The following is a 71,307-nucleotide window of genomic DNA, read 5'->3' on the forward strand; positions in this document are numbered from 1 at the left end:
ACAACACAGGAAAAGGTGGTGCATTGAAATTATCAAAATGCATAGAAGAAGATGTATGCGTTGTTACATCATGCATGATTTAAAGTTAGGTTAGTGTTGATTTCTGGTTTATTCTTTTCTTTTAGGAAGCCGACAAATGGAAGGAATATTATATAAAGAGTAGCAGATGTTCTGAATGAAAAGTTGAAACCTTTTTCTGCTGCATTAAAAAACAAATTGTTGAATGTCCAAAGTAAACAAGAAAAGTAAGGAATTTTGGATGTAATTGAAAAGCAGATTATTCCGGGTCAACTAGATCCTCTTGATAATTTTGCAATATGATGTTTCTTCTTCTAATCATCCTACTCTGCACTCTACATACCAACGTGTTTTCCTAGATGCCTTGTCTTAGGAAACAAGTGGTACCTTTGTTAAGCCAATCATTTTCCATTAACGAATCAAATTACTGAACTTGGCTTCGATTTGAGCATTCCCTTTGGATGATTTGCTTTGTACATGCTTGTCATGATGAAGACAGCTTATAATAATTGCTTTCCATTTAAAGCTACAAACACATGTGTTTTAAATCATGCACCAGTGTTTGCTCATTTGAAGTTTTTGTTTCTTTCTTTGAATTTATTTTGTTTTGTGTGAATGTGTAGGTGGGTGGGGGGCTGGTGTTGTTTGGGGTTGCACAGATTTATGGTCTTAAGCACACACATACACATGAATGAATGATTGTTATTATTAACAAAAACCTAAGCACTCAACAATGTTGCAATGTGCATGTGTCTTGGCAAAAGACAGACACATGAGATGTTGCAGAGTGCAATGTATTGCTATCATATTATTCTTGCTACCTTCATACTCATGGACAACTTTTCTCTTTCAGTGTGTGTGTCATATGAGGAAAGGATCATTTTACACTCTTTCAAAAGCATATATGCACACTTCCAAACTCTTTTCTTTGCTTTGGTTCCTTATGTCTCAATTGTTCAGAGTAACCAATTTCTTTCCTTTCAAACTCAATCTGCCAGACTGGACTATCATTTTACTTCAGCCTCCACTCATTGTGTTTCTTCATCACATTCTTCCTTCACACTACTTTCAAAAATATCAAATTAGGCACCAAATGCACAACATCAAAACCACGTCTCTATCATCTCTTCAAAACATCACTGCTTATCATAGAATCTGTTTTTGTATGAATCAATGTGTTTCCTTTTGTTTTTAAAAACGACTGAAAAAGCAAGGACTAGCCGTTGGGAACATTCCCACTGCTTTTAATTTTTGTCTCCAGTTAACAGAGTAAGACCCATACACAACAAACAAATGGGGCACCCCACCCCCACTTTCTACGTGGCCATGGCATAAGATTCAAAGTAACGCCATCTTCAAACAACACACATAAACCATTATTGTTAACATTATGACCAAAACCAAATCGACAAAAGCCAACACTTTTCCTTGTACACGGCTCTTTTATATCCCTTCCACTTTAATTTCTTCTCCAACCACCATCTTCCAGCTAACATGAAGGACAACGCCACGAACCAAAAAATTCAATGAGAATAATATTACCAAACAAACATCCTATCCATGTTCATGTTCGTTACAACTTTATTTTCTCATCCATACCATATTCCATGTTCATGCACCACCCTCTCGCATAAACTTTTCTTCACATAGTACAAATTTAATTTCATCAAACACTTTCCCTTCCAATGTTGGGAAAGTTAATTAGCTATGATCCTGCAGTTTGAATAATTACAAACAAGTCATAACAGGTTGACCAATGATAAAGTTTTCTGAAACCAAGAAGAAAATATATATTTTGACTTTGGATAGAAAGATCAAGCACATATGATGTAAGGTCACGCTGAGTCATATCACGGTTGAACTTCTGTTTCTGGTAAAAGATTAACATGTGCATAAGTAAAGAAATGCTGTCAAAATATCAGCACTGGGTGAGATGATATATAAAATTTGGTAGGGTAAGAAGGTTTTGAAATTGATTTGATTTGGCTTATGTATTGAATGCATATCTGGAAGAAAAAGTGGATAGAATAATCCTATCTAGATCTTAATGAATGATAAGGTGCATGAGAGAGAGAGAGAGAAGGTGATGGGTTTTAGACACTGACCATTTTGATTCAGTTGGGGGGACCATAAACCAATACTTGAACACTGTCATTATTATTGCATTTATGCTAAATGAAGAAAAACATGACCAGTTTTATGCATTCATTCATATGAACTCATTTATTGAGAATGAACTAAAGACCATGACAATTCATTTGATATTTAAGGCTCTCTCTCTTTCTCTCTTTCTATCTCTTCTTTCCTTCCACACAGGTAAGACACAACTAGCCTCACAAATCCATCTAGGTTACTCATTAATACTTTATCACTTCATTTCTCTTTTTCCTGTGATTTCATCAATTTCTTACTATTTTAATCCACTCACGTAATCTTAGCTACAACACTCTACTGCATCGGTGAATGCTCGTGTGCCTCACCTATGTATATGTCAATTAAGTATTTGCAATCTCAGAAATATTCAAATTTTCAACTTTTCTAAACCACAAAATATTTAACGTCATCGTTAAATGAAAACACATGCAAATTACACCTAATGGATAATGTGTTTAATCAATATATGAATACTATAAAAGGGAAATGTGTTTATTCAATCTAAGTCCTTTATTTTATTTTTTTGTTTGCATCAACTTGTTCTCGTTTGTCTTAACCTAAACTCCACAACAATCATCAATATTTTTTTCTTTAGAGGTATTTGTCTTTTCTTCCACCATTTTCTGATGTGCTGGCAATGTAGTTTCCATCCTACACACAGTAACAATAGATACTGTTGAAGACATGTTTCGTGTTGAAAACTTTTAATCAATATGTTATGAATTGTTCATTCTTCTTCCTACTTATTTTTTTAACATTCTCATATTATATAAAATGAAGTCAACTACTTTCAGAAAAAAGTCCTACGTGTTTGCTCCTGCTAGTGCTAGTATTCAACCTTTCAACACTCAACATCCTCTACTATAACGATATTCTTAGACTCCAGCTCCGACTTTTTTTTTCTTCTAATGTTGGACAATTGTGAAAAAAAGAAGAAGAAAATACTATTCGCTATAATACTTTCAGATTAAATGTCAAATCGTTCTCCTTCACAAGTTTTGTATTCAATAACTCCGGAAAATTTAAATATTAAAATTGTGCTGGATAGTAACCAGAACAAAATATCATTGGGAGAGAAATTATATAAATTTGATTTCTAAGATCCACGTTAGTCACAAATCCATCAACCTAATGTCATTATATTTTATGTTAGAAGTAATGTTAATTCCTTAATGTTAATTCCTTAGTGGATCAGATTGTTATAAAATATGGAATATATTTATACAATATATAATCTCTTCCTAATCAATCCATTAAAAAAAAATTCATCACAATCCACATAATGGATTAACACACCTTCTATTCCAAAACCTAATACCGTTATTTATATGGGTTTTGTTGCTCAACTTTTTATTTTTATCTAATATGAAACTTAAAATTACATTTAAATTTTCAATAAATACTAGATTGAAAAATATAATAAAATCATTATATAAATTTGATTTTTAAGTCTCACATTAATTAGAAATAATAAAATTAAACACTTTATATGAAAATCAATCTATAAATCTAATGTCATTAGATCTTAGATGAATAGTGGTGTTAATTCCATTGTTTTCTCGATTGATATATTTATATAATAATATATAATCTCTTCCTAATCATACCATTAAAAAACAAAAACTCATCGCAATCCACATATTGGATTAATACCACTTTTCATCCAAAATCTAATGTCGCCATTTAATATCACTTTTTTTTGTAGTGTAATGTTTTTAGATTTTGGGTTAAAAGTGATGTTAATTCATTTGTGGGTAATATATAAACTTTTCTTAATCAATCCATTAAAAAAATTGATGATAATCCACATAATGGATTAACACCACATTTCATCCAAGATCTAATGTCGTTATTTATATAGATCTGATTTCTAAGTGTCACATTGGTTAAAAATAATAAAGTTAAACACTTTATAAGAGAAATAAATTCATAGACCTAATGTCATTAGATTTTGAGTTAAAAGTGATGTTAATTCTTTTGTGGGTTGAACTATATATATATATATATATATATATATATATATATATATATGGCAACACATTCATTTTCTATGCATTGGTTTGATTTTGGATACTATTGGAGTGAACAAAGTAGATCTAAAGAATAATGCAAATTAGGTTACGTTAGTAAAAAAGTAAATTCTTTGTACATAAAAAGTATCAAGAGTTTTTTTTTTCGCGTTTACTAAAATTTACTTTAAAAGAACTGAATATTTTTTTATATAAAATTGTAACTTTGGAAAAAGAAAATAGAATCGAGTTTCTTTTATTATTTAGAATCATCATATACGTGGATAACACATTTTTTCTATTTTATTCTATAGATAGAATTGAATAAAATTTTGATTAATGCTCAAGTCGGATGAAGAAAAAATTATCATATCCGATTCTTTTGAAAAATGGATCTATAAGAATTCATCTATCCCAATAACAAAAATCTTGACTTGAATGGTCCTGTATTAAGAGCTAAATTAACTAAGGGAATGAGTCATAATTATTATGGAGAACCCGCTAACCTAACGATCTTTTATATCTTTTTTTCAGTAGTAATTCTAGGTACTATTGCCTATAACATAGGCATAGCAGTTCTAGAACCATTCATGATTGGTGAACCAACATATCCTTTCACAACTCCTTTGGAAATACTACCTGAATGGTATTTTTTTCTGTATTTCAAATACTTTGTACGATGCCCATTATAATTTAGAATTTATGGTTGAAAGTCTATGGTTTAGGATTTATGGTTTGGGATTTAAGATTTAGTATTTAGGGTTTCAGATTTAGAATTCATCTACCCCGGATAAAACGAGTGGCAAAATTCCCACCCAAATATGGATATATTATAAATTATCGACAGATAAAATTTGTCTGTGGTTACATATTTTAAAATCCGATGATAAAATTTGTTTGTAATTTAAAATTCATATTACTAACCAATTTTTTCGTCGGTATAAAGAACGTCAAAATTTCCATCCAAATCTGTAAAGATAGATATTATAAATTACGTTGGTGGTAGAAAAACAAAGAGTAGAAAAGGAAGAGAAGAAGAAGAAGGACGAGGAAGAGAAGTAGGAAAAAAAGGAGAAGGTGGAGGAAGGAAGAAATGTTAGAGGAGCAACGACAACATGGTTGTGGTGGCTTATTCATGGCGCGGTGGTAGTGAGGAACATAAAAAGAAATAGGAAGAAAGAAGAAAAAGTGAAAGCAGAAAGTGGAGAAGAAGAAGGAAGACAAGGTGAAGGATGAGCCGTGATAAGTGCCCTAATTAAATGAATTCTAGGACAACTTTAATACTTATCTTGTTTTGAATTTGTTTAGATTCTACTTAATTCAACCATGTTTAGTTTGTTGGATTAAAATCATTTAATTATGGGCAAATTGTGACCGATGCAACTAGATGACAAAATTGAGGCTCAAGCCATAAAGAAAACTCATTACAAAGGAAAACCTCAAGAAACCTGAGCTAAAACCATGAATATTCCTTCCAATAGAAGTTATATCAGAAGTTGAAGTATCACTATAAGAAAACTTCTAAGTAGTGACCAATAATGATTAGTAACTACAGTAACCAATTTACATACTAATTTATAAAACCAAAAATTATTGGTTACTAAAATAGTCACTATTATAAATAAAAAATTATAATTTGTTACTACATTGATCTTTAAAATTAGCTACCATGATTTTGACTACCAAAGGAAATTAATCATTAAAAATTATCCACCTAGGTTTTAGCTACCAAAATGACTTAATTTCTAATTAGTCTCTAATTAATTAGTGACCAATTATAATTTTTTATTTATAATAGTAACTATTTCAGTAACCAATAATTTTTTGTAAATTGATATTTAAATTGGTTATTATGGTAATTAACTATTTTTTTGTTTCGAAAATTAATTTCTAATCGAGAATTTTCTTGTTGTGTACGAGAGGATGAGACTTGGGTCATAAAAGAAAACCCTCATGCAGAGAAAACCTCAAACACCTCATATTCAATTTTTTTTACTTAATATAATTTTTTAGTGAATATTAGATAAAAAATTATAATAAACTAATATATATATATATATATATATATATATTATAATAATAATGTATATTCATTAACATTATTAAAATCTTAGTTTGCAATGAATTTTTTAGCGTAGTTAATATAATAGTTCGTTAATGTATATAGGGTAGGAACATACTAAATGATTGATATCAAAGTAGTTTTAGTAATTTGAAGTTTGGAGTAATTGAACATGATTGAAGACATCTATTTCCCGTGAACGAAAGGTTTTTATTTTTGACTTTAGACACAGAAATACTTGATGTGAAATTATGTGGTGCTACAAAATAAGTTGGGCAAGAAGGTATTGGTGTAAAAAGGTTAAAAATGGCTTACACGAAATAAACGAAGAACAGTGAAATCTTAAATTAAAATTAAAAAATAGCAGCGATGGAAGTGAGAGAGACGTACGCATGCGAAATGTGGCATCATCATGATCTCTCTCTGCATTTCATTCAACTTTTTCATTCAAGTGTGCATCTTCCATGGTCCCACCACCTTCCTCCTCCAATGACTCAAACATTTTTGTTTTTATTTTTTCATTCTAACACATCTTATCTTCAATCAAACATCTTATAATTGCAACCTTAAACGACAAAGACGAAATCCTGTTGTGTTAATCTCATGTTTCAGTGACGTTGAAGATGGGAAAAGAAAAATGGTGGAAGAAAGTAATAGCAGAGTGATAAGTGCATCTCGTGATGTGTAATGAGGGAAGCCATGGAGGAGCCGATGTGCAATAACTAGGAATTAGAAATAGCAGAGCTGACTTTTTAGGAGTTTATTATTAAGTTGCGTTGTTGTGATGAGTGGTGAAAGGTGAATGGTGAAGTTAGCAGAAAAAGTGGGTTGGTGGTGCAGTAGGTGCAATAAATTAAGAAAATACAAAATCCAATTCCCTATGAACGTGGGTGTATTGAATGGTTTTGTTTTGTGTGGGATTTGGCAGAAGGAAGAAGAAAGAAGAAAGAAGGATTTGGTGTGTAACAGAAGCAGAAATGAAAAGACAGTGATATAGTGTAGCATAGTAATGTTACCATAAGGGGAATCTAATGTCATGCAATCATGCGTTTACTTGAAGCTTGTGAACTCAAAATGTTATGTTTTGTTATGTTATGGTGAAGATGGATGTGGCGTGTAAGAAAACTTCTCAGTCTCAGACAACCAAACAAAAGTACACACAAACCTCTTTTTGCTTGCATTCATCTGCATCTCTCTCACCACTGCTTGCCCAAAGATTCAGTCTACGTTTTCTTACTATAATTATTATCATTTTTTAGAACATCACAGCCATAATTTGTTAATGTGTTTTTATTACATTGATGTTATGAATTAATTACGTTTTAGTATCATTATGTATATGTAGTGATATTATCTTTATTCATATTATACTTTTCATTGATATTATTACTATCGTTATTTTATTAAGAGAACTAATACATATTATATGAAAGATATCATAGTTTTGAGAGAGCAAGAATTTTATATTGGTTAATGTTTCCCAAAAGAATAATCATACACCTTAATTTTGTTTACATCTATTTCAGTACATAACCTATAAATCTATTATTATTGTTCTTTTTAAATATATATTAAGTGTTAGTGCATCTTTTGAGGGTCCATGAATAGTTTTCCTTCCAAAATATCAGTCATTTGTTTTAGGAGAACATCTCATACATGTATCTGGATAAGAAATCTTAAAAGAGTAATTACTTTTTTAGAAATTTTAAAATATTTTATAATAAAATGTCATCTTAATAAATAAAAAAAATTATGATTTTTATTAGTATATATATGCATCTTAAACATCTAGTATATACATCTAAACATCTAGTATATATGGATTCTGGGGCTAAAAATTGTCTCTGGACACTAATTTAGATATATGAAAGTTACTACAGATGTTGACTTGCGTTATGTTTGATCTTTGGCATCGAGTGAGAAAGATTGGCAATGAAATTATTGCAATTCTTTATTCTTTATTCTCATTTGAGTGTGTGGGTACTGCGGTAGAAATGGAGGTGAAAAATCACAAATCAGTTTCACAAGGAAATTTGTATTCAGTACTTATCTATAAAAATTTCACTTCACACATACAAATTATGGCTTATTTGTAGTACTCCTAGGCATGAAGAGGTCTTGTATCAAACAAATGCTCTGATGGTTGTTAAAAATGAATGCATAAAAAAATTGATTATGCAGATATGTTGCTGCAACGGCTGCAGAGCAATAATGGAACTCTATATACATCACCTTCTTTCTTAGCTCTTATGCCTATGAACTGTAGCTACTGCCGCAATCAATTTCTGGTTACTAATAATAAGACTTTTATAACTTCTATTTCATACAAAAGTAAAATCTTCGGCACATGCAAGTTGCAGCGAAAAATCAACAAAAAATAAATATGCATAAACTTGTTTGGCTGTCACAAGTGCTGCGACATCTAGAACAGAGTGAAGTTTGCAAAAACGAAAAATGGTACTACTTACATGGACCCTTTTCAATTTGACAGTATTCTTTGCATGTGTGAATATGACAAAAGAAAATAAGTAACCAATTAAAATCATTATATGGATCTCAGTTATTTAATATAGAAATAAAATAATGAAACTACGCAATTTGAGTAGTGCTGATGCGCACATCAAAATTAGCGACAAAGAGAGGTTTCTAATCATTTCGTGATGCCCTGTCGGGATGTTAATATATGAAAAAAATAAGAGGTCATTTTTTTTCATTATAAAATACTGGAACTAAATAGTATTGCTCTTTCCAGTGTTTATTTCAAATCATGTAGTAGCAACGAAGTGGTGTTTCCCCGTTTTTGTCACATTGGTGTCTGCATTTGAAGAAACTTCTAATCATTGACGTGAGATAACATCAGCCATTAAACCATGTTTCTTTGACGAAATTCAGCTTCAAAGAACCCAATTCCTAATATCAATCAGGCAATTACTAACTGCATGCCATTATTTTCTTCCTCCACCCTTATCATTTCCAGAATTTTAATTTCCGGAACACCATAAACAATTCCGAAATATTTTTTTCCTGAAGTCAAACATCCCATTCTTTTAAGGAAAGGATTTTCCGAAAGAGGGAGGGGGGGTTGGGGTTGGGGGGTGATAGAAGAAATTTGATGAGGTGGAGGAAGCAATTGCCTATCAATCAATGAAAAATTACTCGTGCACATAAGCAAATTCTTGGGCTGGTTGTTCATCAATTTGCTGTCCTGCATCTTGTCTGGTTTTGGTATGTAGCAGTGTACTAACCATAGAAAAAATACCGACAGGTAAAATATTACAACGAAAATTTTCATATATTCAAAGATTTAATGTCAACTAGATTTCAAAGTTATTGCTAAAACACAGTGATGATGGTGGGTATCGCAGTTCTTGGTTCTCCCATACATTCATACATTCACATGTAAAAATCAAAAGATTTTTTTAGAGTGATGTGATTCTTAAAACAAGAATGATTTTTTGACAAATAATTTGGTGACAAAGTGACTAAATAGAGTATTTTTTTTTTTATTTTTGTAAAAGTTACAAAAATAAAGTAATAACGTTTTAGAGTTTTTCTTACCAAAAATAGTTGTTTGTCAGTATTATTTCTCTTTTCATTTAATCATTTTTGTGCACCCTAAATTTAATAGAGTATGAAGTGGATAATAACATTACACGAATCAACTGACATGGGGTGTTAGCATGATTTATAGTTTTGCTTAAAACAAAAGTCCCAAATTTTGTTATCCGTGACATGGGGTGTTAGCATGATTTACAGTTTTGCTTAAAACAAAAGTCCCAAATTTTGTTATCCGTCATGTTATGTGAAATTTATCTAAAATAACATAATGTGAGCTTGATATTCAGTCCCCTTTTATGGGTACATAGTGTTAGGATTTACAGGAGTTTCACTGAAGATACAACATTAATGAGACCTGAACCCAACTATATAAGACATTGACATCATTTCAACCCAAAACCTTAAAGTAATAGATTTATAGGTCTTTATTCTTATATAGTGCTCTACTTTCTCATTTCTGGTCAATATGAAACTTAGATTCATACTTGGATTCCTAACAATCTCTCCTTCAAGGATGAGTCCCTTCAACCATATTGGTACACCCCCTTCCAGCGAAAACATTTCCAACCACGAGTACTCCTTTTCTGCCTTTTTCTGTATCACCGTTCTTTCTTAACGGGACACGCTTTACCTGAAACCCTTGCCAGGAAGACTTTCGATACTAGAATCATACTGCACTCGTCTGAGCCGGTTTTAACCATCGACTCTATGTCTACCTTATTGTTAGGACTTATGTACAAGAGGAGAGTCCAACTCAAAAAACTGATCTATTAATTAAGAAAGAGACACTCAAGCTTTAAGTATGATCTCAAGTAACTCATTTTATTCGATACGAGACCCGTAACATTGTCACCTCAACCCATTGGGGACAAACTTTCACCTTATTGACGACTTCAGTCTCTTATCAGTACTAGGTTTACACCTTAATCAATCTATATGTACTCTCTTTCGTAGTGTCACTCACAATGAAAACACCGATAGCTATTCAAATCAAGAGGAGAGCTAACTCAAGAGACTAATGTATTAGGTGGAAGGGTCTTATGACTCAAATATCAAGTCAAGCAGTTTATCTAACTTAAAAGTGAGACTCGTAACACTATCATCAGAAAAGGTCGGGAAAGTGCAAGCTTAGATCAAGATAAACACAACGAAATAAGCTAGTTCCCCCTCTTTTTCGTTTGCTGATTTACTGTAATTGGTTTTGTATTACATCATGGTCATGATTCTGATTACTGCCATTTCTTTAGTTGAATTCTCCGAGCGATTAATTGATCTAGATGAGCGTGTCAACAACAAACTCTTAGACACACTCTTTCTAGCACACTATTATCAGATAAAATTCAATAATAAGAATCATAAGTGAGACTCATAAAAGTGAGACCAACAAAATTTTGCATTTTCCAATAGATTTTAACTAATAATAAAGTGTGTTACTGACATTTCTCTTCTGTTATAAATGCATTTGGTTTTCGAAACAGAGGAGGCTAGAGTCAAGCATCCAATTCAGCAACCCGAACCAAGACACTACTCCAACGGAGAAGTCCAATTCAATTACCCAAACCAAAAAAAGACACTACTCCTACAGTTCAGTTTTCTTCCACACTCGTAAGAGGGAATTTCACATACCTTGTGTTAAACCTCAATTTTTGGTCCGTAAAATTGGCATCAATCCAGTCCTGGACATCACTGAAGGTAAATTCAATCCCAAAACAACTGATCAATTTTATTTCCTAATAGGTTAGGGGGTAAATCGGCTCACAGTTAGCACATGTTGGAAACACGAATATAACAAGTTAAGGGATGGTTGAGACGTAAAGGAATAAATTTGATGTTTTATGAAAAAGGCGGAGCCATTGAGGCGCATACAGGCAAAAACAGGAATGCGAAAGAAAAAAAGTATATTGCAATGTCAACGATGCAAGAAGACATAAAATGTAGCCATACAAGACATACTGAGTGGCAAAAAAGGCAACATATCCTGAATTTATACATTCAGTGAAGGCCGCGAGAACATGGATGAAGACAAAGCTTATTATGAAAGAGTGAAAGCGACGATGGAATCCAATAGTTGAGATTAGTGGTGGCTATCGGCTTTCACCTGCAAGAAGAAGAAAATATAACAAATCATATTCAATCAACAGTGATAGTGTGTGGATAATTAGTGAATTGAATAGGAATAGGAAGAATACGAGGAAACCCTAAGAAGAAGAAGAAGGAGAGGAAGGTAATAGTACGTGAGCATGAGAATCGGCATTGAAGCGATCGTAGACTTGTTCGCCGACGAGGTAGAAGCCAAATGCGACGAGGGCGATGCCAAGGCCAGGGGTGGCGTGCCGGAACTGATTGGTGAGCATGGGATGCTTCCTCCACGCATCCCTTCTTCTGAAGAACTCTGCAGTATTTTTTCCCGATCCCATTTCCTCTTCCAATTCGATTCTCTCGCACTCTCTGTCCCTTTTCTTTCTTTCCATCCTTATTGGGCTCTCCTCGACCCAGGCCCAGACCCATTATTCTTCTTTCTTTTTAATACATTTTATGGTCATTTCTTTCTACACCCGTATAGTTTTCATGTGTAAGGGCGCCAACTTGGAATGTTAACGGGTAGTAGCTCTCCCGTACCTTAATCGCAGGATAAATATCCATCTGGTACCCATAGGTATCCATTATGCGGGTATCCGTATATTTTTTTAATATCTACATATACGCACGGATACCCACGAGTATTTACAAAGAGAAAAATTAAATATTTAACAACAAATTTTAACTATAAATTCAAATAAAAATACAATACATTACATCTATAAATTTTAAACAAAGTGCAAATACCCCATCTAAATAGTGTTGAATGATAGTTTTCAAATAAATGAATATTTTTTTAAACCAATTGATAAAAAATAACCCATTCAAAATTAATGTGTTAATATTTTAATCTTTTTTTTTTAATTTTTTAATTTAAATTAGAATATAACGGGTAGGAGTATTCATGGGTACGAGTATCCACGGGTACGAATACTATGATACCCGTACACGTCCCATTAACATGCGGGTATAAAAAATACTCGTACTCGTTATCCGGGGTATCCATTTTTAATATCCATTTTTTACCCGTAAGGTTTTATCTGCAGATACCCGTGGATACGAATTTTTTTGACATCCCTAGCGCCAACCCTTATGATCTTTTATGGGCTCCAAAAAGAAAGTATGGGAGTGCAAAACAAAATTTCTGTTTGTCACTCATTATAGAAATGGGCCTTGGGTTTTGCGGTGGATGAAGCACATGAAGAAATGAAGAAATAATAACGTTTGGTGGGTGGTGTGTGTGGAACAGTAAGGAAGAGTGGCATAGTGAGTCAGACATGGCCGCCTTTACACTTCCCTTTCATCTCCGTCTCTGTTCTTCTTCTTCTTCGTCGTCGTCTTTGTCTTCTTCGTCTTCTTCGTCTCTATCATTTCCACCGCTGATTCACAGACTCCCAAACACAGGCAAGTCTCTGAATGCCTTCTCTTTTTCTTTCCCTGTTCCTCCTTGCTTTCTACTTCACTCTTGCTTCTTTCATATTCATCAGCTGCTCCTACTACTCAAATCTGTTTAAAGAGAAATGCAAAACCAAGCCTTATTTCCTGCTCTGCTCAGTCTGAACCTCAACCTCTGCAAGTCAGTGCTTGGATTCAACTTCCACCGTTGTAGTATCTGAATGAATTTAATGATGTCAATGTGTTATGTAGGAGCAGACGGTGGAGTCTGGAGGTGATGTCGTCAGAGAAAAAAGTGTGTCGGTTGTCCTGTTGGCCGGAGGGCAGGGCAAGAGGATGGGAGTCTGTTCTTCTTCTTCTTCTTCTTCCTAAATTCATTCATCTATCAATCCCATTTTTTACTTCCTTCCCACTTCTCTTCAATTTTTTTTCTAATTTATTCAATTTCATTCTATTTCTTTCCTATCACAGGCTGTCGTACCAAAGCAGTATCTTCCTCTTTTCGGTCAACCCATTGCTTTGTTTAGGTAATCCTATTCGATCTTTATGTTTTATTCCATATGGCTTCAATTATATATTTCAACAATCATTACATGCTACATAACTCATGCGAACCATATATTATTGCATTCTGCGTACCTTCACAAACAATGCATAAACAAGTCTACTCTACTAGTGCGGATTTGTTACTCTGTTCGTAGAGATGTTTTTATATAATCTTTTATCACTTTATGATACAATGAGATCCGGGTATTCCAATCCTTTGCAGTTTCCACACTTTTTTTCACATGTTTGAAGTGAAAGAAGTCATTGTGGTTTGTGATCCTTCGTACAGAGACGTTTTTGAAGGTTTACCCCCACCTTTAGCTTTGATTTCTTTTGCAAACCATGTACTTCCTCTTGGTTATTAATACTCTTTTTTGCTCAGATGCGAAGGGAAATTACGAAGCGGAACTCAAATTTGCACTGCCTGGAAAAGAAAGACAGGATTCTGTTTACAATGGCTTTCAGGAATGTGCTGTTTTTAAAATCTTAATAATGGGTTATTTTCAAGCTTTCATTTCATTAGTTTAATTCTACTTACTTTTTACCTTTTTCTTCCCAAATAATTATTATTAGTTGGACAACCAAGATTTTGCCGACTAAGAAAGCCGTTTTCTTGGAAATCTTTCGAGATAACTATATAGTTTTTTCTTGCAATTCTAGGTAGAAAAAACTAGTTAACACGCTGCTAAAATCTTTTCTGGATAAATTTGAGCAGGGACGGAACTATATTGAATGAAATTAATGAAAGAGGGGATATCGCCCGTCTAATGCAAAAGAAGTTTGCAATACATGCAGTAATGTTATATATTTCCGCCCTTGGAAATTTTCATCTTGCGTCCCTTTTTACTGATATACAATAGTCAATCTTTTTACTAATGTACTATCACACTTATATTATTTTGGTTTGCTACCTTGTTTTACCAGGGAGTTGAAAGTTGAATTATTGTTAAGAATATTATGCTATGCATATATGTTATTCATAAGCTTTTTAATATTACTTTTTATAATAGGCAGACTCTTGTAAGTTTATGAGTTGATTCAACTGGAGCTTCACGAGCTTACATAGTTTCTCAAGTTTGACAACCTTTAGTGGTATCATTGAGTTGTTGATTCCTTCATTGAATTATTAGATGTTCTTTTTTATTTTTTCAGGCTGTTGATCCTAGCTCTGAGCTTGTTTGTGTTCATGATTCTGCAAGACCTTTGGTGTTATCAAGCGATGTGAGAAAGGTCTGGATCGAATACATTTCTCTTGCACAAATTTAATTTGGCTTTTGATTTTTTTTCTTGAAGTTACATATTCATTAAGGAAATTTAACAATATTACATTAGTTGGGTGTGTGAGATACAGAAGATATCATGTCTTCCAGTTGTTATTTAGTTAGGAAAATTTTGAATTTTATCTTAATGTTAGTGTCAGGGATGGACAGACAGTTTAAAATAGTATGCTGTGTTGATCAGCTTCAAGCATGTATCCATATTGGACATCTCACGGACACTTCAAATAGTCCTAGCCAGGCTGCATTTTATAATTTATTGTTATTTTTAAACTTCTAAGTGAATACTACAAATTGGAATTATTATATAATTTGGTGACTTGTAACACAATTTTTGTGTTAATTTTATATTGATTTAAGACATTGTATTCTAGTCATATTTGGTCCAATGTTTTATGACATTTGTTATATTCTTGTGTTTAAATTGTATCATATCCGCATCCTGTGCTGTATCTTCACCTCCTAGGTTGATGTTAGTGATTTAAATGGAACAAACAAAAGCTGAAAAGAACTCTGGGTTGTTATTAACTTCACAATCACACTAGAGTCCACAGTTCATATAGAAGCTTTCATGCTATTTAGATCCACATGGTATCAATATGTATCTGTACTATTTTACTCGATTTAAATAGTTTGTTTTTTTGGTCGGGTATTTTTCGAATTCTTCCAGATGCTTATTAGTTAACCTACCCATCCCCTCCCTTGCCTTTGGGTTTTCTCTCGATTTACAATTCAATGGATCACGTAAGAGGATGCTTAGATTACACCTTCATATTCTGTTTTAGGTCCTTACAGATGGATTATTGAATGGGGCTGCGGTTCTTGGTGTCCCTGTGAAGGCCACAATCAAAGAGGTATTTACTATTTGTTGGTATGCGAATATCAATTCCCTCAATTGGTTTAAGTGGTTGATGAATTTTCTTTTCTATAAAAGTGAACTTTTCATATCTTCAATGATGTAGTTTATGAAGATAAATCGTCTTCCTTTCAAGTAAAATATTTGTTTGTCTTTTTTTGTGGCTATATTCTCTCCTTTCCCTGCTTGTTGAATATGTTTTATTTCATTTTTATTGTGGCATCTGATGATCCAGACGCTTAATTTTTATATTTCTCCTACTTTGTTTTTTATATGTAATTTTAGGATCACATTTGCGTATAAGTGAAAGTGCGTTGTTCCCTCACATTTATGTAGCTTCTGCTCAACTGTGGACAGTTTTTACTTCATTTCCTTGAGTTTATACTTGATAGAGTAGCAATAACTACATGAAATTTGTGCAACAAGAATGTCTTCTTTTTTAGATTGAAATTGTTATACTGAATAGCTAATATATGCATGAATATAATTTCTTTACTCTGATTGATGGGTAAAGGTACTGATGTTTGTCTTGCAATCATTTTGCAGGCAAACAGTGAATCATTTGTAGTTAAAACGTTGGACAGAAAAACGCTATGGGAGATGCAGACCCCACAGGTCAATAATAATAATATATATATATATATATATATATATATATATATATATATATATATATATATATATATATATATATCTCATCTTTGTCTGAGAACTTGGTCGATTACTTAGATGCAGTCCATTTTTACAGGTTATTAAGCCTGAGTTGCTGAGGAAAGGCTTTGAGCTTGTAAACAGGTAGGTTCTCATTCTTATGTTCAATTTAGTTTAAACTATTTATACATTTTAGAAGCATTATCTTATTATTATTTTGTTATGTACCATGTCAAAGTATGAAGTATACTGTCGTAGTGTCATATTTTACATGGACCCAAGTGCTATGCAAACACTAGTTGGATAGTTGGATGAGAACCCACAACTAAATTGGAATATGCAGTTACAAGTACATATTATTTGGTTTTATTAATTACATCAACGTTTAGAAGATGCAGTCCTTTTCAGAATCTAACTTGAATTTTATGCGCAACCATGCTTGCAGAGAAGGTCTTGAAGTTACTGATGATGTGTCAATTGTTGAGCACCTTAAGCATCCTGTTTTTATCACTGAAGGATCTTATACCAACATCAAGGTAGGCAAACATCTCCCTATTTCTTCCCTATTAGACTTTGGAACCTTAATGATTATTGATTAGCCATTTATGAAATGAAACCATACAAAGCCTTGTATTGTAACTCACGTCATATGCTGCCCATAAGATGTGATATGTAGCCGGCACTCACTTTAACCTGACTAAACCCAACAAATAATTCAAACTCAAAAGATTTGAAGCCGGAAAATTTGGCCTTTTTCATAACCTATCTTGGGTCGGGTTATGTATAATAGAAGTCAGCTGGGTGGACCAATTTTAGGATATTTCTATTTGAATTCTACAAAACTCTAGCACACCTTCCATTCATTCCGGGATGGACTTTCTGGATCCATTTTAGAATTTCTAAATGATGCCTAAGAATTTTATTGGGATGCAGAAAAAAAAGGCCCCAGTTTTATCTAGCTAGGATTTTATTTTACTTTTCTTGAGTATAATTTTTTTTTACTGAAGTTATTATGAACATGATTTGTTTCTCGTTATAAAGTTACGTATGTGATCCTAAATCATGTTCTATTTCAACCACATATTTGGCTTAAAAGCAAAAACACGTTCTTTTAGATAACTTATTTACGCATACTATTGCGAATAAAAGTTGTTACTCTAGCACTTTATCTTAACTTCAGTTGCAAAATATATAAACTGATGCGAACTGTTTTGCAGGTTACTACGCCCGATGACATGTTACTGGCTGAGAGAATATTGAATATTGATGCAGAAGAAAGTATAGTTTTGCCAATTCACCTTTGAAGGGAGATCATCCTCGATTAATTTATTTCATTATAGAGATTACTTTTGATTCCGCTAGGTGCATGCCAAGTGTTTCTGCATGGTAGCCAAAATTCTCTTCAAATTGTAACGATTACACGTGATATGGTCTTGTTTATCATGACTTTCTGATTTTTGCAATGGATGTTTTTGTAATAAAAATTGTCTGAAAACACTAACATGGTGGTTTCTTATGATGTGGGTGAGTACTCCTATATGAACTAATGTTAAAACTGGGGATAATAGAAAAGATGATAATGAATGAAGGCGTAATTTTAAGAGAAGAAAGATATCTAATTATAAAGAATTTTGAACTACGCGTTTCTATAATCTCGCCAGGTTATGAAAGACTTGGATCAATTTTGCGGAAAAGGGTGCCGACACAGTTATTTAATTCATCCAAAGACAAAATAAAAGGTAAGTGACATCAAAGACTTGGACTTCTTTTATTGCACACGCAGGAAGAAGGACACAAAGAGGATGAAATGAAAAGTATGTAGAAAGCTCAAGCGAGGTCTACCACTTTTGTTGCTCATTCTGAAAGTTTTGATATGAAAACTTTTTAAAGTAAGATTAAGGTAATGTGGGACTTGTTGTCTGGTAAAATACTCAAAATGTATAACAACTTTTTGGATTCTTTAATTAAGCATCTTTTCAAAAGTTTTAGTTTGAAGTGATAATAGTTGTAAGATTTAAATTCTTGACATATGTATAAAGTTACACCCAGTTGGAAAAGTTCTTGGTACTATTTCATGAAAAAAAAATACTGATTAAGAAGCTAAATCAATAGGTTTTTACCTAAGTTAATATTAAGAGTTTAATTGTTATGCATTAGAAGTTAGAAATTGTTTCATTAAAAATTTAAAGCTATTTTAAATTTAACAAATTTATTTTATACAGTAAAATATAACTAGACAATAATAGCGTGATCATTTGCAGTAGAAAGTCAAGTCACTTATAAGTGTATATACAGTAAAAAAACTATCAATACTAAATATCTAACATCACAAATTACCTTTTATTGTCACAGACCACAATATGCTTTGAACGAATAGGTTCATAATTTTTTATTATGTTATTTCACTTTTTTACTTTATAACAAATTAGCGATATAAAAACGTTAGAAAACAAAAATTCTTGAATTGTTATGAAGGACTTTTACTTTTATCACGGTTGATCAAGGCCCATTTTTTAGGGAAGTACAAGTAAGAATTATTTGAAAAGGCATTTTCAAACAGATTTATTATCAATATATATTAATAATTTATTTATTTGAGAATAATGAAAAATTACACTTACGTTCTTATTTTCTTTTAATAATACATTCAATAAATAATTAATCTTATTCTGTGTATAAATATAGTTAAGTTCGTTCTGTCAATGTTAACTATGTAGAGCGGTTGAAGTAAATTAGTCCCACAGCTGTAAAGCACAAAAATAATGAGCCATGCTTTATATAGCTTTATACCGTGTTAATCACTACTTAATCAATTAATTAATCTTGTTTAAAAGGAAACCGAAAAGGTTTAATTGTTCCTCTTTATTACTTGTTTGATAAAGGATGACCCACATAACATTCCCATTTCACGCTCTCATCCTTCAAGAATCGCTCAAAGAAAAAAAATAAAAATAAAAATCCTTTCTTTATCTTTTCCGCTCCCTTTTCTTCGTCTTCCCACAGTCACCAAACAACGCAAAACTTGCCCCTCTGCGCGCTCTAACTGGGGTGCCACCTTTCACCTGCTCACAACAAACACAAACACAAACACAGACAATGATGTTATCTTGTTATCTTTTTTCAGTTTTTTCAGAAACTTGGTTATTCAGAGCAACAACAGAACATAAAGAAGTTACCGTTATTACCCTTCTCGGTTTCGACTTATTCCAACATAAAAATCCACAACCACCAGCTCCTGACCCCGATTCATATCCCCTGCAGTAACCAACAAATCAACACACAGTGATGGATACAATAATGCAAGGAATTCAATTCAACATTCAATGCAAGAAAGTGGGAATTGCAACATTGAAGGAAGAAAGACTTACGGATGGTCTTTTCCAGAAATTGTGGCTAAACTGGTGTCATGCAATAAACTTGGGGACATGGGATACCGATCTGTCTTTCTACCAGTCTGGTCCTTCTGAGGGACCCTTCCATTTTTAAGGCTCAAAACTTTGAGTTCATTATTGGGTTCATCTTCCCAATGCTGGTGAGAGGAAAATCTTGTTGACTCCATGGACTCCATTGGGTCTGCACCATTCTGTGGCAGTACTTGATTCTTTTCGGGTCTCAAACGACTTAATGATCCAGGGGAACCTTTCTCTACAGCCTGTAACCACGCAGTTTCAAGCCTTTGCTCACGAATGATGGATTCAATTCTGTGCATTGGATTATCCTGTCTCCTTTCCCTCCCACCATTTCCTTCACCCAAGATATCTGATGAAGCAGTTCTAGATTGAAGGTTTCTATCCAGTAAAGGAGGCAAACTAGAATAAGATTCTGTTCCCTTCACATGACCTTGTCTTTGTTCCTTCTCACTACCCACTATTGACTCACCCTGCTTTACTCCTGTTAGATTAACCTGGTTTTCACCTTCCCCACCTGCCAAGTGGATTATTCGGACCTCCACATTGCGCCTAAGAACCATTTCCATGGAGTTTGTGATGCTTCTTAAAAACCTCTCAGCCCGAACTTTAATATCTGCGTCGCCAAAAGCAATATATGCTACCAAAACACCTGCAATGAGGACTCTATTAGAAGAGGGAATTATGCATGATAAAATAAATGTGTCATTCTAGTGAAGACCAGCATCTTGAGAAGATCCAAATGATCCATTCAACTAAACATTGCTAAAGTATCTTCAGAATATCCTAGAGGGTGAGAATGATGCATAATAGAATGAGATGAGTTGTGTTATTCAAGGGATACTTTTGTTCCTTGTTTTAAAAATCTTTATGTCATCAGAAATTAAACCTTGATCTTGAGAAATCTGTCATATATTTTGTTATTTATTTGTTACCTAATTGGATTAGGATCAGGAATCTAGAGAAGCACACTGAAGAAATAGCAATTTAGATTCATTTTCCTCATGTCATATAATTGAATTGACTTCCTTCCACCATGTTATGTAACTCTAATGTCTTTGAATTATGTACACATAATAGCAAAAGTCAACAGATAAACCAGGGTATTATTGGCTGCTTGATAAACCCTAAAAACCATAGTGGTAAACAGAATCCTGTATGCTATCTATTTGTTTAAAAGAAAGCAGCTTAATACAACTAGGTTTGTGAGAAATGCTTCCAAATACTCTCAAAAGATGGGAAAACTTCAATTTCCAGCAAAAAATGTTATTAGCTTACCTTCTACTTCACATACGGACACAAGCTTTCCATGATGGTGCAGCAGCTGCCTCAATGTCTTAGAGTGACACTTCTCAATACAATGCACCCAGATGTCACATAACTTCCCTGAATCTATGCACCTATACATTGTATTCCCCACCATAAGATCATCAGATGATACAACTGTGGAGCCATCATCTAGGATTGGACTGTTTGACGGCTTCGATTTCAAGCCGAAAGCTTCAATCTTTGAATCCTTTTGATGGTTGGAATCATCATTTACTGCCTTTTGCTGGGATCCAGAGAAAGGTGACTTTCGAGGCACATACTGAGGGTCTGACTTGTGCGTGCCAGAGGTAACATCTCTTGAAACACTTGATGGATCATCTTCAGTTGTCTTGCAGCTCTGCCTCCTACTGCTGCTTGACTGCGTGAAATCAGGAGAAGGTGTAGAACCAAGCTGCAAAAGAGTTGCTGTGAACCATGTACAACGTTCACTGGATGTTCTTAACTGTTTCTCAGCCTCTGAGAGAAGCTTCAAAGCATTTTTTAACCTCTCCAACTCTGATTCATTCACTGAGCATGAAAATACAAGTGTGCATTTCAATAATCATTAGATAATGATAGATTTTTCATTATTATATCACAACATTAAAACCACAATCAAAAGCGATACAAAACACCCAGGAAGTTCAGGAAAGAACCTAAAATATCAAAACTCAAATAGGAGTAGGTGTCAGAGTCACAATTATCAAATCTTATGATTCATAATTTGATACACTTTGGTCATCAACCAATTAGTATTTCAAGATAAATTTTAAATGACTTCATATATCTTATAATACATGTATGAATGTACACAATTTCGTATTATGATACAATACAACTATTCATATATTTTCATTTTTTCACCAATTCTTATAAAAAATGGTAGAAATTAGTGTGAGCTAAAATAGGAACTGGAAAGAACACTTAGAAACTTGTCCTATTTAATCATTCTACCTTTGTTTGTCATTGACACATTCAATGCATGTATTCCATTCAGCTATTCAAATGTTCTATTTTCATTCCAGTAATAAAAACTTCACAAACTTGGACATAATTAGTAGTTTTTCTTAGCTTGACCTCTTCTATAGTTGTTTCATCATCTCTTTCTAGTTCAAGGTTTACATTGAATACTATATATCATCTACATCATATATTTGGAATAATTTGTAATTGTACCTGGATCTTACAATTTGATACAAAACTACAATTCACAAGAAATAGCTCGGTGATTCATTATTTGAATATAGATTTAATAATCTTGATCAAAGCCTACGGTCACAACCGGAAAACAGGATTTAGAAGCACGCCCAGACGCTTATTGTTGAAATTTATACCAGAGAACTTTATACCTTTTAAATGGTTTAGACTCTTTTTCAGTTGACAAATGCATGTTCCATATAAATACAAAGCGAAAGAACATCTTAAAATAGAAATGAGAGGGCTAAGCACAAGCAAGACGATAATTAGTAACCTAAGCACAAACATGATATCACAGTATCAAATGCAATATCCCGCTATTTATTCACTTTTACCAATATCCTTTGGCTATAGATGAGAGGCCATGAACTTATTGATCATTCTAAGCTTTTGAAAAGGAAAAGCCATTGCACGAAATAACACCAAAGTTATTTTTTCCGTGTTTTAAGATGAATGACATATTTTAGTGAACATTATGATAAATAAATATATAAGTGTTATCAAATCTAATCAGGGAATGTACTCACAACTCCGTCCACCAAAGAATGAATCATCAGGTCTGGTGTCAACGACTGCATATGACCCAGCAATGATGTCCATGATAAGGCCAGCTAGTTGAGACATCAAAACCATTGGATCAACTCCAGAGTCCATCAATTCTCTAGCTCTTTTCACTGTCTCTACAGTATCTGATGACATTGCCAACTCCAAAAGTTCCAACAATTTTTCATCTGAAACAACTCCCACCTGTTGCAGGTAATATAAAAAACACATTATGTTTCTACGGCAACTACTTACACAAAAAAAAAAAAAAAATTGTAAAGTTAAAGGCATTATTAGAACTGTTGGCGAATTTGGGACCCAAAAGGCTTTTTTTTGCCTATTTCCTGGGACGGCTGTTAAAAATATGATCATCTCATACTTAGGTGTTTGAAAACATGAATATGCCAAAGAATAATAGTCGCAACAAACTCACAAGTTCATTGACAAGAGAAGTAGTAATTCTCTTCCCCAGCAAACTAAGCTGTTCTAACATGGTTTCTGCATCTCGAAGAGATCCATCTGCATTCATAGCAATGAGGTCCAGTGCATCTGCTTCAACATCAAGGTTCTCCTGAGTAGATATTTTCCTCAACCTGGTCACAATATCCCCATCTTTAATTTTATTAAAAAGGTACTTTTGGCAACGAGATTGTATCGTCCGTGGTACATTGTCAAGATCAGATGTTATAAATATGAATACAACTCGCTGGGGTGGTTCTTCCAGGAACTTGAGAAATCCCAGCCATGTCTTGGAGGGCAACAAGTGACACTCATCAATAACCAAAACTGTATATTGTGGTGAGGCTGACGATGACCCTGTTGACAATCTTTTTAGGAGATATCTAGCCTTATCAATTCCTCTCTTATTGGTTCCATCAACTTCCAAAAGATCACTGCTCTTACCAGAAATGAGATCAGTGCATTCCGTGCAGTAGCCACAAGGTTTATTCTCATCAGGACTAGCACAGTTCAATGCAGCAGCAAATATCCTAGCAGTTGAAGTTTTGCCAGTCCCACGTGGACCCTGAAAAAGATAGACAGGAGCTATGCGTCCCCTGGAAACAGCATTGATGAGTGACTGAACAACAATATTCTGGCCAATAAGTTCGCCGAAGAACATTGGTCTATACTTTTGGCTGAAACAGCGACTATTCTCCGGCGTGCCCTCCTCTTCCCCTTCCCCATTGAGAGCTACAATCTCCAATCCCTCTTGACTCCTACAACTAGCTGACCACCTTCTTCCATCCAACCGGCTCAATCCCTCAAGATCAAGCTCTCCAAAGTTTGTGGAAAGTTCATCATCGCTCCTTCCGGTTCCCACAGACGACCCTTCTCTTGCATCACCACTGTTTGTGAGTAATGGAATGACACCTCGAGCACTCCTCTGAGAAAGTCTTCTCTTTTGAGATGCCGAAACCGATCTCCGGTGTCTGGGATAAATAGTTTGACTTCCACAGAGCATGCTACTCCCTTTCCTCCTCAAAGTGTCGGACAGTGAGGGAGAATAGCAACTCCCACACATCCCTTTATGCTTAGGAGTCCTCTTGGACCAATAGCAAGGAATCCCACATCCTTGGCGGCCAGGCAAATCCAAATGATCATCAATCTCATCATCTCCATCGCCATCATTCACGGAAGTGGTGGTGCCATCCCAGGATCCAAGGGTGCTGGGATAACGGTGACCGTACGGATTGTAAGAACTAGTTGACAATGCAGGGGTGCTATAAGAATACGAAGAATCCTCTTTTCGACTTCTTCTCAGAAACTTCGAGGAAGAGCGAGACCAATTCTTTTGCCTGAGTTTGAAAAGCAAAGGGGAAGCCCCCGAAATCGGTCTCACGCCCTCAGAATTAGTGTAATCCTCGGTATCATCAGAGAACTCGACAGAGTCGTCTCTGCTAAAGAAAGGCAAAGAAGAATGCCCCTCGAGCATTGCCTTCGAAGAACTCACAAAATTTCTCCCTGGATTCGTTTGTCTATGCTGTTGATACTTTGCCAAAAAATCAAAATGAGGGTTATTTTTCTTACTCTTTTTCTTAACGGGGACAGTTCTTCTCGAAACAAGATTAGCATCCCCACATCTGAAAATAGAAGAACGAGTCCCACCACCGCCACCGGTACCACCAGCAGCCAGGTATGTATCACTCTTAGAGTCGCAACCGTTGCGAGCATCACTCAAACTGTCTCTGTCTCTGTCCCCAAGAAGCGACGACGACCCCCCATCATCACCATCATCGTCATCTTCTTCCTCGTTGTATTTCTCACTCGAAGATTTGTAGTTTTTCCAATTGTACAAAAACACCTTTTTCTCCCGCTCCTTCTCTTTCTCTTTGTCATTGTTAGCAAGTTGAGAATTGGTGCTGAACCTTCTACTTCCACTGTCTCTGTTCCATGCAGCCACGGATCTTGATGAGCTGAGTGGTGACTTCCACGAAGATGTGGTGCCAGGATCTCTGAGAACTCGCGCAGCCTTGCGTATTTGGGTGAGTTCCTTCTTCAAGTGAAGCTCGGACACCCGCATTTCTGACATCTTCTTCGTTCTTCTTCTTCTTCTTCTTCTTCTTCTTCTTCTTCTTTGTCTTCTTCAACCCACCGGCACCCACAAAGAATGACAAATGCCCATTTACCTTTACTCACACTATGCACTACCCATTTGAGAATGCAGGGTAGAGTATCTGTTTATGGTGTAAAAATTACAGCTTTGTGAGTGGGAAAAGAGAGAGCAGAAGCAGATCTGACAGATGACACAGTTGAGCGTGTGTGAAAACGAAATGGGGTGTCTTTTTTGGTTGACTGCTCCTCTCTCTCTCTCTGTTTTCTTTGCTTGTTCTGAGTGAGTGAGTATTTTTCTCTTAAAAATACGTTAGGGTTTCCTTTTTCTTTTGGCGCTCCAAGAAGTGAAAGTGTTGAATTGAAATGAATCTGTGAGTGTTTGTTTGTGTGTGGGAGGATTCAGTGGGTCGTTTGGTTGCTTTTGATGATCATCGAAAAAAGAACCAACAATTAACGTAACATAACGTGCGATGGGATCAAAATGAAAATAAATATAGAAAATGGCCCCTACAAACACGGTGACACTCCCAACTCACATTTGGTGGTAACAAAGGAAATGAGATAAGCGAAGAGAAAAAAGATTCTTCCTTCCTAAAATGTCTTTTTTATCATCGCCTTGATTGATTCCTGTCTTGTTCCTCAAATTTTTGACTTTCTGTCCATCCTAATTCCACCCTTCTCTCTATTATTTCATTATAACATCATATCCATAAACAATAACCACTTTTTATGACAAAATAACAACATTCCCTTTTTATTTCTCTCTTCTTAAAACTCAAATTTCCACTTTTTAATTATAGAAGATCGCCCATAAAAACTCCAACTTTCCTCTCATCATATTTTCAATTAATACCCATCTTCCCATAAATAAATAAATCAAACGTAACAATAAAATATGATCACTTGTTTCACTATTTGTCTCATCGAATCTTTGATTTCCCTATTCAAATATTCAAAAGAGAATCATGTGAAATATCTCAAATTTTTCATTAGGAAATTTAGTTTCTGGACTAACAAACGTAACCTTAGTAACTTGTTGGAATCTGTGGCTAATGAGTGTGAGTGAGGAATAATGTGATGATGATTGTTATGAGTAGTTTGAATTTTGTTGTGTGCATTGAAGTGCATTGGTGCAATAGGAAGAAGGAACAGTGTTTGTAGAGTTTAGTTGCATCACCGTCCTAGATTGAGCACACATGTAGCTGTTATTGAATGCATGGTGAGTTGATCTACGTTGGTTGAAGAAGCTACCTAATGATGTGAAATTCTTGTGACACTTTATGGTTTCTTTGTACTCCTCCACTCAACATAGTTCTTGCTTGCATTATACCATTGAGAGATACCAGCCTATCACCACCCACTCTTCTTATCATTATTCCACAGAAACAATAAAAATTAGGCACCACACTTAGCCTCTAAAATAATTTGGCGAAACAGTGAGAATGACAGGTTCACACTAGAGGGTCCTCATGTATAGAATTAGTAGTAGTCTTTATCTTTGTGTCCACTAGTGCGACCCTACAAAAGTAGGCATGTGACTCAGATAGATACCTTCCCTTGTAGTTTTCACTCCAGTCTCACTCCCTCTTCATTTCTTATTCTTAGTATTCTCTTTATGCACATAAACTTCCAACTTTCAATCCAACAAATTCTGCATGCAAAATCTCATACCTTTTCAACTTCAAGTAGAAGTCTTCTAAGTTTCATATACATGAAAATCGGTGAGATTTATTCTTGTAATAATGAAACCTGATTGTTGTGAATCACTAATAATAAAAGAAAAAACAACATTGATTACTGTATCTGCATAATGCAATGGTTGGTGGATTTAATTTCACCCTCTGAAGGTGCATGAGTTACCACTGCCAGATCACACACTGTACTGCTTACTGTTCACAAAAGTACGCACCTCTGAATTCGACGACAAACAACTGCAGAATCAATGTTATTAGAGGTAATTAACTGTCTTTGATAAATAGTAACATGTTTTTTGATAAATTTAATGTAATTATAAAGGTGGTAATTGCAGAAGCTACCCTTCTTCACAGTCCAAAAATGACGTGGTGCAGGTGAAAGGGGTTTGAATGCAGTAGGTATGGCGTCATTAAGTGGATGTTACTTTAGCAGCACAATGTTGTTGTCATTATTGAAATGGCCTTAAACATCCTTCAAAGAGGAAATTTAAGATGAAGTTAGTAATTAGCAGCAGAGAGAGTTGTTTTAGTTTGTGGGAAATTATATAATCAATTAGGGCAATTGCACGTCAATTTTCTTCTATAGTTAGAGCATTGATTTTGGTCACATTCACTACGTAAGATCTTATCCAACTACACACAGATTACTCATTCATTTCTTCCACATCACGTTCTGTGTCTACAACAAATATAGAAATTTGAATTTAGATTTTCTGGATTTTTTTTTGTTATTCCTCTATTATATAATACACCGATTATCATTAATTTTAATGTTTTAAAATATATTAAAAAATATCTAAAATATTAATAGTGTATTTTTAAATGTTTAAACAAACAAAATTAACACTTTCTTAAAATCATAATTATCATGATTTTGTTGTCTCTTGAGGGTTCGTGATTTTTCTTTGGAGTTTATTCACACATTATATATTTAAAAAATTATAATATTTTTTCATGATCAAATTTCAAATCAATTTTCTTACTTGTATTTAACATTATTTGCTAAAGTTTTTTATAACTTAAACAATAATTTTTTATTATTATTATTTATGAAATGTTTAACTTTTGACATATTTATTTGATTAAATATTGTGTTTACTTAATTTATTTCAATTATTATTAAAAGTTAAATATGTATTTGACCCTTAATTTTCGGTGAAAATTTAAATTAGTTTAGGATCAATTTAGTTTCTCAACTTTTAAAATGTGTGAATTTAATTATTTAAATCAAAATTATTTATTTTGATTTATTTGACATTTAATAACAATTCATAATAATATTTAAGTTGTTTATATCGTTTGATCCTTTTTTTTTTTAATGTTAATTGAAAACACATTTGAAACGTTAATTAAATTTACAAACAATTTTTAAAATGAAGGACCAGATTAATTCAAAATTTAAAAAGAAAAATTAATTTCAATTTTTATCGAAAGTTAAGAAAACAAAAACATGATTAACCCTATTATTAATAACAAGAGGAAAACCTTACCCACAATTTTAATATAAGATGAAGAAGACGAATCCAATTTTTATAGAGGAAATATGAAGTGGGCCGAAAGGAGCCGGTATCGGCATCCTATGATGGAGTAAGGACCGACAAGGTAATGAAAGAATGTATGGATTTGGTTATAAGATTTGAATTGGCAAAGGAAAGAATGAAGCAAATCCCATAAAAATTGATGACGCAAAGACAAGTACACCACACCTACCTGCATTTTAACGTTCTTGATAGAAATGCTAAAAGTTCATTATTTCACCCATCTTCTAAATTCAAAATTCGAGGTAAAACTGCCCAAATGTTATTTTTCACCTTATAATTCTAATTTTTTATTTTACTTATCTGATCTGTCGCAAATTATTACTCTGTTCATTTTATCATTATCTTAACAATAACATTATTATTATTATTATTTGTCATTTCTTGCAGCTGATTCCTCTGAGCATTCATTACCATAACTAATGCCAACTTGATAAAGAGCGCACACGAGAGGCTACAACAATTGTTTTAACTTTCCATTGATGGATCGATATTTCTTTTTGAAAAAATATTAATAATTATCATAATATGTATGTAGGGATGTTAACAGGCGGGTAATGTACGGAGAGTAGCTTCCTTATATCTTTCACTTGATAGATAAATATTCGTCATGTACCCGTACCCATATCTGTCAGATATCCGTTATGCGAGTACCCGCTTAATTTTTTTTATATATGTGGGTACTCATGGGTATCCGCGGATATATACAAAAATGTTTAAAAAAATAAATATTTAACCATAATTAGTGTTTGGATCAACAAGTCCACCTTCTTCAATTGATTCTTGAAAAACAAACAAATAAAAAATCATTAACAATTGATATTGTAGTTTATTTTTGAATGAAATATTAAAGAAATTACTAACTTCATCAATGTCCACCTCTTGTAATATTGTATAAAGTTTCATGTAATCCAATTTTAATCTAGAAGAGCTTGAAAACATAAGAAGTTCGTTAAAAATTTCTAAGAATCACTTAATTAAAATATCTAAGTAAAAGTGTTAATTTCATTACCTTCCATGTTGGTCCATACTAGTCTTGGAGACACATCAATGTTTTCACAATATCTGGAAGTAATTTACTCTTATGTGAGGTAAGAATTCAACTACCAAAATGAAGACTCAAAATGTTTTTTACTAATATATATATATATATATATATATATATATATATATGAAGATATTTTTGTAAATTAAAATTTAGCGGGTACAAGTATCCACGGGATACAGATATTATGATATCCGTACCTGTCCCATTAACCTGCGAATATCAAAAATACTCGTATCCACAGATAGCTGTATCCATTTTTAATATTCATTTTGACATCCCTAGATGTATGTTATTGTTTATTCTTGAAGATAGAGATTTTGATAAGAATTTTTAAAACATGAAAGTGTGAAACTTATTATTTAGGTCTTATTCGATTCATAAAAGTCGTAAAAAAGAATTTAATCTGCTAAGACTCAAATAAAATAAACTTTTATAATGCAACTCTTATTCTAGAGATAATCCAAGAAATTCTGTACTTTTATATAATAAAGTTACAGGGATTTGAATCCCTTGTGCTATTTGCTTGTAATTTGGTCCAAGGCCTTTCTTCGTAAAAGAAAAAAGAAAAGTATTGAGAGTAAACTTTAAGCATCTAAACAGGTACGGTTTCTTCTTGCATTCTTTGCACTCCATAAATTTTTTATATTTTTTATATTTCAAAAAGTATAATCTAAAATATAACTTTTTTATATTTCAAAATGCATAATCTAAAATACAATTTCAAATTACAAAAGTTGTATTCCAGATGTAAAATACATAATTTGTATTATAAGCCCAAAATATATTCATACAGGATTTGTAATCTAAAATTATTATTATTTTTTTTTAAATTGTACATTCCAAAATACAAATATTTATGAGTGAAGGAAGAAATGAACTATGAGAGTGCAGGAAGAAATGGCCCTAAACATGCGTCTTCTCAAGGTTTGTTAGCTTGGGTTTATTTAAAGAACTTAGGGTAATAATGGAGGGGTCTTTCTTCCTACACCTCCAAGCATTTCTTCTGCATCTCTAATTTCTTTTTAAATTCTCCAAATACCCTTTGACCATTTAAGAAAATTCACAGATATCACACCCTCCAAAAGTACTTCTGGAAGTCAAAATATATCACTGGTAGTCGACTTTCGAAAATAAAAAAGTCATTACCGAAAGTCGACTTCCGGAAATAAAAAACATTACCGGAAGTCGACTTCCGAAAATCAAAAAACATTACGAAAGTCGACTTCCGTTAGTAAAATTAAATCAATTTTAAACACTTTTAATTTTTTTTTAAATTTACATTTTCTAACTTTTATTTTATTTCAGTTTCTAAAAAACACGTATTAAAAATTATAAAACATTTAAATTTTAAAAAAATTACTTTAAAAAATAAATAAAATAAATAAAAAAATATTAAAAAATAATTGAAAAATAATTTAAATTAAAATAAAATATACATATATATAATTATATATATTAACGGAAGTGGGACTTCCGTGTGTATATATATATATATATATATTTTAACTTTAAAGTTTTGTTACTTTATACATTTTAAAATTTTTTCAATTATATATTTTTTATATTTTTAAATTTAAATTTATTTTTATATAATTTAATAAAAATAATAAACAATTAAAAAATCATATTTAAAATAATATATATATATATATATATATATATAAAATAACATTTAAAATTAAAAAAAAACCAAATATATATATATATATATTTATTTATTTATTTATTTTTGTATATATATTTTCTTTTTTATTTTTTTTTAATTTATAGTTTTATTATTTTAAAATGAATTTAAATATTAAATAAAATTAAATGAAGCAGAAAATTTTTTATTTTTTAGTTTTTTTAATTTAAAGTTTAATATTATTTTAATTTTACTTATTTTTATATTTATATTTATTTTTTATTATATTAAATAAAAATAAAATTGTATATATAGATATTAGTATTTTTTATATTTTAAGAAATATAAAAACATAAAAAATAAATATAATAATAAACTAAAAAAATTATTAAAAGTTATAAAATATAAATTATAAAAAGAATTAAAAATAATAAAAAAAAAATTTTTTACCTTACGGAAGTCGGAGAATTTTTCTTTGACTTTTGAAAGTCAAATATTTTTTGATTTCGGAGAATTTTTTTTAACTTCCGGAAGTTGACTTCTGATGATACATTTTGACTTCCGGAAGTTATTTTTGACTTTCGAAAATCGACTTCCAGTTATATATTTTAACTTCTGGAAATCATATATTTTGACTTCTGGAAGTCGACATAATTTAAGGCGGTGTGGTGTCTGCGAATTTTCTTAGATGATCAAAAGGTTTTTTGGAAATTTAAAAAAAGTTTGGAGGTATAGAAAAAATTTTGGAGATGCAGGAAGAAAGACCCATAATGGAGGATATATAGAATTAAATAATTGGAACAGCTTAAATTTTGCTTTCGTCTTCACATAATATCATTCGATAAACGAGATACTCCCCGCACATTAATTTAAATCTGTTATCCGTAGTTGTAAGCCTTAATAGTTGATTTTGATAATTGGAACAGCTTAAATTTTGCTTCAAAGTTGAAACCGAAGAGGTACTAAAATTTTGCTTCAAATTTTCTTTTTAACCGATTAAAACAGGCATTCTATGCATATTGTGACAACCTCCGATCGATATTTAAATTGTGTTCTTTCTAGTATTCACCAGAAACCACACAAAAAAAGGAGTAAAAAATTACTTCCTCCGTAGTGGCTGAATCTAAGCATGTCAACAATTTGAACCTTCTTGCCATAATCGCAACGAACCTACTAACAAGACCAGCCTCCAATAATGGAAAACAATATTTCGTTCTACAGAACATCATTGCCCTTTTTTTCCTTCCTCAAGATGAGAAAAAATTAGACTAACAAAATTAAAAACGGGCTCAAGCAATATCACAGCCCCTTTGTGAGCACCACTGATCTTGGAATTGAATTCCGTTGAAGCCACACTATGTAACCGTGACTCCCACCACATTATAATGCAGAAGTAAATAATATGTTATTAAATCAAAACCAGAAACTGCATAATATATTTATATAATATCTTTGTTGTCAATGACTACTTAACACAATTCCCAAGAAGATTAGACAGTAGGAATGAACACAGTAGCAAAACTTGAAATTCCATCTGCATAGTCATTAAAGTGCACCATTGACTAGAACAGGAAGCAATTTTCACTTGTAAAAATGTTATCAAACATTCTAAATCTTGTCTGTTTAATTGCTGATGGGTCCAAAGGTTAGAGCTTTCAAACTCTAACCCTTTTGTTACTGCAGCTAGGGCACTTGTATTGCTTGATGTGCTCAGCCTTAGCGGGAGTGATTTTAACACATTTACCATGGAACCATCTTTCACACATATCACAACAGATCCAGAATTCATCAGTGCCATAATTATCACCGCAAGCACCACATGTTGCACCTTGTTCGTCATCTTCTTCTTCTTCATCTCCACTGTCATCCTCCTCTTTAGGTGGTGCAGACATCTTCATCCCCTTGGCTTGAGATTCAGACTGACGGGACTGTTAACAGGAAGACCCAAGTGACTTTCCACACAAGGGCAGTCATACAAACATAAATTAAGAAATGATTGAAAACTACATACCACCTTTCCACTTGATTTGAATTTGCTACCATTGTTGTGAGCAGCAGGTTGATCCTTTGATTGCTTAACACTTCCAGTCACAAGTTCGAAGATTGTTGGCAGATCATTTATCATCTGAAAAAGCCTTTTCCTGTAAATATCCGTTCGAACCAAAATTAGAAGAACCTCCAAAAATGATATCATATACGAACTTCAAACCAAGTTTCTCTAGATTTGTAGCAGTGTACTTTTTCTTCTTGCACTCCGCTGAGCCTTTTTTTTTTTTTTGATTTTGTTTTACTCACCCTCCCTACCCCAAAGGACCAAACTTTCCTTTAAAGATACATGATTTATCTCCCAACTTTGGTATTGAATTCAATCGGACTAACTTTGCACTCAGATGTTACATTGAGTCACTGGCAATGGTACAAAGATTAAAGGGACCAATGGGAGGCTCAAATATACCCCAGAAGAATACAAGTAACTGACCTTAGGTTAAATATATAGAAAATATCTACTACTAATATATTGACTGTATCACATAGTATTTCTCAACATGTAGGAGAATACTATTCAAATTTGTATACTCTTAATTTCTTTCCCCAATAGTTAGAACCCTATAATTTTAACAGGGCCCGTATGAACTCCCAAAGTTGTTCTTTGTCTTTTAACTTTAGTATTAGTAATACGTCTCGTTTGTGATGATTTAAGCATCCATATTTCTGCACAGTTCACCAGTAAAAAGCTGCAATATCCCTACCAATGCTGGGGGACCTTCAAAAATTTAACGAAGCCACAAGCAACTATTCCCACCTTGACCCTTTGAACCCATTCTTTAAATTTTTTTTGGCTTAAATATATTTCTCATTCTTATAAAAATATCCATCTTTTTTGTTTTAGTCCGTAGACATATCTGCCATGATGCTTGATTTACTCAGTGTTATTTTAGTCCCTGCTGTCATAATATTATTAAGTGAGGACCGGGCAAATAATTTGCCACATTATCATGTATACGTGAACAATATCTACTTGGCATATACAACATGGAGATTACCGTGTCACCTTCCAAACCCACCATGGTAAGGTAGTAGCTTATTACCATGCTCCAAAGCCACTTTACATTCGGACCATAAGCACTTCCTATAAAATTTCAGTCACTTCCTTCTCCATCACCCTTACAAAACCAATTTAACTACACCACAAACCAACTTCCCACATAATTGCTTCCACTGTCCAAGTACACAATCAACATGCGGTGCTACTGTAGAGCTCCCCCCACAACCAAAACCACAAGTAGCAACCCTCAGCATACACCATCACAAGTGAGCATGAATCCCAAATTCCAAAACTCAAATCTCAGTCTTCTTCAGGTCTTTCCCCCAAATCCCCTTTTCCTAATAACACATTACTAAATCCATACAATTTTAACCACCATCCAATATATTGTTGTTTCTTTGGTTCTAATATAGTGACCCCAAAGGAAATAGGGGCTATGGCCAATTTTCCACTATCTTTCTACAATCTCAAACTCTTATGCCAACCTTTGTTTCATTCTGGTTGGATGTATTGACTCTTCAATTATAACTTCCGCTTGGCTCTGGTTTCTTGTGGCTTTGGTTTACAGTTACTCTGGAATTTAAGGACCTTGGAGGCAATTTTGATCAGCAACAAGTTGAGGACATGGGATTTGGGAGACTAAGGCACAAAGAGGGAATACCTCCTGGGGGTAGTTTGGAGGTTTTTGTAAGGGTGGATCATTTCCATGGTATTTGGAGCTTCAACAGTGGCATGGAGTTGTGACAGAGGCAAATGGGAAGAAGACGAGATTTTTTTTTCTCCATGCTTCTTAGTGCGAATTAGAGGAGGATGTGTATGAAAACCCCTACCTAATTCTAATTTCTTTGTTGCACTCAATTTCCTCCCTCTTTATTTTGCTTTGGCTTGCTTACTTTTGAGGTTAGTTTTCGTTTGACTTGCCTACGGAAAAAAAATTTATCAAAGATAGTTTATCCTATATATTCACCAATAGTGTATCACCAAACTCCAACGTTTTCATACTTTAGTATTAACAAGTTTAAACTTCAATCAGAGGGTGAAGTTAAATGACAAGGAGCAAAAACTGAAAATGAAGAAAATTTAAAACTGCAAGTAGAGAGAGAAAATTAAAACATGAATCATGCCAACAAAACAGAAAAGGAAGTTCCTCCAGACAAATATTACAGATTTAACAAGTAATTATCTCTACAGTAAAAAAAGTTTCCAATATTAAATAAACAGATAGTCACTGTACACGAAAAGGGTTAAAGGGAGAATAGGGATACATTTAGGCATAGACATGGTCAGTCAGTACCTAGCAGGGTGAGAAAAAACATGATTGAACACGCAATTTATAGACAAGTATAAACCTTAAACAGCGAGAAAGAATATGAACGGGCATGCCATTGGTTTCTTGACAAGATATAGATGAAGAAAATCGGTATTTTGGTCTCTCAACATACTCTTTACAGTGATCAAAAACTTTCAAACTCATCAATTAACTATATAATTCTTCAGCTGAACCCAACCACCAATGAAAATTTCAGCCTTCAATCATTGGGCGCATAACAATTTTGTCTTAAGAGGACTGGATTAATTTGGAGAGTGTGGTGACACTTGACAAAGTCATTTTTGAGAACCATGTTGAATTAAATCCAATCTTCCAAGAACCAAAACATAAATTTAAGAAACACGAGATTCATTGATTGAAATTTACCTATCCATTTTTATAACACTATTTTTCTAATTGTCACTTGCAATAATATTTTTTTTTACAGAATAGTCTTATTTTAAGTCCATAAATAATAAATATGCTGTCATATTTTTAGTATTTAAACAATTTAAATGTTTTAGTTAGTATTATTAACTACTGACTATTGAGACAAACAATTTAAATGTTGTAATAATCTAATATTTAAAACAGTTTTAATGTTTTATGTTTTAATTTGGACCCAATTTAGCTCAACAGTGCAAAAGAAAAAAAAAAGTCATAGAGGTAAAGAAATTGTTTTCTATTCAAAAAGTTTGACAGTCGGAGTTATCCATGGCTTTGTGAAACAAGCTACAGATTTGGAAAAAAAAAATCATTTATTTTGTAGGCCGGATTTATCCAGCCCATTTAAAACACAGACTTCATGGGCCAAACCTTAAACGAGTCGGGCTGTGTACCCACACCTATCGATTGATAGTACAAGAGTTTAATTTCTAAAATTAAAACTCCACCACCAATTATTATCTTTCCATCATTATCTATTAAAGAGAATTTTGGAAAATATTACAATTACTTACACATTAAACATTACTAACTGAATTATAACCAACTTTCTTAAAAAATGTGAATTAGTATTTCGTTATTCCTAGAAAATGGATTTAGGGCTTACTCAAACATTCAAAACAGATTTGTAGAATGAGGTTTGTACTTATGTATAGACTGTAATTTGGTCATATCGATATGGGGTCTCGAATCTACAAAGACTATAGATGTCTTGTATTTAGGAATGGAGGGATATGAAGTGTATATCGCCTTGAACAGTTATTTTCTAACAATTCCATCCACAGTATGCTTATCCTGTAGAATTAAAACTGCAATTAAGTTTACAAATACACACAGAGAACCATGACTTGCATTTGGTTCAGCGTTTCATGAAAATTTACACGTATTGCTACGTTTCATCTTTGACTGTTGACTGCCATAGATTATTGAAAAACATAAAAATCTTGCAATATCTTACTGTCGTAATGTATAATGTAATTCAACTAACGATAACTTTTATTCCAAAAAATTTGTACTGCATGTTAGATGTATCAAAGAAGTTCAAAACTAATAGGGTGTGAAAAGCCAAATACTTATTGGAAAAATACAAGGAAAAGATGGAAGCAAGTTTAGAAGAAGGTTGTAGCTCTACAATAAATAATATAAAACAAGTTGACAAGGCTAATAAGAATGAAAATGTTCTGCAAGTGTATAATAGAGAACGGAATTCTTACCTTTCATTCTTACCAAATCCAAAGCGGGCACCAAAGTAAAAAGCAACAGCAAGCAGCCATGAGTCACTGTGAACTGCAACCAGTGATAGCCAGTCCTTCTCTTGCATGCCATCCCTGGCAAAGTTTATACCTAATGCCGGCTCAGGAAGTTCAGGAGGCACTTCCTCGACAGGCAAATTTACTTCCCAAGTTTCATTTGGAAACCCATATAGACACAGATTCTCCTTCTCTACAATGAGAATAACATATTGTTAACAAAAACATTAAAAATAACACTTCAAATACTCACTCTTTTCGGTTCTTCCTACCTAGGAAGACAATTTCTGTAAATTAATAACATAATGTTAACAAAACATATTTCGTATAATACTTCAAATAATTGCTCTTTTGGGTTCTTCCTATTTTGGATGTCAAATTATGTAAATTACTTCGATAACAATTCATATGTTCTCTATTCAAATCACATTTAACTGTTGAAATTGCATTGTGGCATAGTACTTTAGGATAAACAATTATTCGAAATTGATACAATTTCGCTCCCATTTTTTATTAAATTCCCTTCATATAACCATTAATTTCTTTCTAACAACTTTCAAACATACCGAAGTCAGAAAGAAACGACAAGCCATGACGAACATTAAAGAGACCCAGTCGAGTGACACACACAAAACCTTGTAGTAGTGACAATTGTGCACAGTAACAACCAAATTCACATTAAACACATAAAACTTTAAACATTTGCAGTAGAGGAAGAAAACAAATGGTTGTTACTAATGGTTCAACATCACCCCGAGATTCTCACATTTAACAGAATACATTTGAATCATTGTTACCATCAGTTCAATATCACCCGTAGATAATCACATTCAACTGAATACACTTGAAAGGTTGTTAGTTACAAACGGTCCAACGTCACCAGTAGATTCTCACATTCAACTGAATACATTTGAATGAACATTACTAACTGTTCAACATCATCAGTAGATTCTCACATTCAACAGATAGCAACTATGAAACTTCAACGGCCTGACATATATCACATTAAAAATATTAAGACATCCAAGGAAGGAGGGGGAAAGGATTATAGGTCCCTCTCTCAGTTTCATACATGCACAAACCCCGCATCCCATGCGTACTCTCATCTGTCCCTAGGTAAGGCGTTACACGGTGTGTAGTAGATGTTAGTTTTTTTTTTTTTTTTTTATGCGGAGGGGTAGATGCTAGTATAATCGAAGTAGTGGGGCAATATTACTCCCTCAAACTAAACTTTTTTTTTTTTTGAAATAATGGTTGCCCAGTTTTCTTTCCTCTAAAAATTGATCAGAAATTTTTAACCTGTCCCCCTCCAATAATTTGCGTTTCCAAATAGCTTCCCAAGGACAAATTTTTAACCTAACTCCTTCAGAGCAAGCAGTGCAGATAAACTCTCAAACATTAACAGATGAGCGAGCGAGACATAAATGTGTGCTTTGAGAAGTAGAATTATTACTCCAAATGAAATGTAACAGTTGAGGAAGGCAGAAAAGAGTACATGAATTTGGCGATAGAAGCAACACTCATAATTCGGGAGCATAGAAAAACAAAACGAATAATGGGCACGAAGGAAATGTTAAAAGCAGAAGAAAAAAAAAAGGGGGTGAGTGAGAAAACAGCTAACGAAATGACAAAAAAAAGGACATTAATTGCAGAAAACCCAAACCCACCAGGATCGCACTGCTGGTAAAACTTTTCAACGTCTGCAACCAGAAGAAGAAGATAGTGTAAACATAATATAAACATGTTACGATAAGTGAAACAAAGAGAACAATAGAAAAAGGAGAGAAAGAGAGAAGAGTACCGGTGGTGAGGGCCTTAATCAAACCAGAGCGTCTGCCCTTAAAGTCGGTGAAAACCTCTTCGACAGTTCTGGGTACTGGGTGCGGTACTCCTTCCATCTCCTCTCTTCTTCTGTGCTGGAGCAGTTGAATTATCCACCCACGCCACCCCAACGAAGGAGGTTTTTGTCTGAGATATATCCTAGGCTAGGGTTTTGTTGTTGCCCTATCAGATAGAAAGAGATTCAGGGAAAATGAATTCAAATATGGAGAAGCAAAAGCATGAAAGAGTAATAGTAGCAGTGATTGAAATAAGAAGGAAGATGCATTGGAATTTGGTGGTGTGGTTTGGAGAGAGAGATAGAATGATAGATGGGGTTGGGAGAGAAAGAGAAAGAGAAAGAGTTGAAAGAGTGAGAGATAACCAAAACGGAATGGGGTCTGGTCCAGGATGATTCATTATTTAGTACTACTGTATATTTACACTACCCTCTCCTTCTTTATTCATTTTCTTTTTTATTTATTTGTGGATTAATTACTTGATAAACTTCTATAATTACAAATATTTTTTTCTTTTTAGTTTCTTCTTATATTATTTTAAGCTTTTTAATTCACAGTTTAGATGAAAGAGTAATCTAAATTTTTCCTAAAAAAGGTGTTAATATTCTTAACTCAAGATTAGTAAAATAGCATCTGTAGATAAATCATTCTTCAGTCAACTTTATTATATTTTTGTTCTAAAACTTCTGGAGTGAGTAAAAAAAATAAGATATTATTTTTATTGCATAGAATAATCTCTTTTATACTATCTAAAATCTTATGTATTAAAAAAATCAATCAGTTTTATTTATTTAGAGAGACAAAGTAAACAATTAACGGTTTTTATATTTATGTCTTCTTTGTTACTTTATTTACAACGCCCTCTTCCCTCTTCATTATTGACAGCTTTTATGTTACAATACCAATATATTTAGAAAATATTAAAAACTGTCATGTCTTCTCACCTTTCATTAAACACTTTAAACATGTTTTTTTTTTCTCAACCATATTATTACTGGTAGTATTTATTATTTATTTATTTAACTTGTTTCATCTTTCAAAGTATAAAAAGTATTTTTTATAAATTTTATTTGAAATTACTTTATATTAATTTAATAAGAATTTGCATTGAATGGTTAAAAATTTTAAACTTTAATAAGGCATTTATCTCAGAATAAAATAAGTTCGGGTAATGTAAAAATATTGATATTATTTATTTTTATTAAATATAAATCAAATAGATCAGTTTTTATAACTTTAACCGTATTTTCCATAAAATATTTAAGTAATAATATGACTAAATTACAAAATTATTTTCATATATGATGGATTTAAACTTCTTAAAACATTTCACTTTATTTCGTTATCATGTAACATTGAAAAGCTTTATTTTTTTCAACATTTTCTTGTAGCATGATGAGATGATTTTTTTACTTAAAAAAATTAAAAAAGTATTATGAGAAAACATCAAAGTTAATTAAATTACATGTGCATAGATGTAAACCAAAAAATATTTGTTTAAAAAACTATATATAGTATAAACTCAGAAGTTTAAATAAGTTCAATAAATTGTAAAATACAATTATACTTACATTGTTCAAAATAATTCAAAATTGAAAATCATCATGTACGTATACATGTAAAAACAAAGACACTGAAGCTGTAAGAAATATCATTTCATTGAATATATATGGTTTTGAATATTCCCAAGAATTTAACGTGTGAAGAAGATAAAACAATATTGATTTGAAATTTGGATAAAAATAAACAACTAATATAGTTTAATAAAAACTTTTTTTTAAATTTGTATTTAATGTATTGGTGTAGCATTATTTCTTCCTTGAATTTAACGGGAAACACATTTGTTTCTACATTTGAAAAACGACAAACAAAACACTCAAACTTGGGAGCATCTCAACCCAACGCAGGATCTTGTAAACTGCCCACAACGTGTTTGTTAAAATGCTTATGAAACTTTCACATTTTTCGTAGCCTAGCTCGAGGGATCAAATGACCCGCATCAGGAGGCTTCTTTTTTTCCACAACTTCGCTTGTAACTTTCTTCATCTCATTATTCCTTCCTTTCACTTTGCAATATGTAACGTCACTATCAACTCTCTTCAAGAAACAAAGTTCCTCACTTTCTTTGCAGTTGCAGCGCTACCGTCGGATGTCACTGTGAGGGGGTTTTGTACCCGTGCTGCACCTCTTGATTTCACTCAAATTCAAATTACTCGCCTCCCCACTGTCGTCATTCTAGGGCGACCTAATGTCGGCAAATCTGCATTGTTCAACCGGTGAGCCATTGAAATACACACACAAACTTTGATTATTGCTTAGTCATAGTCATAGCCCCGAGGCAGTTGTTAATTATTATTGGTTTTAGTCTGATTCGGAGGAGGGAGGCTCTGGTGTATAACACCCCTGATGATCATGTTACTCGTGACATACGAGAAGGAGTTGCCAAGCTGGGTGATTTACGATTCAGGGTCTTGGACTCTGCTGGTCTGGAAGCTGAAGCCTCTTCCGGTTCTATCCTCCACAGAACTGCTTCTATGACAGCAAACGTGTTGGCAAGGTCTAACTTTGCACTCTTCCTCACTGACGCAAGGTTTGTTTCCAGTTTTCTATTGTGTGCATATACCATGCTTCCCTTACTCTGCCTTGGATTCAGTCAGACAGACAACTTGTTAGAATATACTCCGGTTTCTCTTTCCTCAATTTGCATGGAATGAATGAATTACACATGTCAGACAGATTTAATATATCACTTTCTCTCCATTCAAAGTACTAATTTGTGCTAGTCTGCTTGTGTTCCTTTGGCTGGTCACCAGAGCTGGAATTCATCCTCTTGATCTGGAGGTTGGAAAATGGTTAAGAAAGCATGCACCTCAAATCAAACCTATTGTTGCCATGAATAAATCGGAATCCCTATTCGATGCCGATGATTCTCTGGCCACAGCTGCTAATGAAATGTGCCGTTTGGGGTTTGGGGATCCCATTGCCATATCTGCTGAGACTGGACTGGGAATGCATGAGTTGTATGTGTCTCTTAGGCCTCTCCTGGAGGACTATATGCTTCGAGTCTTGAATGGTAAGTAAGAGCTTATTTCATTGGGCAATCAAAGAATGATAACTATTAACCACCACTACAAGGTTACTGTTTGGTCACTTATTATACACTTGATAACTTTCATCATTTTGGGTACGTGGAAGGCTTGCTAAACTAATTATTTGTTGGTCAGTTTTTTTCTGGTCACAAAGAGGGGGGAATGAACATGCAATTTAAACTTGTAAACATTAAGTTCACCGTGTGTTGCTGTGTTATCACTATGTTAACTCCCCATTCAATTGTTACTGATCATAGATACGGATGAAGGAGATCATGAAAATAGCCACGATGAGGACAGCAGCAACCTTGATGTTGACAAAAGTAAGCTTCCATTGCAGTTAGCCATTGTCGGACGTCCTAATGTTGGTAAATCAACCTTATTGAATGCATTGTTGCAAGAAGACCGTGTTCTTGTGGGTCCTGAAGCTGGTCTAACAAGGGATGCTATCAGAACCCAATTTGAATTTCAAGGAAGAACAATTTATCTGGTAATCACCATTGAATGTCTTGATTCTGGATTTCTGGTTGTATTGATAATGTCAGAGACTGATAGAGATTAGAGATATAAGTAGGAAGGAATGTTGCTTGTAAGAGGAAAACATGATAGTTCTCTGTTTCTTTGACCTTCAAGTTAGAAGCTCTTGGCACACGCATCTTTTCCATTTAATTTGTGCATGTGAGCATACATGTACATGTCTTTGGTTCTGAAATACAGTCTGAAAAATATGCAATTTCTAGTCAGCATGTTCTCATCGAAGTTCAGATACCCTTAAAATGTATTTCCATTGTAGTTATTGTGCAATTTTGTTGAGATTGATCAACTTGCTACAATTGTGATTTTCCTTTTAATGTTTTAATCTTTATTTTGGCACATTATTGTCTACAGTGTACATAGATTTAGTGGTCAAACGTGATGCTTAGCATAGTTATAGGCATCCGAAGTTATATTTTTATTGAAGATACTCACTAGATATGCTGAATCTGGTATAGCCTCATGGCCAATGCACTTGAGTATATATTTAATATTAAAATTTCAGTTACATTTTATAATTATAATCATTTTTGCTGTCATTCAGGTTGATACTGCTGGTTGGTTGCAGAGGACAAAACAGGAGAAAGGGGCTGCATCCTTGAGCATTATGCAATCAAGGAAGAGTCTACTCCGGGCTCATATAATTGCTTTGGTACTAGATGCAGAAGAGGTATATGATTTAGACAACGCCATACAACTATGATATAATACAAACAATTTATTAGCTTGTTAAATTGCTATTCGACAAAGTCTATTTTTCGATTTTTTTTCGCATATTTCTATGAATAAACACAACTTTGGACCTATTAAAATATGTTCTGGTAATTCATTTATTGGTTGAAAATGTTAACTTAGCTGTTAGATTTTGCTGGTTTTGGTATGAAAAGCTTATGGCTTAGTTACACATCCTATCATTCAATTATCATTATTAAATGAATTTTACTAGTGAATTTTTTTTTTTCTATATTTTATCATCATATTTTTAATTTTTTGCATTTTATCGATCCATTAAATATGTAATAGAACGTTGATGTGTCATAAAAAAAGTTAAGAAAACAAAACAATGTCAAAGCAACATCGTTCTGCAAGTGTTTTTTCATTCTTTTAACTTCTATTTTACATGTTAGCAAGTTATTACACATGTAATGAATAGGTAAAATACAGAAAAAAGAACTTAAATGATAAAATTTGCAAAAAATGATGACAGTTTCCTTGTAAAATGTACAAATAAATTAATATTCCATAGAGCATGTGTTCTTTCTGATATAAGCACACTGTGTTTAATTTCATCCCCTTCTGTAATGTGACCTACCCCTTTTATGAAGTTATCCTGTCTATTATGATGGACTTGGTGCATGATTGCATGTGAAGTTTATGAGGCATCTTTGCGGACTATCCTCTTTTATATGTGTGATCTATATAAAGATTTGTCTTGTCATCTCTCTTTCTATATGCTAATTAGTAAGTTTTTTTAATTGAAAAAAAAAAAAAACTGTTTGACCAGATTTTAAATGCAAAGCGAAGTATGAAACATGCCGAAGTCGTTATAGCCAGACGGGCAGTGGAAGAAGGGCGAGGTCTGGTTGTGATTGTGAACAAGATGGACCTTTTAAGAGGCAAACACAAATCATTATCCTACGAGAAGGTTATGGAAGTGGTCCCACAAGAAATTCAGACAATTATACCTCAGGTCTGTTCTGTAATAATAAGCTCTGTAAGTCTATCAGTTCAATAAATTGGACCGTCACACATCAGGCCTTTTAGTGTTTATGCCTTTGACATAGATGTCAAAATTGGTCAAGGTACAAACTGGAGAAGATATGTGCTATGAGAGGCTGTTTACTTATCATACAGTCCTTACCAATTTCCCCTTAGCTTTTTAAGTTCATGATAATGAACTTATTTTGTGTTTTTGGTTTAGCATTGACTTTTGACTTTGTCAACAGGTAACAGGAATTCCAGTTGTATTCATTTCAGCATTGGAGGGAAGGGGCCGAAGCACTGTCTTGAATCAGGTCATTGATACATATGAAAAATGGTGTTCCAGATTACCTACGGCTCGTCTTAACCGTTGGCTGCAAAAGGCAATTACTCCTTCGTCACTTTTTGTTACAATAAAATATGCAATTGGTAGTAAATTTGCTTTCTCATCTCTCACTATGGGTTGGTTTTGATCAGGTTATGAGCAGGCATTCTTGGAAAGACCAAGCAGCACAACCTAAGGTCAAGTATTTCACGCAGGTCAAGGCACGGCCTCCTACATTTGTTGCATTTGTGCGTGGGAAGACTCTGCTCTCCGATACAGACATCAGGTTCTTAACCAAGTCCTTGAAGGAGGACTTTGACTTGGGTGGAATTCCCATTCGGATCACGCAACGTTCTGTCTCTAGGAAAGATACCAGTGGAACTAGCAAGAGTAGTCGTCATTCAGTAGGCAAAGTGGTGGCTGAAAGGGTTGTCTCGGACAAGAGAAGTATCTTAGCTGAATAACAAATTTGACTTCTTATTACAAGGCATAACCGTCATTCCGCTAAATTATCTTAAACGCGTTTAGAGTAGTTTAATTATAATTTAAATCTCAGTTTAGGTTTAGAGGAGCACAACTTCAAAGGTGCTGAGTTGTGTGTATACAATAACAATAATATATACCAGTATAGCTGTTAGAATTATAATAGATTATTTGCAGTTTGCTTATCTAGTAAAGTGTATCACGAAGTGCAAATGATTTTCAACAGGGCATTACATGAATGAATTGTTGCAGAGATAAGATTATACACTTATGATTAAATTGTTACTTTTCTATTTCTTCCTTTATTTTTCTTTATTTTTCTGTTGATTATGCTGTTCTTTTGTTTCTTCTGTTAACAAGTTTTGTTCTACTTAGTTTTATATAACAGTTTTCTATTGAAAGATCATTGAGTTGATCAATAAATATTTCCTTGAGGTATTACACTGTATTACCTCTCGTTTCAATGAGATGTATTACAGTGTTTTACCTCTCATTTCAATAATTCTCTAGTATTAATATGGTATCATTAACATTTAATAATTTTATAGCTTTCTTTCGTCATTCATTTTTACTACGTATATCTTAGAATAATCTAATAATATATATATATATATATATATATATATATATATATATATATATATATATATATATATATATATATATATATATCATCTATTTGAATTGTTACTGTTTTATCCTTAGTAATTAAGAATAGTTTTGAATTATAATTATAATAATTATTTTCATTATCATAATTCTAGTCATGATAATAAATCTCAAACTTTTTTAAGAATCCTACCAAATCAAACAATAAATGTGGTAATGAAATAATTAAGTTTACCTTCTTTAAAGAGACAAATAGTCAAGAATAATATTGTGGATTGAATTTTTAATATGGGTGAGTTGTTATGAAACTATACGCTTAAAAGAAAATAGATTAGAATGTTTTTCAGAAAATAATTATTTCCTGAAAAACACTCAACCCTGTTGCCAATTTAGAAAACATGGTTAAGGAAAATGGTTCGTTTTTATTTTACATAACTTTTTATGGTTAAGGAAGTTTATTCCAAAAAAGTTCAGTTCCATTCTCAGTTGGTCACTAAAATCAGATTATGGGGGTCAAAGATATTGGTTAAAATTTTGACATCTTCTTAACTTTGTTTACTTTTTTGGGTAGTTGAAAGAGAAAAGGTAAATCATGCAGTATTAAAGTTGACTCCTTTCAGTGACTGTATTAATAAGTGATGAGAGAGTAAAATTGTACTCATTGTTAATTAAATAGTAAATAAAATCAAACAAAGAGCAAGATGCACTTTGTTTTTACTTTATACATTTAATATTTGGTAGGAAATAGTAACAACTGGGAAACAAATGAACATGCCCCACTCCTTTATAGACACAAAAAATGATGACCCTCATACTTGTGGGCACTCCCACCACATGTTCTTTAAAAATTTTGTTGACTGAGGTGAAAATAGTACATTGTATTGTATTTTATCGAACACCACCTAAGTCCAGCCATTAATCTAATTGCCTCCACAACTCATTCTTCACCAAAACATCATTCACTTTCACACACCTTTTTCTTAGGTGTTGAGGCCACGATTAGATTTTGATTTATACGTGGCCACACCACCACAAATTTAGCCTCATCATCCATACAAAATTATAAACCACCGACAACTTTTTCGACAAGGGACAGAAAGATACAACCAATCTGCATTTCCCTTTCCTGTCATTTTTGTGAACTAAACCAGTAAAATATGACACAATCATCCTTTCTTTCTGCATAACCACATTTATTACAAGGTAGCTGATTTTTGTTTTACTGTTTTTAAGCTCACCGTCATATATTATCGATGTAGAAATTGATATATAATGCTTCAGAATTAAATTACACTCACTGGGTATTTTTTATATATGAGCGTAGAAAAAAGTAAAAGAAGAAGAAAATTAGTTCAAAAAATTGGAAGTTATTTCATGTAATTTTGGTTATTCACGTTTTTTACACAAATTTGAAGGTTTTTGACGTAGAACAAACCAAACACATGGTTGGTATGGATGGATTGGTCTCAACATGTGCTACACAGAGAATGGCCAGCCAGCAATCTCTTAAGAAAATTGAAACAGCTGTAAGTGCAGCCAACAAAATGTGTACCAAAATAGCATGTGATAACAATAATAATATTTTTGAAGAGACATTCGATCACTGTTTGATGGAAAATAATTTAATTGGCTCTCATATATAACTCAGAAGTTCTGCTTTCTACAATATCAGAAATCAAAATCAGACAAATATTTAGGCTAAGATAGTGTAAAGAATCAATCAATTGAATCAACAGAAGAAAGATGAAATATTATTAGTGAAGATGATATGGTATAGTGGAAGAATCCGAAAACGACAAGGCACACGTGTCGTGTCTGGGATGAAGCTAGTGTTTCCCCTGGTATCCCCATGGATTTTTGCTCGCCCAGTTCCATAGGTCCCTGCACATTTCCTCTATACCGTATTTTGCCCTGTGCCAACACACACAGTAATTTTAATTCTCAAGAATATGCCAATTTGATTCCTAACTTTAATCTCAAATTTTGCTTTTGCTGTGCATCATCAATCTGGTCTATGATTCTAGAGATCAAATTGGTAGGGAACTAAAATGATTGAATCAAGTAGCAGTATCAACTACAGAGATTAAATTGATGGATAATTATAGTTTAAGGAAGTAACATGATGTAAATGTAGGTGAAATACAAAACTTACTTCCAACCAAGTTCTTTCTCAGCTTTCTCCGTGGATGCATACACAGCAGTAGCATCTCCTGGTCTCCTGGGACACATTTTCATCGAAATTTTCTGGAAAAAGGAAGAGGCAAAGAACAGTTAAGTTGAGTTGAGTGCGTAGGTACACTACATTTACAAAGATCATGCGATGTGATGTGATGTGAGTGAGGAAGATACAAAATGAACAATGACCTTGCCGGAAGCTTTTTCAAATGCAGCAACCATTTCAAGCACCGATGTGCCACGCCCAGTTCCCAAATTATAGGCAGTACAACCTAATCAGTGAAGAAATTGTCTGTGAGTGGTAGGCGAGGGAAAAAAAGGTAAGAAATTTAAGGTATTCACTGGTTTTACGACAGTGATGACAGACCAATGTTGTCTGTTGCAAAAAGCTTTCGAAGGGCAGCAATGTGACCATCTGCCAAGTCCATTACATGGATATAATCCCGGATCTGCATTCACACACAATCATAAACTGTTACCGGTGACGCAATCTGTAATGTGAAGAAAAACGAAGCAGATTGAATGACTCACCGGGGTGCCATCCTTGGTGGGATAATCATCACCATAAACTTTGAGCTCGGGCAATCTTCCAACAGCAACCTGATGAATGTAAGGCATGAGGTTATTGGGGATACCCCTTGGATCTTCCCCAATCTGCCCACTCTCGTGAGCCCCAACCGGATTGAAGTACCTCAGCAGAATGATTCTCCAATCTCCCTCTGCTCTCTGAATGTCTCTGGCAATTTCTTCAACAAAGAGCTACACACGCACACAAACACTGTGAATGTCAAGTTCTTTCATCTTAAATTCAACCAGAGTATATATAGTGTGCTACCTTGGTTCTTCCGTAGGGATTCATGGCGTGCAAATGCAAGTCCTCCTCCACGCATGGAACTTGATGGGGTTGGCCGTAAACAGTGGCGGAGGAGGAAATAACCATGTTTTTGCAGTTAAATTTAGCCATTGCCTGAAAAAGGTTGATAGTGCCCACCACATTGTTGTCGTAGTAACGCCGGGGCTTTGCAACGCTTTCTCCAACACCCTTTAAGCCGGCGAAGTGGATGACAGCGTCAAACCTGGCGGCGATGGACGGAACAATGCATCACGCAAACGGAAAGACAGAGAGAGAGAAAGAGAGAGAGAGTAGAAAGTACTTGGTCTGAGAGAAAAGTGGCTCCAAATCGTTGGGATTGCGGAGGTCGCCGTGACAGAAGGTGAGGTTGTTGGAAAGGTGAGGACCGACAAGACGGCGAACCCTGTGAACGGCTTCGATGACGGAGTTGTCGAGGTTGTCGATAATGGTAACCCGGAAACCCTGTTTGAGAAGCTGGAGCACCGTGTGGGATCCGATGAAGCCCGCCCCACCCGTCACCAGAATCGTTGACATCGGGGACACCATCTTCTCAAACTTCTTTCCTCACAACTTTCCCTTCTCCGATTCCAACCTCATTTAAACTACTCTTCTCTTCTCGTCACCCTTTTTTTAAATATTTTTTTTTTAATTATAAATAAAGACACAATAATTGGTTGTGTACTGTTAGAAAGCAATCTCTCTTCTCCTTCGACCTTCCTACAAAACTTAATCACAGTTGTCCCTTTACCTCATATATATTACAGATTACATTACAAACTCTATCCTTTTCTTTCAAATTAATACGATCAGAAGCCAACGTCTTGTGCTGTTAGAAAAGTTAATGCTAACTCTTTTATCGTCTTCTCAAACATACTCGAGTGAAGGTCAAGTAAATTTATTCAAGGGGTAGTTTTTTTTTTTTAATGCAGAGTGAACTTCAAAGAAAGAAAAAGTTTAAAAATTTGAAAAGAGAAAGAAAACATAGTGTTAGTATAATGAAAAGACGTGTTTTTGCTATCTTTATTATAACTTTGTACATCTCTACATACCGTATAGTGCACATGCATTTTTCTGTAAAATGCAATATACAAAACTTCAATTTCTTCTCTTAGTTGTCTTGTGAGTTTGAGTGTGTCTTTGTGTGAAGAGGTTTGATCTAAAAAAAAGTGGTTTCCGAAGAAAGGATCAAGAAACCTGTATAAGTGTAATCGTGAATTGCGCCATTAGCGATGGAGGTATCATTCTTTATCGATTCTTATCTTTCTTTAAAGTAAAAATTAAAATATCGTTGATTTTTGAAATTTTGATTTAATTTAATCATTTTATTTTAAAAATATTTAAATTTAATTATTTTAATCAAATTTTATTAAATTTATTTAACTTTTTAAATGTATGAAACGCATTTAAAATATTATATAAAATTAACAAAATTTAGTTAAAAGAATTAAATTCAAATATTCTTAAAGTTTGAGGATTACGTTGGATCAAAGTTATAAAATGAATTAATTCTAATTTTCACTATAAAATTAAGAAAAATAAAACCTAACATTCTAAATATTATTATTAATTGGGTGCAAGATTAGAAGTCAGGATTTACTTTAAAAAAATTATGAAAAAATTGTGAAAATACAAATCATGTGTAAAAAAATAAAAGGAAATATTACAAAATAAATCGTATTTTTCGGTAGTGGTTAAATCTTTTATAATTTTTTAGAAGATATCGAAGACCAATCCTACCAAGAAAATACAGATATTCTATAAAAAGGCACATGGAAAAGAAATAGAAACTCAAGAAAATGAAGTTGAATTTTCTTTGATTTTTTTTAAATAAATATAATTAAATAAGATAATTAGATTATCTCGACTCATATTAAAAACAATAAAAAATAAAATAAGAAAATTATCAATATATAAAATTGAAAAAACAAAAAAAAAAAACTAAAGTTGGACAAAAGCACATTTTCATAAAAATCATATTTTAAGTAGATAAATCTTTATGGTATCTTTCTTAATGACTCTCATCTGATGAGTTTTTTATCTTTGAAAATTTAACATGGTTGCCGCCGAAACTTTTTTTTATCTTTGTCTTCTTCATATTATGTTTCTCGACAACCATTGCACCATAACTAGTTGATTGTTTTGAAGTACCATATCCTTTCATTCATATTCTAAACATGCAAAATAAATCATACTCTAAAGTTACATCGTCATAAAATATCCTCTTTTTTAGATATTTAACTCTTTTATCTATTTCTAATCTTTTTCTTTGTTTCAAAGACTATATCTTTTACCCCTCAAAGATTAAATTAGAGTTCATATATTTTATATATTTGACACCTCAAAATTATATATATATATATATATATATATATATATATATATATATATATATATATATAGATTTTGACATTCCTAATTATACAAATAGTATGAGTGGTCATAAAGAGTAACTATTTTGATGCAAATAGAAGAAAATATAACACTTGTAGATAGCATAATATTATCGATTGAATGTAAAAAAGATAAACAAGACAACACTATGAAAATGTGTTGTTTGTGCCTATAATAAGATGTAACAAGATATTGAAATGAGATAAAAGAAAAAGGATAATATACATTAATTATAACAAGAAAATGTTTTTAGTTATACTCTGAAAAAGGATAATAATGTCATACATATTTTTTTGACTTATTTTTAACTTATCATTATCATCACTCTTAGATCATCTATTTTAATTTTTTGTAGTGATGTGATATGATGATCTAAGATTGATGAGAGTAGTAGATAAAAAAAGTGAGTTAAAGTATCGTTATATATCCTTACATGACTATAAACATAGAGGAGGAGAAAGATTTCTCTTATTCATCATGGACAGGTGAAATTACACTTATAATACTCTACTCACTAAATAAAGAGCCAAAATATTGACGATTGAATATTGGTTTGGAAGAAAACATCTAATAAGTCACTTTAGAATTTTTTTTATTATCTTTGTTTCCAAAACATTATTGATGCAAGAAGAAAGAAATTAGGAGACAGAGTGAACCTATAGTTGGATATAATGTAATTGGAGCTCGAGAGAAACAAAATTTGAGATCAACAAAAGTATTTTATGTATTTTCAGATATTCTCTATTATACTTTTAATGTCAATAAAAGTTACAATAATTTAAAAGAAGACATCGAAAACCCTGAACCCTAAAAAAAATAATCATAATATTAATAATATATATGTTTAAGATGAAACTTTTGATATTACTTTTAGTGAGGACTTTTTTCTTCTTCTTCAGACACTTCTTTCATTAAACTAATACGACACATTCATTAAATATTCTTCAAGAAATTTATTTTGAAGCAATTTACAACCCAAGCCTGTACATGTTGCTTTCAGCAATTTTTTTCTTCAGTATGGGCCTTGTACAGAAATGGGCCGAATGAAAATCGATGGTTGTGACCAAATACGAACCCAATTTCAACACGGAGCCTTATGATTCTAGATTGTAATATTTTTCAAAATCCAAAGAAATTAAAAGTATAAATTAGTTATGACAAATTTAAAATATAGTAAGATAAAATAGTTGCACATTACAGTTGTCAGATTATATATATATATATATATATATATATATATATATATATATATATATATATAAACCAAGGTATTGATTTAAAAAAAATTAAATAAAAGTAGTTTGTCCTTTATTTTGTTCACGGGAAACACTGTGCGATGCTGTGACCACACACCATGCCTGTCATTACATACTTATTATTTCAAAGGACTTTCTCCTTATACACAGTCATTTTTCTTCAAAGTTCTTTCCTTTTTTAGTTTTTAATATTATATAAATTTATTTTCTTAAAATTATCTTTAAATATAATTGCTTCATGTATAAATAAATAAGAAACATACCACTCCAACAATAAACCTTTTTTTTTTCCTAATAATTGTCTGGTTAATTTTTTTCAATAAAATATTGATATAAATTAGAACCACTTCAAGAATTATCATTAAAATATGAAATTTCAGTGAAAACTGTCGCTGTGGGGGCAACATTAAAAATGTCTCTTCTATCACAAAGACATTAAAAAAATCATATAAACATCATGACTTTATATATAGGTTGTATAATATATTACACTATTATTTAATATATTCATAGCATAAGTTGATTTTATATACTAAAAAGTTTTCTACTAATCTGATACATTATTCGTTTAGTATAGATCCATAATTAATGTATATAAAACCAATTTAATAATACTGATACAGAGTAATCTAACGTTCATTTAATTATTTTTTTGAGTGGGTCAAACTTTTCATTATCAGCTCTAAAAGGAAGTAAAAAAATGCGGCATGCTAATAAATTGGAAATCAATACCATTAAGTGTTATGCCAGTCTGCATAGCTAATTTTCCATACCAACCAACATTTTTAATATATTAAAAAACTATAAACCTTAAATACTACTTTTATTTATTTATACAATCACAATTAAAATCTAAAAACCGTAATAATGTTAATTTTACCAAAATTTTTAATGCTATAGCACTCCTTTTCTGTGTAAACCATATAACAAATTTCAACAAGAAAATGTATTATTCAAATCATAAATAATTAAAATTTTAATTCTATAATTTAGGTACATAGACAAGCATATATTTTGTAAATTAAATAAATAGTAAATATATACTATTATCTCATATATCTTCAAACTTTTTATATCAACGTGATCTAAATTTTGCTTAAAACAATCACATTGGTATGATATACCATACGTAAAAGCATAACAAATTAAATTTACTATCTTTTTAATTAAAACATTCAGTATATATATTTTTATCACAATCTCTTGGAAGAGTTCTACCGCGCAAAAACCAGATACTGCGTTTACAAACATATATCATATGAAATGTACGTGAAAAACTATTTATATACTTTCAAAACATTTATGTCAATTTTTATTGCATGTTATTGTAGAGCTATGAATTTCATATTTACTTTATTGATGTTTTTAATTATTTGGAAGCTGGCATATTGATATTTATATAATTTTGTTATATACGAAGCATTTGCATATCAATATATAATTTATAGAATAAGTTTGCTAGGATAGACTCCAACTTGATTTTGATACCATCGTGAGAAGTGAGTTTTAAGCCTAACTCAACGCTATAGAACTTAAAACCTGCTTGTAAGGTGGTGATTGCACCCACTTATATATTGTGAATTGACTTTATCTTTGGTCGATGTGGAACTTCCAAACTGCAAATCAAGTTGTTACACAAGTTTGTATTGGTGTACAAAATTACACATATATGAAATGAGAAATATATTGAAATAAACTTGTGAAAACACGTATTATTACCCCAATTCCCAGAATATTTTTTTTAGAAAACATATACATTTTCATCGATCACATTCAAAGTGTAGGAGAAGATATAGATATCAGCCAAACGAAAGCTTTACATGTGAACATATATATTAATATAATATGAAGTGATTAATAAGACAGATTTAATCGTATTTTAAATGAGGATTATATATGTTGTCAAAATGCGTAATACTAATTAACAATGTATAATATACATCATAATATAGAATTCATTTTTCAAAAGTGTGGAAATACATGCTTAAGAGATTGATAGAAAGAAGTGCGGGAATCAATCTTAATTTTGAATTAATACGATATATAGTCTTCCAGAAAATAAAAGTCCAACAATATTGTGGAAGATTTTCCACTGAGTATTATAGTATTGTTGGAACTAATACTCAATCAGGAAAATATTATAAAATTGAAAACAAACATGAAGTCGTTAATTATTTCGGCTTCTTTCTTAACCCATTCAATGAGCCATTTTTAATTATTGTATTTTTTTATATATATAAAACAGATTTTACCAAAATAAAGTTACGACTTTAAAGTTTATGTGATAAAACAATTATATAGATTTTATACTATCATGAGTGTATATATAGTAGGAAAATAAAAATAGTGATTCTTTTTTGTGTATAAAAAGAATAGAAATGTAGAGAATAAAACAAATATCTAATAAGTGATGTTTGATGAGAAATGAAAAAAGTAAACATGGAATAGATGATCATAAACATTAAGCTCTGAAAAATAAAATAAAATGGATTGGATAACTTGTCAGATTTATTTAAGAACACATTAGCATCAATATCTGTGTAATTTATTCTGGAAGCTTGGCCTTACATAATAAACTGTTCTTTGATTTCTTGTAACATTCCCAGTCAAATTTTCTCTCTATTTTTCTTATTACTCTCCAATTATATTCCAAAGTGTATTATTGAAGTGTAAATGGTCAATTTCTTATTCTAAAATTACCCTATTATTAACTAAATGGCTTTTGACTTACGACTTTTCTATATCAGCAAAAAAATATCGTAAAAATTACTTTTGACTTACGATGGTAGGCACTCAATGGCCAAACACCTCATCTATATATAAATTTGCAACACTAAAATCACACATATATCTTATATATGTTTCTCTCCATTAAATAAGCTGAAAATTGAGGCTGGAATCTTCTTTAATGATTTGGTGTATCCTATCTAAATTGGGATCCCTTTTGTTTGAAATAAATCTTAGTACGTAGTGTTCTATCTACACTGGGATTAGTTTTGTTTATGTAAAAATAATCTTAATTATAGTGTTACGTTTTGAATTTACTTATGAGAATGTCAATCTTAATTACTCTATGACAGAACTGTCATGTATATACAGTCCTCGTTTTATGAAAAAACTGGAAGAAACGCTACTCTGCCTATCCATCTAACATAAAACATTTAACACAAAATTTATAACTTGAAAATCCATTTTTTCTATATGCACAATCAAAAGTGCATATATAGAAACAAGAATAATAAAAATGGCTTAAAACTAAAACCCTAAAAGTGCTACCGACAAATACATATATTGATGATTGATGAGAGTGTGTCATACAATTATGTTATTGAAATCTAAGATAAGACACAGGATTAATCAGAGTAACGAGAACAACCTAGATAAAGTTGATAGTAGAAATTAGCACAGATAAATGTCTCTATCTCTCTCTCTCTCTCTCTATATATATATGTATGTGCAGTTCACAGATCACAGATATAATATTGATAAGTGGTTACTTGAAGGACATGTTGCTGTACTCTTGATTTGGTGGCTCTGGGATTGGATTCCACTCCCAGAGTCGGTCAGAGAAGGTGGTTGGAAGTGGATTTGGTAGCGAGGTGAGAGACACTACCGGTGATGGTTGCATCAGCAGAGTAGAGAACTGATTGGGATGGCTTTGAACATTGTAGTACTGCTGCTGGTAACTCATTAGCCTATTAAGATCATCCATGTTCACGATTCCATTGTTGTTGGAACTAGAAGGTCCAGCAGAGAAGATTGTGCCAATCCCAGAAACACCTGCGTGTGCCGCTGCTTGCTTAGACTGCTGCTGATGCTGCATCATCATCAACCCTTCCTCGTCCATCGGAACAACCGGAAGTGCCATTGTGCTGCTCAGTGCACCCATCGCAGCACGGTAAGCATTGTATTTGGAAAGTCCAAGAGCCGTGTTCACATCACTGCTTGCTTCCGTTTCGTTCATTTTCTCAACTATGTGTTCGGTTGGCTTCGATTGCCCCACGAATCCCATGTTGTGATGAACCATCTCGTTGTGTTTCTTGGTTTCGGAGTGCGAAGAAGCTCTTGATGAAGATGGCCTTGTCGGGAGACAGCGAGGGAGGGAGGGATGGTCCTCTACTCCAGCTCTCTTGTACACGCGGCACAGCGATATCTCAGCCTGGAAATAGAAACAAAAATCATTTTTATGTTCGGGAATTAAGCATTCCGTGAAGAGGTTTTGATGAAAAAAGATCAATGAGCGGACAAAGTTTGAGAAAAACTTTGTACCAGTACGGAGGGAGGCACGGATTGAATTTATGATAAGACTTCAAAATTCATGCATGCAGTCATAAATGTGTGCGAGAGAAAAGGATAAAGAAAGTGAATTAATGACAAACGGTGCTGGTTGTTTTGATTTTCTGCCAACACTTTTATTTTAAATTTTCAATCCCTCCTTCTATCACGTATTCATTAATTGTTCACCTCTCGGCTTCTCCATCTTGGTCGAGTATCTTGACTTTAGACCCATGAGTGGCTGCAAGTTTCGCGCTGCTATAGCATTTTGGTGTGCCATAGCTTCGAATCTAGCTATGATTTCGGAAGGAAGAATCTCTAGCAACACCAGATAAAATCTAGCCAACGAAAACGACTCAAACCCAAAACCAAGACGAACTACTTTAGGTTTAAAACAAACTAGGGTTGAATAATCATAAAACCAAAACTAAGACCCGGTGGGTTTTCCTACACATATCATGAAAGAAGAAGAAGAGGAAGCAGCAAGTGCATCGATTATGGGAAATTCGTACATATGAGGTGTGTGGTATGTGGTACCTTTTGATATCGTTCGGTTTCGTGTTGCGGCAAGCGATACTCGTTCATAATCCAACTAGTTCGTATGCCTTTGGGAGCTTTCCCAGAATAGAAAACTAGGGTTTTCTTGAGGCCGATGGAGCGAAAATTCTCGGTACGGATCATCCTATCAGCTCCTGTGGCCTTCCAATACCCAGAGGTGGTGACACGATTGGGACGATCACCGTTGCGATACTTTCTATCTCTCGGCACATAGAAGTACCACTCCTTCTCACCAATAGCCGCCAAGGCTGTTCATCACACACACACACACACAAACACACTTCATCAAAAATTGGAGGATCCATGAACACAACACACATCTGAATTCAATCAAATAACCAACATGAAAACATAGGACAAAATTGCACATGACATATATATGTATGTGGGAGAATCATCTATATAAGAAGCGGGACAAGCTAGGAGAAAGGAATGATATATATATAAAAAATCAGTGGGAGATGGCAGAAGAAAGGGGGAGTTAGTTCCCAGAATTGCTTGAGGAAAAGGGAAGCTAAACTTTAATATATGCGTATGCGAGTGTGTGTATGTATATCTATATATATACCAGGAAGCTCCCAAGGGTCATAGCGATAAAGATCGAGGAAAGTAATGAGTTCAACGTTGAAACGCTTTCCCTCCACCTTACGGCGAAGGTAGAATTCCACGAGCTCTTCTTCGGTTGGGTGGAAGCGAAAACCGGGCATAACCATGTCATGCTCGTGATCATCGGGCTTGTTATCGGTGGTGGTGTTGTTGTTGTTACTGTTGTTGGTGTTGTCGTTGGTGGTGGAGGCGGTGGTGACGTCCTCCTGGCTCTGGCTCTGGCTGAGACTCATGGTGGGTGATGAGTTTGCGGCTGCAATTGCCATTCACTCTGCGTCCTCTATGTAAGTAAGTAAGTAACAAGTAGTTAATCTCAGACTCAGACAGGGGCTACAACTACACTTTGCTTTCGCCTCACCTCTTTATACTCACACAAGTAATATTGTACGAATTTGGTGGTACACCAGTGTTAGGCAAAGATAAGAGATTGATGGTTAACATCACTACTACTACTATGTATATGTATATGCAACTATAATAACTCACATTTCAAAAATCTTTTTTTTATTTTTTACATTTCAAAAATATTGTCTTTTCTCTTCTCACTCTAGAAAATGCAACCAATTTAATTTAAATTGAAAAATAAAAAAAATACAAGAGTTAATAGAAACATCTACATAGCTTTCAAGGAGGGCCTACATGGGAAGAGGGTATACGCTAAGGTGTTTTTAAGATGAGAAAATGACTTTTCAAAAAGAAGACAGGGTGGCTACAGCCCCAAAGCGGTGCCCTTGGACCTTTCTTCCATCTCCTACACAACACAACAACACAACACAAATATGTTTCCAAACTAAATTCTTCATTATTTTATAACCATTTTTTTTTTCTACCTTCACCAAAATATATATTCTTATTCTAACTTTCTCTCACCTCTCTCTTTTACCCCACACACATATTTATGTATTTTTTTAAAACAAAAGGAAACACTCGTGTGCTCTTCTCTCTCTCCTCTTTTCTCTCTCTCCTCTTTTCTCTCTCTTTCCCATACATTATATATTTTACCTCTAAACTTCAACTGTTTTTAACTAAAACTTTACATTCACTATACCTATATTTTTTTTTTATCTCATCTCTCTCTCTATATATAAGAATATAAAGAAGTAACAATGACTTATCTATTTTGAAGTCTGTTTTTGTGTAAAGAAAGAAAATAAAAAAAGGTTGGGTTGTTAGAGTAGTGGGATATGTTCCATGCAAGTTCTTGAGAGTGTTGAATTGTTGGTTTGGTTATTGGGTTGATTGGTTCTTTTCCCGCCCGTACAATTGGAAGTTCACGTGCACCACATGAATCTTGTAAGTCTCATCAATTATAATACGATGAAAATGTCATCCAACCTTCAACTTCGTCTTCCATAAGGATTAATTATATATGGAAGTTAACTAATTAATAACTACTAATAACGTTATTATGTGACTTCCTGTTATCAAAACACTTTTATACTACCATCTAATTATAACACATAATGCATGACACTCATTATTTGAAAAGCCATGTCAACATTCATTTATAATGGCTTTTTCAGTTTTTTAGGATATATATTTAAAAGAATTTAGAATAAAAAAAGTGTAAAATAATAATTACCAAATTTTACATGTACACAAATTATATAATGTCTTAGTTGTAATACTACCTTCCATGTCATTTCAGGTTTTCTTTTGTCACTTCCTAAGATGTTCTTTGAAAGAATCATGTGATCCTTTTTTCCATTGTCTTTGTCTTTGTTATCTTTTAAATTCAATATTAATGCAAATTCAAAAAGGCAAGGGCCTTTTTTTTTTTTTTATCGGCAAAACAATATAAATAAAGTAGAACACCTGTGGTGTCCAGACTTATGTACAAAACTGCAAAATAATATTGGATAGTAGTAAAGAATAACCACAAACCTTAACTCTGTAAATATAGTACATTGCTCATGGAATAGACTACAAAAAATCTTCACATGAATAACCAATTTCTTTGCCAACAATCTCTAGTTAGAATACACCCCCCTCCCCATGTTCATTAATTCATAGTGAGAAACTTCAACCTCTATATGACTTTGTGACAATCCATACCTACCATTTCTTCAGCTTCCATAGCACATTATATATAATTTTGACCAGAGTTGTCAAAACGAGTCACCCAGCCTAACCCGACCCGACTTATCCGGGGATTGATTACTTAGTGAGTCAACCAAACCCAACTCACTTATTAACAAGCAAAAAAAAATTAAACCCAGTGTGATCCATCACGGATTGATGAGTTAAATGGGTTGATTTACTGATTCACTTAATAAAAAAAATGCAATCTCAAGTTGTTTAGTTCACCTCACCACACATCACACCTACATTAGTTTGTCTACTTAGATTACCCTATCTCCCAAGTTCTATTTAGTTGTCATTCTATTCAAATTAATTTTTTTATTTCTTTCAAACTAATCACTTATTAGTTAACATGTTATAAACTAATAAATCAATTTCATTATTTGTGTATAAATGCATAAATCACGATTTAACTAATTTTACTTGTTTATAATCTGATTCTCTTTTTCTTTTATAAAAAATTTCCTTCAGTTTTTTTTTTAAATTTTTAATAATTTATTATTTGGAATTGTGTGTATAAAATAGAGTTGATATTTGTTCAAGAAAATGGATTTTCATTAAAAAAATGTTTTTTTTTTGTTTATTAACAAATTCAAAATGATAAGAGACACACTCGATATTTATGGTTTGGAGTATGTTTAGAGGGAGAGTTTTCAAAGACATTGGTTAGAAAACAGTTATTTCTTGTAAATGTAATATAAGAATTGTTAGTAGTGTTTAGAAGATGGCGTTATTATTGTTGGATTTATATATATTTTCATATATGGTTATAGTCATTAACTAGAGATTGTGGTTCTATGCATATAATATCGGTCTTACACATATAAAGCATTTGACACCACTTTTAACCCAGAGCCTTAAGACGATGTGGTTATGGGTCTCTCATCTTATATAATGTTTAACTTTGTCTTTTCTACATAATGTAGGACCTTGACTCACTTGGATTATTCCCAACAAGTACTTACATTTTTTTACGTATATACATTTCAAAGTTTCTCATGTTTTCGTGAAGAAAATCATTGTGCTGATGATAAATTAGTTAATTTAGTTTTCCTTCGTAGAGAAGAATATAAGTTGTTTAATATTTTACCTCCATGTATTTATTTAAATTTTTTTGATAATAGGTATAACTTGTATATGTTTCGTGAAATATAAATTTTATTATGGGTTTGGTGTGATCTCCCATACCACATGTTTTGTATTCTTTAATAAATTTTTTCATGTAATGAAAAAGGATAGATAAATTTTGAGATATCAGCGCAACTATCGTAATATTTATAGTAACATCTAACATTACCTTATTTAGAAACTCAAAAGCTTAAATTCCAATAGTTTATAAAATATAAAGTTTAAATTGTCTTAATTTGTTCATTTATAATTTTTATTATTTTTTTGTTATCCAAAATTTACCCGATTCATTCAATATTTATGTTTAACTATTTATAGCATTTATCATTTGTCTTTATACTAAAATACAAGTAAAATGGAATTAAACACTATTTTATATCTGCAAGATAAAATATTAAATTTTATTTTTTGTCAAAGAAAGTGATTAATAACCACTTGTTTTAAAGTATGATATTTTGAAAATTGAAATTGAGTTAACTATTACGTACATACAAATAAAGCATATAATAAATTGAAAATTACAAATCTCCGCATGCATGAAAGTATAGTAAGTAAATAAATCAATCAAAATGCTATAAATAACACACATACTGTGATACACACGTATGTTCCAACTCATTAACACCAAATTATTAACTTTAAATAAATAAATAAATTTAATCAAGCCTTTGACGTACGGAAATGAATTCGTTTATGAATAATTCAAGTCTCGACTTAATCCTATTTGTGATGTACATTAGTATGTCTTAATATAACGATTGCGTCATCAGACCCGTGATTAATGATACAAAATACATTATGCACTTAATAACCTTGCTACTTAAAATAATCACATCAATTATTGAAATTTATATTGCTACCTTAAATTGTAGTGCCTCCTTATCTTCCATAACAAAATTCTTGGTTAGTTATTTTATTATTTTAAAAATAGTACTTACTAATGTGCAATATTAGGACTTTTAGAAAAAAGAAAAAGGGAGCAAATACAACAATAATGAAATATAAACTAAATTTATATAAGGATCTAACAGAATCTTCTATTAAAATAACTTAAAACAACAAATTTATGAACTCAAAAATAATAAAATAACATTCCCAAAATATTATTATAATAAATAAATCTTTTTAAGATGACTCTGTTTATAAATATAAATATAAATTCTATACAATTTAGACCATCATAAAAATATTACCAGATTATTTATTTACTTTTAGGTTGTATTCCTTTCTGTAGATGGATTTTGGGAGAGTGTGAAGATGAATTTGTGTGAATTTGAGTGGATAAATATGTGTGTTTTTTTAAGTAGATTTAAAGAATAAAGTGAGTGAATTTGAAGATAGATTTTATAAATGTTAGTGAAAGATTTGATTGATGTGATAGATAACAAAAATTGTGAAAATAGATAGAATTTGAAAGTTACCAAAATACCCTTGATGAAAAAATAGAATGATTTTGTAATTTGATGTTATAAAAATAATTAAAATTAAATAATACGAATTTTAAAAAAAATAAAAATTAAATAAATGTTAAAATAAATAAATATAATTTCGTATGAATGTGGAAAAAAGTTATAAAATTAAAATTAAAATTTGTACCTAATTTGTTGGTTAAGAAGTTTAAAATATATTGAAGAAGAGAAAACAAGTTAAAAAATCACCACCCACACACACAACACCGGTTACATAACCGATGTCACTCTTCACACACACATAACCACACAAGTTATGTAATCGATGCGCAACCTCTCACAGAACATTCACATATCATCCCATCTTCCTTTCACTCACACACCAAAATTAATACCGATTCACTTCACTCATCCTAGTGCATGTTGCCATTAAATAACACTACCACAATTGGTTCACTTCACTCACACTGATGTATCTTGGGCAGCGGAAAACAGCAGCTGATACACTCATGTGCTTGATGAAAATAACTCAATTACAAGATTAATTTGGTAAAATTAACAATAATACTCTCAAATCATAACATATCAACAAAAATAAAATATGAAAACAATTCTGCAAATCAGTTCTTATAAATCAATGCACATCTCTAAAAAATAACCGCAAACTCACAAATTCATCTCTACTTTACAAACACGACAAACAATATCATTCACACAAAGAAATTTAATTATTTAAAAACCATCTCACATGACCATGAAGTAAGATAACGAATTATATTAGTTTGTGAAATATTTTGTAAAGCACGGTATACTTTATGGAAACATTAAAAGTTAATGGTAAAAAGCTTTTAACAGTGAAAAGTTACCGGAAATCATTAAAGTAATTTTTAAGAATGATTTTACTTTCTTTTTTTTCTATCAACAATATATTGATTGAATGACATAGAGAATGATTTGACTTTATCTGTTCCATTTACAAATTATCAATAAAACACTATACTAAATATTTGGATTTTATATTTCACTCATTCAGTACTATATTTTTTTTATAGTACTTTAATTACGTTACAGCTAGAGTTTTTAATATTTTGTTAGACTTTTGTATTGTTTTTCTATAAAAATAATATTATTATAAATAAAATTTTGCGAGTGATATTTTGTGTTTTGCATAAAATCTTTCTTCCCATAATTGCTATTAAAATTTAATCACAAAAAGTCTTGATGTGATGTGATTTTAGAAGTATGTGCAGACTAGTTGTAAGAATAAAACAAAATAAGAAGAAAAGGTTGCGTTGACAAATTGACACAGAAGCTCTTGATGCAATGCATTGTGGTGAGCTTAATTAGCTGGTGCCCGCTTGTAATTTTGTGGTCACCAATTAGCAATTAGCAATTAGGAATTAGGAATTAGGGTTAGGATAGGTTAATGTAATGTAACCCTGACAAATTAATTAATGCATGAAACCCTTAAGATTCTCACATCACACACACGGTTACCTTCAGACTAAATTTACCTAATTAACAATGCTTTCAGACTAAACAATTATTAATTATGGATTTAGTTAGAAAAATACGAAAGCACTTTTTTAGAAACGCGCACCTTATGCATATCCTAACGTGATTGTCATTAATTGGATATGTAGGTAGATAGGCTGCAATTAATCGCCCCAAACGCTAACAAAATTTGTCATTTTCATGTTAGGTTTAGCTTCTCTTTCTATAAATCAAATCTTAACTTGCGTCTTTAATTTTTATTAACCTATCCTAAATCATCCATAATTATACATAATATATATATATATATATATATATATATATATATATATATATATATATATATATATCGTGCTTCATATTTAACAACACAATATATTTTTAAACCTATACTCGTCAAATAATAATGCTAACTCTCATTTAATTTTATATTTTAAATCCAATTGTCACCTTTAATATTATATCTCATTAAAAATAACGAGTGAAATACTTTCTTTTCATGCTTCGATTTCAATTCATACCATCTTGCAAAATTTTGACACTACTTAATAAATTTAATATTAAAAACGAACCATTTTATCAAAAACACATTTACATTATATACATAGTTGTCAAAAAATCAAAATAAATTACGAACAACACTTCTTGTTAGAAGAATCCAACACACAACGTTTGTTCATCTGCTAATGAAATTACTAGCAAAGAATAGAAAAGATGACGTGTATATATATATATATAACAAGGATTCACTTACTGAATTTTTTCTTTCAAAAATTGAAGTGTCAACATCTATATTATTTTAAAACTTCATTTTTTTTTAGATTATCAATTGAGATGACATGACACGTCAATCATAGGTAAAAAAAGTTATATATATCAACATATATATAATTAAAAAATGAAGTATGACTCAAGAGAGTGACTAACTTAAAAAAAATGTAACTAAATTTTTAAAAGGATGAAAGATCCTTCTTCACTTGATTATTATTGATATAAATATATATGTAAATACATAAAGTGTAATGATTGCACAGTGAAGTAAAATATTTGATATATTAAGTTGAATAATAGTAACAATAATAATATTGAGAAAATATAAGTGTAGTATGGAGTGGGGATAGAATAGTAGAGTGAATTAATTCGAGTCAAAGGAAGAATTAAATGAATTAAATTATGGTATGCTGTGATTGAAAAAAGCATGTGGTGTACTTATAAATTGATTGGATAGAAGAAAATGATGGATCCAGATTGGAAGAGAGGTGAGTGGGGCAGTGCAGAATCAAACCTCTGCTTCTTCTTCTTCTTCTACTGCTACTCTTTTCTATCCAAGTCAAGGGAAACCCGTGACCACTCTCACTCTTCATAACAACAACTCAATTTAATTACCACTTTTACTTCTATCTCTACGAAACACAAAATCAACAAACCCTACTTTCAACTTTCAATATGGAACACACAAAAACAAATCCGCACACACTTTTTTCGCATTTATTACAATGACAATTGCATCTTCATATCATTTAGTCCCATCAACTTTATCATCTTTCCAAAAGAGCCAACTACAATGCAAGAACATGGAAGAAGAAAATTGAGTAAGAGTAAATAATGAAGAAAAAAAGTGTAAAAACGGAATATTGATGCAGGCAGTGTTTAGCCGAAACAGTGTTTGTACTTAGAAAATTGTTGGCATGTAAAAGCCAAAGCGTGTCGTGTTATGATGCGTAGTCTACCTCAGACTCTCTCAGATTTTCGATGAAACTGGTAAATGTTATAAGTACATGCGTGATGTGTTTGAAAATATATTTTACTATAAAGTGTTTGATAAAAAAAAATGGAGAAAAAGAGTTGGTGAGTATTGGAGGTGGAAGGGAAAGTCAGAAATGGTCTGAGGAGGTGACCGACTAAATATATTTCAACTCTGTCTTTTTGTGTGAGTCGTCGTCGTCGTCTTCTTGAAAGCCCTAAGAACAAAACAAAAACTATTCAGAATAAAAGAATTTTCCTACAAAATCACGAACCGTCTGAAATCAATGGTGCTGTGGTTACACTGTGAAGATTTGAAGCAGAAGGCACTCACAAAAAAAATCTGGTTGATTTTCATATGTCAGAGTTAGGTGATTGTTTAAACAAGAAAGATACGATGCAGTTTCTAGCAAAAAGCAACCACTTTTTAATTAATTATAATTAATTAATTAATTAATTACGAATAATCGGGCCAAAACAGATATATATTGACTTTGTAATACCTGACTTCAGAATTTAAACTCTGCTACAAATTTCTGGAAGCCGCTTAAATAGATCATTTTCAATTTGGACCGACCAGATATTAATTAAATCCATCTTCTCTCATTCAAAGGTTCAAACTATAACTTAAATAACTGATTTCATTCTCATCGAATCAGACTTATAAAACGTCATTCCTTTTAAATTCTCCTTCTTCTTATTATTTCCTCCTCATTTTCCAACTAATTTTGTAAAGATTTTCAGTACTAAATAATTTCAGTCGTAGAGGATATTATAAATTAATTAGTAATTTGGTTTAGGAAAATGATTTTTTCATTATTAAATTTTGAGACAACTTTTTCTTACTAACATTTTTTAAGAAAAAGTTTTAATTTTTATTTTTTCATTCTTAATATTTCAAAACTAATTAAAAGATATTACTTCATATTATAAAAGCAAATTATTAAAATTAAGTAGTTAAAATATCATTATTCTTTTATTTATATATTTAGGTACATAATTTATTTTGTTTTCATTTTTTTATTCAGTTCGATCTCAATGATATTTATTATCTTCAGTTTAATATATAACAACTTTCCAATTTTAATTTTTAATAATTTAACATGTGTCACGTTCTTAAATTTTAACTCATTATACTTTTTAAATATTATTAACATTAATTTAATAAAAGAAATTAAATTAATTTTATTTAAAAGTTAAATATTAAAACTTACTCAAGTAAAAAGAAATATAAAACAAACGTGTGTCATTATGATCAATTTAATAATTAATTATTAACTAATTTTGGCTCATCCACATAAAATCCCATTAAAATACTATAAATAATAAACCATTCACGAGATATTGAGCAATATCTTCTAAGCTCTTCCCACGTCGTGACCATAACTGAACAAAGTTCTCGACATAGAAGTCATCATAAAGGTTTTATAATAACATCTCGATCATTGCAAAAACATTTTTAATTACTATATTTATCTAAGATGATCTTAAACATAGAGTAATATTAACACTTACATATATATATATATATATATTATCTGTGATTAACAAGTATTTTAATATTTATTTATAAATGGGTTGAGTGTATATATCATATTATTTGTATTTGTGATATCCGTTACTTACAAAAAATTAAAATTAAAATTTAATTTATAAACAGGTCAGGTTGCGAGTAAATATTATCCATGTTCGACTCTGTCTGTTGTCGTTCCTACCCGTGATTGAGTCTAATGATATCTTGCAAATCAAAACATTGGCTCATAGGCTGAAACGAGGTCATTGGAACACACACATTGTTTTCAATTGGCAACTAGATATCCAATTGTTTCTTTTTTGAGTTAAATTGATTTTTGAAGTTAGATTAGGAAGAGGTTTGTGCTAGGTAGCCCCCAATACACAATGGGAAATGAAACGTGAAAAGTATAGAGGATTAATGAGATATTTTGCCCCCAACCTATATACGCGTTTTGAATGTGAGCAATGATTAAGCAGCCAATTAAGGAAACTTACTTCATCAACACAACAAAAACAAATATAATATACAGAGATAGACAGAGAGAGGATTCATGTGAGATCTTCTCAGTTAAAAGCGAAGTTCTTGAAATGTTTCTTTACATGAGACAAAATTAGACTTAAAAAAAAATTATTTACTGTATTAAAATTAAAAAAATCATAATTAAAGATATATATTCTTTGTGAAAAAAAAATTACTACGAGAAGTATTATTAAAGAAAAAACTAAGCATCATTATTTCATGTATTTTCCTAATGAAGACAAGAAAAGAATACCATTCATTTATAACAGGTTGTCTCTGGGGTTTTTGACTTTTGGTTGTTTTTTTGGCACTATATACCAGGAAACTTTTGTTTATTGTTTGTCTATATACTTTGAAAGGATTAACCTCTTGCCACTCTAGATTCTTGGTTCACACAAAGAAAGATAAACCTTAAAACTAACATGTTTTTTTTTTATTATTATTATTTACAGGTAATAATAGCCTAAATCACTAAATATTACAGATAATGTTATGAAAAAACGTTATCAGCATTTGTCAAAGCTCGCCATTAGAAAGCATGCAAAGATGAATGCGATGAGTTTACATAGGAAACAGCAAAATTGCATAATGTAAAAGAGACAGCATTGTGATTTGAGTGTGAAAGAGAGAAAGGGGGTGAGACCTCGTTATCTGCTAAAATATCCTGCGAAAGAAAGAATGAGAAAAAAAAGCGTTTATTTATAGTGAGGTGGTAGATGAATGAGGATGATGCAATGTAGTGTTAGTAATGACACAAATATTCCCTTTTGGATTTCGGAAAAGAGTAACAGCAACAGTGTTGGATTTATGAAGAGTATTAGATTAGAAGAGAATGGGACCCATTTATGGAATTGTGGGTTCCTATCTCATTAAATGGTCACACAACACAAACAAAGGCTCAAGAAGCTCGTGGTTTGGACCATTTTGGCGGTCGTTGCATGCGTCGACATGTGACTCATGAAATGGAATCAACCAACACACTCCACACAGACACACACATTCCCATCACAATCACTTTTGTACTATATCTATCTATTGTCATATACAGACAAAATTTTATATAGGACACTCTTGTGCTTTTCTCATCCACACCCAGTGTTTTGCAAACTCATATCTAAACTTGTTATGACTTCTTCTGCATAATTTATATGACAGTTAATTACCTGAAAATTATAATTTCTTAAAATTGTGTACTGGTGTGAGCAATGTGACAGTGTGTAGAATTAATTATGAGATGGGTTTTGTTTTGCAATCACCGACCATAAAGGAGTAGTTTGTCTGATATGTAAGATATATATCTGTGTTGGGTTCAACCGTCCAACCAATCTCTTCCAAGAACAACATCCAAATCCATCTGCTATTGGCCTCTTTTAGGTTAAGTCGGCTACAACATTTTTTTTCTCTTCAACTTTCTCAAATCTTATATTTCCTTTATCTCATACTTTTTCCTTATGTATGTTTTTTCCATGAGTGTTTTGTCCCCTTTGCTCTGTGTGTGGTCTTGTAAGATTCGTGTTAGTGAGATTATTAATTGAGAGTATTTTGAATATAATTAATGATTAAAGGAAGAGGGTGATTTCATGAATTCTAACTTTGACTTCTTATTCATATTTCCCACCTCTATATTTCACCAGTACATCTTTTTTCATGGGATTTAGTGTATTTAAAAACTCTGCATGCAAATATTCTCTTACGCTATTAGTATTTTAGAATTTGATATTTGGACTTATATTCGTTTACTTAGCATAAAATTGTTTTTTTCTTTAATTATTATACTAGTCTCTATATGAGTTCTTCTGAATCTTGTTTGAATCCAACTCACCCAACAGGTTGTAAAAATGTTAGCTTCTTTTTCGTATGTTGTTTGGTTTAACTCACATAATTCATGGACAGAAGCATGTCAAACACAATAAACGGGTTCAATTTTTATATCATCCATGTCCATGTATTTTTATTTTTTTTAATATTCATTTACTTTTGTTGATTTTCGTTTTTGTTATTATATGCTATTGGTTTTTTATATTTTATTTTTCTATATTTCTTATATATATATATATATATATATATATGTTAAATTGTGTGAGCCTTCTAGCCTTTAGTAAGGCCCAACAACTATAATATTTTGTCTAATTTTTCCAATGATTTATACGTGTTCTATAATTTGTCAAAGTTACTTTGTGATGAAGAGGACTTGTCTTGCATTTTTGTTTATATAGTTATAGGCATCTTTCGTTGTTCATGCCATACGGAACGGTTACAAGACATTATTCAATTCAATGGAAAATTTTAGTCTTTAGGAATATTAAAATTATATATTCAAATTAAGTGCAAATTCAAGAATAATGCAAGATTGGTGTAGGGCTTGAACTATTAAAGATTCTTGTATTACATGAATTTTTTTTTTTACAAATTTGTTAAAAGAATTTACAGGAAAATACCTTTTTCTATTATTTTTCCTAAAAAAATCTTAATTGGTAGGTAATTCATTTCGTGGATAATTATTTCCTACAAAATTATAAAATTTGTAAGTATTTCCTACAAATTTTATTGTGAAAAGCGTTTTATACAAAATAGTTTTGTAAAAAAATTGACAACAATTTCTTACAATTTTTTTTTTCATAACAAAATTTACAAGTATTTTTTATTAAAAAAATTTTAAAATAAAATTAACAGAAAATATAAATTTTTTTAATAGTGTTGCCCGCAGGTTCACAAGAAAAAGTGTAAGACATATTAAGTTTGAGTCTACTAGTTTGATTTAGTCCTGTTTATTTCACATCCTATAAAGCAATAACGAGTAGGACAAACTCATCGGCATAATTTGCATAAATTTATAATACAAAAAAAATTATATTTAATATCAAATGGAAAGACAAATAGTTTATTATGCAAAATAGTGTGATTTGTAATCATTTGGTGTATATAACTAAAGAACTATTAAGTAAATGTTCAGATAAATACGCATACCTAACCATTATGATTAATAATGCAAATAATTTTAATAGAATAAAATGATTGATTTAGTAACAAAGTTGTGGGATAGAGGGCACCTCTTGCCCTTTATAAGCCCCACCACTACTCCAATAGCACGTGCTCGTTTTATCACCACAAGGGATATAAGGGAATAGAAGTGAAGAGTAAAAATATGGAAAGTGGA

The 71,307-nt window shown here is 32.1% G+C and overlaps 7 protein-coding genes across 11 annotated transcripts; 2 read left to right on the forward strand and 5 right to left on the reverse strand.

Moving 5' to 3' along the window:
• Positions 1 to 11,613: 11,613 nt before the first annotated feature.
• LOC114177056 (NADH dehydrogenase [ubiquinone] 1 beta subcomplex subunit 3-B-like) lies at positions 11,614 to 12,260 on the reverse strand. The gene is made up of 2 exons (XM_028062285.2): positions 12,036 to 12,260; positions 11,614 to 11,899 (listed from the first exon to the last, which is right to left on the reverse strand). Exons 1-2 carry the CDS (start codon positions 12,216 to 12,218, stop codon positions 11,876 to 11,878), a joined length of 207 nt encoding a protein of 68 aa, XP_027918086.2. The 5' UTR covers positions 12,219 to 12,260; the 3' UTR covers positions 11,614 to 11,875.
• Positions 12,261 to 13,069: 809 nt separating this feature from the next.
• Positions 13,070 to 18,106, forward strand: LOC114178752 (2-C-methyl-D-erythritol 4-phosphate cytidylyltransferase, chloroplastic). 2 transcript variants are annotated; one of them, XM_085670985.1, is made up of 12 exons: positions 13,070 to 13,284; positions 13,368 to 13,456; positions 13,528 to 13,617; positions 13,747 to 13,802; positions 14,045 to 14,124; positions 14,204 to 14,280; positions 14,968 to 15,051; positions 15,884 to 15,952; positions 16,501 to 16,569; positions 16,703 to 16,749; positions 17,051 to 17,141; positions 17,823 to 18,106. In XM_085670985.1, exons 1-12 carry the CDS (start codon positions 13,158 to 13,160, stop codon positions 17,907 to 17,909), a joined length of 966 nt encoding a protein of 321 aa, XP_085527111.1. In that variant the 5' UTR covers positions 13,070 to 13,157; the 3' UTR covers positions 17,910 to 18,106. The 2 variants fall into 2 exon arrangements, with proteins under 2 accessions (XP_085527111.1, XP_085527112.1); XM_085670986.1 differs by having other exon boundaries at positions 13,534 to 13,617.
• Positions 18,107 to 19,352: 1,246 nt separating this feature from the next.
• Positions 19,353 to 26,140, reverse strand: STI (AAA-type ATPase family protein). 2 transcript variants are annotated; one of them, XM_028064821.2, is made up of 6 exons: positions 23,494 to 26,140; positions 23,045 to 23,264; positions 21,291 to 21,848; positions 19,974 to 20,664; positions 19,791 to 19,860; positions 19,353 to 19,667 (listed from the first exon to the last, which is right to left on the reverse strand). In XM_028064821.2, the coding sequence occupies exons 1-6, from the start codon at positions 25,588 to 25,590 to the stop codon at positions 19,572 to 19,574; spliced, it is 3,732 nt and encodes a 1,243-aa protein (XP_027920622.1). In that variant the 5' UTR covers positions 25,591 to 26,140; the 3' UTR covers positions 19,353 to 19,571. The 2 variants fall into 2 exon arrangements, with proteins under 2 accessions (XP_027920622.1, XP_027920621.2); XM_028064820.2 differs by having other exon boundaries at positions 19,782 to 19,860; positions 23,494 to 26,135.
• Positions 26,141 to 32,922: 6,782 nt separating this feature from the next.
• LOC114179604 (PHD finger protein Alfin1) lies at positions 32,923 to 39,828 on the reverse strand. 3 transcript variants are annotated; one of them, XM_028066011.2, is made up of 6 exons: positions 39,770 to 39,828; positions 39,368 to 39,570; positions 39,234 to 39,266; positions 37,531 to 37,759; positions 33,529 to 33,658; positions 32,923 to 33,445 (listed from the first exon to the last, which is right to left on the reverse strand). In XM_028066011.2, the coding sequence occupies exons 2-6, from the start codon at positions 39,462 to 39,464 to the stop codon at positions 33,173 to 33,175; spliced, it is 762 nt and encodes a 253-aa protein (XP_027921812.1). In that variant the 5' UTR covers positions 39,465 to 39,570; positions 39,770 to 39,828; the 3' UTR covers positions 32,923 to 33,172. The 3 variants fall into 3 exon arrangements, with proteins under 3 accessions (XP_027921812.1, XP_027921813.1, XP_027921811.1); XM_028066012.2 differs by lacking the exon at positions 39,770 to 39,828 and having other exon boundaries at positions 33,532 to 33,658; positions 39,368 to 39,766; XM_028066010.2 differs by lacking the exon at positions 39,770 to 39,828 and having other exon boundaries at positions 39,368 to 39,766.
• Positions 39,829 to 41,224: 1,396 nt separating this feature from the next.
• LOC114174960 (GTP-binding protein) lies at positions 41,225 to 45,829 on the forward strand. The gene is made up of 9 exons (XM_028059696.2): positions 41,225 to 41,436; positions 41,536 to 41,680; positions 41,770 to 41,994; positions 42,218 to 42,477; positions 42,751 to 42,983; positions 43,572 to 43,697; positions 44,532 to 44,717; positions 44,974 to 45,111; positions 45,206 to 45,829. The coding sequence occupies exons 1-9, from the start codon at positions 41,394 to 41,396 to the stop codon at positions 45,515 to 45,517; spliced, it is 1,668 nt and encodes a 555-aa protein (XP_027915497.2). The 5' UTR covers positions 41,225 to 41,393; the 3' UTR covers positions 45,518 to 45,829.
• Positions 45,830 to 47,751: 1,922 nt separating this feature from the next.
• Positions 47,752 to 49,811, reverse strand: LOC114176089 (UDP-glucose 4-epimerase GEPI42-like). The gene is made up of 7 exons (XM_028061002.2): positions 49,475 to 49,811; positions 49,156 to 49,396; positions 48,852 to 49,079; positions 48,688 to 48,769; positions 48,510 to 48,592; positions 48,298 to 48,389; positions 47,752 to 48,056 (listed from the first exon to the last, which is right to left on the reverse strand). The coding sequence occupies exons 1-7, from the start codon at positions 49,717 to 49,719 to the stop codon at positions 47,972 to 47,974; spliced, it is 1,056 nt and encodes a 351-aa protein (XP_027916803.1). The 5' UTR covers positions 49,720 to 49,811; the 3' UTR covers positions 47,752 to 47,971.
• Positions 49,812 to 56,090: 6,279 nt separating this feature from the next.
• LOV1 (NAC domain containing protein 35) lies at positions 56,091 to 58,699 on the reverse strand. The gene is made up of 3 exons (XM_028062597.2): positions 58,222 to 58,699; positions 57,633 to 57,901; positions 56,091 to 56,979 (listed from the first exon to the last, which is right to left on the reverse strand). Exons 1-3 carry the CDS (start codon positions 58,523 to 58,525, stop codon positions 56,314 to 56,316), a joined length of 1,239 nt encoding a protein of 412 aa, XP_027918398.1. The 5' UTR covers positions 58,526 to 58,699; the 3' UTR covers positions 56,091 to 56,313.
• Positions 58,700 to 71,307: the final 12,608 nt, after the last annotated feature.

This window comes from Vigna unguiculata, chromosome 3, assembly GCF_037176805.1.
Source record: "Vigna unguiculata cultivar grain cowpea cultivar isolate G323 ecotype 2 chromosome 3, ASM3717680v1, whole genome shotgun sequence".
NCBI classification, from domain to species: domain Eukaryota; kingdom Viridiplantae; phylum Streptophyta; class Magnoliopsida; order Fabales; family Fabaceae; genus Vigna; species Vigna unguiculata.

Excerpts from the sequence above, each read along its gene's own strand:
- LOC114178752 (XM_085670985.1), top strand. The coding sequence starts at position 13,158 with ATGGCCGCCTTTACACTTCCCTTTCATCTCCGTCTCTGTTCTTCTTCT. Across the intron at positions 13,457-13,527 it reads CTGAACCTCAACCTCTGCAA|GAGCAGACGGTGGAGTCTGG; the intron begins GTCAGTGCTTGG and ends TGTGTTATGTAG. Across the intron at positions 16,570-16,702 it reads GGGAGATGCAGACCCCACAG|GTTATTAAGCCTGAGTTGCT; the intron begins GTCAATAATAAT and ends CCATTTTTACAG.
- LOC114176089 (XM_028061002.2), bottom strand. The coding sequence starts at position 49,719 with ATGGTGTCCCCGATGTCAACGATTCTGGTGACGGGTGGGGCGGGCTTC. Across the intron at positions 49,397-49,474 it reads CCACTTTTCTCTCAGACCAA|GTTTGACGCTGTCATCCACT; the intron begins GTACTTTCTACT and ends CATCGCCGCCAG. Across the intron at positions 48,057-48,297 it reads GAGAAAGAACTTGGTTGGAA|GGCAAAATACGGTATAGAGG; the intron begins GTAAGTTTTGTA and ends GTGTTGGCACAG.
- LOV1 (XM_028062597.2), bottom strand. The coding sequence starts at position 58,525 with ATGGCAATTGCAGCCGCAAACTCATCACCCACCATGAGTCTCAGCCAG. Across the intron at positions 57,902-58,221 it reads TGACCCTTGGGAGCTTCCTG|CCTTGGCGGCTATTGGTGAG; the intron begins GTATATATATAG and ends TGTGATGAACAG. Across the intron at positions 56,980-57,632 it reads AAACCGAACGATATCAAAAG|GCTGAGATATCGCTGTGCCG; the intron begins GTACCACATACC and ends TTCTATTTCCAG.
- LOC114179604 (XM_028066011.2), bottom strand. The coding sequence starts at position 39,464 with ATGGAAGGAGTACCGCACCCAGTACCCAGAACTGTCGAAGAGGTTTTC. Across the intron at positions 33,659-37,530 it reads GGATTTGGTAAGAATGAAAG|GAAAAGGCTTTTTCAGATGA; the intron begins GTAAGAATTCCG and ends GGATATTTACAG. Across the intron at positions 33,446-33,528 it reads TCAAATCAAGTGGAAAGGTG|TCCCGTCAGTCTGAATCTCA; the intron begins GTATGTAGTTTT and ends TCCTGTTAACAG.
- LOC114174960 (XM_028059696.2), top strand. The coding sequence starts at position 41,394 with ATGACCCGCATCAGGAGGCTTCTTTTTTTCCACAACTTCGCTT. Across the intron at positions 43,698-44,531 it reads TGGTACTAGATGCAGAAGAG|ATTTTAAATGCAAAGCGAAG; the intron begins GTATATGATTTA and ends CTGTTTGACCAG. Across the intron at positions 44,718-44,973 it reads TTCAGACAATTATACCTCAG|GTAACAGGAATTCCAGTTGT; the intron begins GTCTGTTCTGTA and ends CTTTGTCAACAG.
- LOC114177056 (XM_028062285.2), bottom strand. The coding sequence starts at position 12,218 with ATGGGATCGGGAAAAAATACTGCAGAGTTCTTCAGAAGAAGGGATGCG. Across the intron at positions 11,900-12,035 it reads ATGCCGATTCTCATGCTCAC|GTGAAAGCCGATAGCCACCA; the intron begins GTACTATTACCT and ends TTCTTCTTGCAG.
- STI (XM_028064820.2), bottom strand. The coding sequence starts at position 25,590 with ATGTCAGAAATGCGGGTGTCCGAGCTTCACTTGAAGAAGGAACTCACC. Across the intron at positions 23,265-23,493 it reads CTTCTCTTGTCAATGAACTT|GTGGGAGTTGTTTCAGATGA; the intron begins GTGAGTTTGTTG and ends TACCTGCAACAG. Across the intron at positions 21,849-23,044 it reads ATTCTTTGGTGGACGGAGTT|TGAATGAATCAGAGTTGGAG; the intron begins GTGAGTACATTC and ends TTTCATGCTCAG.